The 60,948-nt window shown below is 31.2% G+C and overlaps 1 protein-coding gene and 1 long non-coding RNA gene across 9 annotated transcripts; both read right to left on the bottom strand.

Annotated features, from left to right (window-relative positions):
• Nucleotides 1–3,183: 3,183 nt before the first annotated feature.
• LOC139502896 (E3 ubiquitin-protein ligase Rnf220-like) lies at nucleotides 3,184–57,762 on the bottom strand. 7 transcript variants are annotated; one of them, XM_071292596.1, is made up of 15 exons: nucleotides 57,698–57,762; nucleotides 56,424–56,984; nucleotides 22,312–22,438; nucleotides 18,581–18,623; nucleotides 16,815–16,889; nucleotides 13,842–13,884; nucleotides 13,028–13,152; nucleotides 12,627–12,750; nucleotides 8,980–9,073; nucleotides 7,819–7,905; nucleotides 6,541–6,572; nucleotides 5,809–5,872; nucleotides 5,356–5,449; nucleotides 4,743–4,817; nucleotides 3,184–4,374 (listed from the first exon to the last, which is right to left on the bottom strand). In XM_071292596.1, the coding sequence occupies exons 2-15, from the start codon at nucleotides 56,947–56,949 to the stop codon at nucleotides 4,303–4,305; spliced, it is 1,581 nt and encodes a 526-aa protein (XP_071148697.1). In that variant the 5' UTR covers nucleotides 56,950–56,984; nucleotides 57,698–57,762; the 3' UTR covers nucleotides 3,184–4,302. The 7 variants fall into 7 exon arrangements, with proteins under 7 accessions (XP_071148697.1, XP_071148704.1, XP_071148712.1 ...); XM_071292603.1 differs by having other exon boundaries at nucleotides 13,028–13,146; XM_071292611.1 differs by having other exon boundaries at nucleotides 12,627–12,747; nucleotides 13,028–13,146.
• On the bottom strand, nucleotides 31,986–43,680 carry LOC139502945 (uncharacterized). 2 transcript variants are annotated; one of them, XR_011658981.1, is made up of 5 exons: nucleotides 43,514–43,680; nucleotides 39,708–39,789; nucleotides 37,470–37,652; nucleotides 32,635–32,742; nucleotides 31,986–32,193 (listed from the first exon to the last, which is right to left on the bottom strand). It is a non-coding gene; the product is annotated as an uncharacterized lncRNA (long non-coding RNA). The 2 variants fall into 2 exon arrangements; XR_011658980.1 differs by lacking the exon at nucleotides 43,514–43,680 and adding an exon at nucleotides 41,206–41,263.
• Nucleotides 57,763–60,948: the final 3,186 nt, after the last annotated feature.

Raw genomic sequence — 60,948 nt, 5'->3', positions numbered from 1 at the left:
AGCTCACTTGGCCCTTTGGGCCAGGTGAGCTAAAAATGAACATTGTCTAATGAACCATGAAAATGAGGTAAAAGTCAGATGAGACCTGCCAGACAGGCATGAGCATCTTATAATCATGCCATACACCAAATAAGCTGATCTAGTGTTTATAATATAATAAAAAGATGACTAAACTAGAGGCTCTAAAGAGCCTGTGTTGCTCACCTTGGTCTAGGTATATTAAACAATGGACACGGATAAATTCATGACAGAATTGTGTTTTGGTGATAGTGATGTGTTTGTAGATCTTACTTTACTGAACATTCTTGTTGCTACAATTATCTCTATCTATAATGAACTTGGCCCAGTAATTACAGTGGAAAATATTTTCTAAAAATTAACAAAAATTTATGAAAAATGTTAAAAATTAACTATAAAGGGCAATAACCCCTTAAGGGGTCAATTGACTATTTTGGTCATGTGAACATATTTGTAGATCTTATTTTGCTGAACGTTATTGCTGTATACAGTTTATCTCTATCTATAATAATATTCAAGATAATAACAAACTAGAGGCTCTAAAGAGCCTGTGTCGCTCACCTTGGTATATGTGAATATTAAACAAAGGAAGCAGATGGATTCATGACAAAATTGTGTTTTGATGATGGTGATGTGTTTGTAAATCTTACTTTACTAAACAGTCTTAATGCTTACAATTATCTCTATCTATAATGAATTGGCCCAGTAGTTTCAGTGGAAAATGTTAGTAAAAATTTACAAATTTTATGAAAATTGTTAAAAATTGACTATAAAGGAAAATAACTCCTTAGGGGGTCAACTGACCATTTCGGTCATGTTGACTTATTTGTAAATCTTACTTTGCTGAACATTATTGCTGTTTACAGTTTATCTTTATCTATAATAATATTCAAGATAATAACCAAAAACAGCAAAATTTCCTTAACATTACCTATTCACGGGCAGCAACCCAACAACGGGTTGTCAGATTCATCTGAAAATTGAAGGGCAGATAGATATTGATCTGCTAAACAATTTAACCCCATGTCAGATTTGCTCTAAATGCTTTGGTTTTTGAGTTATAAGCCAAAAACTGCATTTTACCCCTATGTTCTATTTTTAGCCCATGGCCATCTTGGTTGGTTGAACGGGTCACGCCACACATTTTTAAAACTAGATACCCCAAAGATGATTGTTGCCAAGTTTGGATTAATTTGTCCCAGTAGTTTCAGAAGAGAAGATTTTTGTAAAAGATAACTAAGATTTACGAAAAATTGTTAAAAATTGACTATAAAGGGCAATAACTCCTAAAGGGGTCAACTGACCATTTCGGTCATGTTGACTTATTTGTAAATCTTACTTTGCTGAACATTGTTGCTGTTACAGTTTATCTCTATCTATAATAATATTCAAAATAATAACCAAAAACAGCAAAATTTCTTTAAAATTACCAATTCAGGGGCAGCAACCCAACATCAGGTTGTCCGATTCATCTGAAAATTTCAGGGCAGATAGATCTTGACCTGATAAACAATTATACCCCATGTCAGATTTGCTCTAAATGCTTTGGTTTTTGAGTTATAAGCCAAAAACTGCATTTTACCCCTATGTTCTATTTTTAGCCGTGGTGGCCATCTTGGTTGGTTGACCAGGTCACGCCACACATTTTTTAAACTAGATACCCCAATGATGATTGTGGCCAAGTTTGGTTTAATTTGGCCCAGTAGTTTCAGAGGAGAAGATTTTTGTAAAAGCTAACGACGACGACGACGACGACGGACGACGGATGCCAAGTGATGGGAAAAGCTCACTTGGCCCTTTGGGCCAGGTGAGCTAAAAACGGCAAAATTTCCTTAAAATTACCAATTCAGGACAGTAACCTAACAACAGGTTATCCGATCCATGTGAAAACATCAGGGCAGATAGATCTTGACCTGATAAACAATTAAACCCTGTCAGATTTTCTCTAAATGCTTCGGTTTTTGAGTTATAAGCCAAAAACTGCATTTTACCCCTATGTTCTATTTTTAGCCGTGGCGGCCATCTTGGTTGGTTGACCGGGTCACGCCACACATTTTTAAAACGAGATACCCCAATGATGATTGTGGCCAAGTTTGGTTTAATTTGGCCAAGTAGTTTCAGAGGAGAAGATTTTTGTAACAGTTAACGACGACGGACGACGACGACGACGGACGCCAAGTGATGGGAAAAGCTCACTTGGCCCTTTGGGCCAGGTGAGCTAAAAAATGATAACACTAACCAATAAAATATGAAAATGGGTTAAAGGTCAGATGAAACCAGTCAGTCTGATATGTACAAATTACAATCATTCACACAAAAATATAGTTGACCAAGTAACAACACTTGGTCAGCACCACATAAGGAACTTTCATGTCATGCTTTATTTCACTCTATTTAGTGGTTCTCTAAAAGAAGACATTTGTATTTATTTCCCGTAGTGTCCTATGTTAAACTAAATCCCTCTCTGACAGTCATCTTGGATGATGGATCAGCTTCAAAGTAACAGCACTTGGTCAGCACATCATAAAGAACATTCATGCCATGTTTGGTTTCACTCCATTCAGTGGTTCTCTATAAGGACATTGCATGTATTGTTCATAGGGTCCTTTGTTAAACAAAGTTCCCAGCTAGTGGCCATCTTGGATGATGGATCAGCTTCAGAGTAACAACACTTGGTCAGGATCTCATAAGGAACATTCATGCCATGTTTAGTTTCATTCCATTCTGTGGTTCTGCAGAAGTTAAAAATGTAAAATGTTAACGATGCAGACTCCAAGTGATGAAAAAAGATCACTTGGTCCTTTGGGCCAGATGTCATGAGGTTAAAAGGGATCAGGTAGTTAAAGCTCAGAAAATACCACACACATCTTCACTCTTTAGATCTAAAAGAAGTTGTCATGTACAAAGTCACGGCACTCTAAAATTAAATGTGTACACATCATCTAAGACCCACCCACTGCCAGGATTGATAGAGTGAATGCTGCTGGCTTAACACGGACTGGTAGGATGTTAAGACAACACCATTCATCAGTAGCAAAGCAGAAAAACTTCCATCATCAAATAGTAGTTGAAAATGCCTGTAAACGATTCTAAAACACTTCATGAGATGGAATGTAATCATGAAATCAATACAAAACAAACTCTAAATAAGATGAAGAAACAACATTAAATATAACATGATTTTATTCCTAGATAATCTTCTCATATATTAGTATAAAACAATAGTTTAGTACACAACAATAATCAGACTAGTGTTAAAATATAATACACTGGTGTCTTGTAGCACTATATCTTTAACAATTGCATAAAAACTCTAAAAAAATCTACATTTTGAAATCTTTTATTTTTAATATTGAGTCATGAGATGTAAAGATTTTATAAAATTCACTAATTTTTGGATAGTTGTAAGGAATATATACGACCCACTTAATAATTTCTTTTTTTTTGTCATTCCATTGTTTTTGCAATATAAAAAGCAAATTACCTTAAAATAAAATAAAATCCCACTAGGTTCTACTTATAGTTATACAAATGCAATTGTCTGAATTTTATATGAAACTCTTTTAAATTAAAGCCAGAATTATTTGAAAATAAATTTTATTCTAAATCCTTTGTCACCAGTGTTTTTACGATGTGTAATCTATAAAATGAGCAGAAAAAAATCTGTCCCCACATCTTTCCTTTAACAGTATTTTTACTTTGTCCTCTTTAGAGACAGATTGAAGTAATTACTACCAAATTAAGCTAATAACTAACAACTTTTAATATCATTGAAGCAATTTTAAAAACTCTAGAACCTAAAACTTTCAAGTCAATATCAATATAACACAGAAAACACAAATCAGCTATAACAACATACACAACCATACAGGAAATTACTTAACTCTGATGATCAAAAAGACAGAAACAATATGTATCATTCATACTTCTGCAGACATTCAAAATATCAGAATTAACCGTTAATGGTAGCGAGAAGGATGACATTATTTCAGAAGCAAAAATATAATGAATGTGATTTTTTTCATGTGTGAAATTAACCGGCAATAGATTGTGCAATTAGATTTTTTGTTTATCCTAATACAACATATTACATCACTGTCTTTAGAAGACAAAGATGTACTACCCAGTACATTTACTTCTTTTTTGTATTTTTTCTTAAACTGATTGAAATCTATGCTTGATTATTTGGTTGAAATACAGATGTACAACAAAGTCATTTTTAATTTTTTCAATTCACGTAACAAATATCCAACACATATCTTATCTGTCAGTCACAACGTAAATCTATAAATATATTCTTCTTAAATCTCCAGGAGAGGTTATCATATTACACTGGGGGCATAACTTCTTTGCTCCCTGAAAAATATATAAAATTAATAATTACATTCCATTTAAATGAATAATGACACCTTTTATAGCTGACTATACAGAATGGGGTTTGCTAATTGTTGAAGGCCGTATGGTGACCTATAGCTGTTAATTATGTGTCATTTAGACTCTTGTGAAGAGTTGTCTCATTGGTAATCATACCACATCTATTTTTTTTATATCAACAACCTCCAGCCTCCATTTCACTTCTTTATTACTCTTAATTATTATTTTCCTCCTAAAAAATTGTTGTCTCTGAAATTTTTTAAAGTTGACAGGGGAACACGCAAAACTTATTCCTTACTTCGAACATTTTCCCCTCAAGCATTAGCCAGTGACAAAACCTAACAACTTACCAACGTTTTTAACCAGCAGTCTTCACAGTGAACATGCCAACATTGTATTGATGTCACAGGTTTATTGTAGGCTTCCTGAAATATAAACAAAATTCTTACAAATCACAAATATTATCTGATTTTAGCATAAGCATCACTATAAGGGACTATTTGATATTCTAGGGAGGAGGGAAAAACGATTTTTTCCCCCAAATAGATCTTTTATTTTTATCTGTTGATATGCTTGCTTAATTTTTCTGTAGCTTTGCCACGTTAATTCACTTTTGTACACACGTGTCAATAAAATACTCACAAAAAGATAGAGAAAATAGTGGAGGCTTTTGAAAATGAATAACTTGGCCTTGTAAATACTGAAAATAAAGACAAGATGAAAATGAATATTCTGCAATTTAAAATTTTACATTGCAGAATATTATTTTCATCTTGTCTTTATTTTCAGTTATTCATTTTCAAAAGCCTCCTCTATTTTCTCTATCTTTTGTGTGAATTTTATTTACATTTGTCTATGTTTCATGTTGTTGAATTTTTTCTTGGTAAAAACTGTTCTGATTCAATATAAGCAAATTTAGCAAAGACAGTTTTGTTCTGTACATTAAAAGTTATTAACACTCACCATGCAAATCAGACATTTTGTTTTTTGGTCCGCATCTCTATCTTTTAGTTTTGTTTTTAATGCTTCTATAACATTACTGGAGTTTGATTCTAATCTGGAAATAAAATCATAAGTTGTTTAAAATAGCACATTATCTAAATATTACTTTGTGTCAAAATAGTAATCAATACAATAATTTCAATTATTAACTTAACCATAATGATATAATGAAGGAGTTATGTCCCCTTGTACAAATTCTTCAGTTTATCATCTTTCAGACAACACGTCTAAAAAAAAAAATGATAACAATAGGAAGGATTTAAAATACTGTTTGCTACATCATTAGATTTTCAAAGAGCTCATCTTTCACATGATATTCAATACATTCGAAATATAAATATAAATCTAAAAAGCTTGATCAAATAAAACATTAAACTAAACCCGTCAAGTTTAAGCGATTACAAGCCAACTTACTGTGTATCATGAGAAGGAGACTTATCGGCTTCATTTACATCCATTCCTTCTTCACTGGTACTTGCTGCAAAAATATATGTGGTCAAATTTTAGACATATTAACTATCGACCAATATTATAATCTCAGAATTTCATATTTAATCAAGTAATCCAATCTATTTATCCACGTCCACTCTGTGTAGTATTTCTATTTGTATCTATCTGATGAGTTGAGCCTTTTTCAACTGAATTTTATAGTTCATTCTTATGTTGTACTGTTACACCACTGTCCCAGGTTAGGGAAGGGTTGTTGGGAACCTGCTAACATGTTTAACCCTGCCACATTCTGTATGTATGTGCCTGTCCCAAGTCAGGAGCCTGTAATACAGTGGTTGTCGTTTGTCGATGTGTTACATATTTGTTTTTCTTTCAATTTTTGTACATAAATTAGTCTATTAGTTTTCTCATTTAAATTGTTTTACTTTTATCATTTCAGGATCATTTATAGCTGACTATGTGGTATGGGCTATGCTCATTGTTGAGGCCATACGGTGACCTATAGTTGTTAATTTCTGTGTCATTTGGTCTCTTGTGGAGAGTTGTCTCATTGGCAATCATACCACATCTTTCTTTCTTTTTTTTTATAATATTAGGTATTATATTTGATTGAATTCAAGTTATAAAAAAATCAAGTCTTCAATGCATTAACAGACAATTGTAACTTCTAATGAGTATCTTCAGAAAATAACTAACCTTTGGGTTGTATTGATGAACTGGAGGATGTTCTGTAAAATAAACAAAAGTTGGATAAAATCTGATTCATAAAAATTTTGAAGAAAATATAATTTGACAACCAGTAGATTAAAATGTATATCTGTTTATCTTAATGATGACCATTTGACCACTAAAGGACCGTGATGTAAATATAAAGGTGTACATCAAGCTCATTGCAGTACAGTATCAGGGAAAGGAGAAAATTTATAAAAATTAGTGTTTCTACAGTATGTCGAAATCTTAGTATTGATTGTAGAAGCAAAAGTTTGAACACTCTATAATTACTGTTTTTTGATGAGGTGAATATGTGGTTTTATTGATTTCTGAGAAAAAAAATTAATATCAATCGAGGCCCGTAAACAGTTCCACGTAGTGCCTCCCTTTCAATCTCCTCATTGGGTATATCAGAAATCGATATCATTTTTTATTACAGGATTAGGTACGGACCCTAATACAGCCAGCCTTTCATAGTGCCTCTCTTTCTCTCTCCTCATTGGTTCCTCTGAGGAACAATATATATTTACATGACAAAGTACCTACCCTAATACAGCCCCTCGCAGTGCCTCCCTTTCTCTCTCCTCATTGGGTTCCTCTGAGGAACAATATATATTTACAGGATTAGGTACCTACCCTAATACAGCCCCTCGTAGTGCCTCTCTTTCTCTCTCCTCATTGGTTCCTCTGAGGAACAATATATATTTACATGACAAAGTACCTACCCTAATACAGCCCCTCGTAGTGCCTCCCTTTCCCTCTCCTCATTGGGTTCCTCTGAGGAACAATATATATTTACATGATACGGTACCTACCCTAATACAGCCCCTCGTAGTGCCTCCCTTTCTCTCTCCTCATTGGGTTCCTCTGAGGAACAATATATATTTACATGATACGGTACCTACCCTAATACAGCCCCTCGTAGTGCCCCTCTTTCTCTCTCCTCATTGGGTTCCTCTGAGGAACAATATATATTTACATGATAAGGTACCTACCCTAATACAGCCCCTCGTAGTGCCTCTCTTTCTCTCTCCTCATTGGTTCCTCTGAGGAACAATATATATTTACATGATAAGGTACCTACCCTAATACAGCCCCTCGTAGTGCCCCTCTTTCTCTCTCCTCATTGGGTTCCTCTGAGGAACAATATATATTTACATGATAAGGTACCTACCCTAATACAGCCCCTCGTAGTGCCTCTCTTTCTCTCTCCTCATTGGTTCCTCTGAGGAACAATATATATTTACATGATAAGGTACCTACCCTAATACAGCCCCTCGTAGTGCCTCCCTTTCTCTCTCCTCATTGGGTTCCTCTGAGGAACAAGGAATAATATCAGCTTCATTATATCTTGTAATTAATAAGGAAACTTTGATTATTTTTCAGAAAAAAATATTCCTCCATAAATTCAATTAAATTTTTATTTCTATCAATATAGATGGCTTATTTACTCACTTTGCAAGTGTTTTGTATTGAGGATTGGGGTATGGAGCTGGCAGTAACTGCTAGTAGTCCTTTGTTGACTTCTGTATCATTGCCATTTTGTTAAGCTTCTTTTGTTACCTATCCTGACATCAGACTCAGACTTCTTTTGAACTGAGTTTTACTGTGCATATTGTTGTGTGTTGAGATCTCAAAAAATATGTTTAACCCCGCTGCATTTTTGCACCTGTCCCAAGTCCGGAGCCTTTTGCCTTTATTAGTCTTGTATGATTTTTAACTGTAGTTTCTTGTGTATATTTTGGAGTTTAGTATAACGTCCATTAATATCACTGAACTAGTATACTTTTTTGTATAGTAGGCAGCTGAAGCACGACTCTGGGTGCAGGAGTTTATCGCTGCATTGAAGACCCATTCGTGGCCTTCGGCTGTTGTCTCTTTGACACATTCCCCATTTCCATTCTCAATTTATTCATTTTAGTCTTTGATTTTGTGTACTACTAATATAGAAATAAGGAGATGTTGTATGATTGCACATGAGACAACTACCCACCAAAGTTCAAAATTAAGTGGATGTATAAAGTAATTATAGGCCACCTTACAGCCTTCAACAATGAGAAAACCATACTGTATAGGCAGCCATAAAATAGTGCATTTTTATAAATTGAGAGAAGGTGTCATTTTCCCACTACTTGAATAATGTGGGGTAATAATTTCATCTTTCTATTCATCTGTTTTACAGACCGAATCACCTGTTATCTTCACTTATTGTTTAGGAATCCTAGGAGCTTGTTTTGTTTTAAAGAACTGATCCATGGATGGGAAATAAGAATTTAGAAAATCTAATTTCAAACAGAAAATAATGAATTTGTGCAATTTGTGTCTATATTATTTGGCAGCAGTTTAAAATTTGTGGATATCCTTGGTAGAAACAGTATAGTATACTATATACACAATATTAGTATAACATTCCGTTAAGGATACTGTGGTCGTCCATACATTTCTGAATCATCTCCATCAACATTTAAATCCACTTCTTCATCAGATGTTCTCTTACACATGGTCTGAAATCCTGATCCTATAAAACAAAACATAACAAACTGATCAACAGAACAAAGTAATGATGGCAGCTATGTTTATTGGAGATTCAGGTTGATCAACATTTTCCCTATCCTTAGATAAGTTCTCTAATAGTAAATAAAAGTGACTGTTTATATATAATTTGCAATTTCTTTGGTAACTGTATATCACTATTATTTTTCAGGATTTTACAATTGAATACTTAAGGTGGTACCTAACACTACAGGGAGATAACTCTGTAAAGTCAGCTAAACGTTTTAATTACGTTGTGTTGTAAAAGGAATATTAAGCTTCTCAATGATCAACATTGGTGTTTGTAAAACTGCTATATAACCAGTGTAATTTTTCTGACAAAACGGTTGGTTCAAAAAAAATTTAATTTTTATATTTTCGTTAAAGGGTCAAAGTAAATACTTTGACAAAATTTTATGAAAATTAAACGAGCCAAATAAATTTAGTGAAAGTGTTGGGTACCACCTTAAGTCACTTTACTCTTTGATGTTTTTTGAGTTACAGTGGTGTTAACTTTGGATTCCAGTTTGAAACTTCACTTTAAAGATAGATATAGTTATGGTTGGTTTCAATAGAGGAAAGGGTATACCAGAAAAGATTTTTTTTATTATTATCATTTATAGCCAGGCAGATGTTGGGTCCCTAAAGCTGGTTATTGAACTGTACAAATATTAACTATCAATTCAGTTGATTCTATAACATTTTATAGTCACATATATGTTTTGTCAAATGCTTGAAATATTTGACTACCTTCCCTTAAGGAAGCCAATCAAATTTTTATTTTGTTAATTATAACGCCTAGGCAGTTATTAGTTTTCTCTGCAATATTAAATACAGATTTTGCATTAACTACGAAATATTAATCTTTTGCTAACATGAACCTACATTGGCAAACGCTGTAATACATCAGGGTTTGATTAACTTTTTCCCCATTAATCATACAACAACATATCTGACCAACATCATTAAATACTGACACTCACACAATTATTTTGATAAAGAAAAGTGAACTTATAATTGACACATGGTTTCTAATAATCATATACAGTTATTTCATAATCCCTATTTTCATCGAACCAACGGAAGTTGAACATTAAATGATCATTTGTTATGTAGATATGATGTGTATTGGGCTGACATTGTTTGATGAATGAAGTTTTTGTAATTACTGCAAATACACTTAGATTACTAATATGTCAGAGTAAAACTACGGCAAACTGGTCCAGCTAATTACCTACATACTATTAACTTCAGAATCAAACAATCAAGGTCTCATGTTTAACAACATATATTGGTATTCAATAAAAAATCAACTGGAGAAAGCTGATTGAAATTTTATGCAAATAAGGAGTTAATGAACCACTGATAAAACCAGATGCTCTGCAGGGCGTAGCTTTATACGACCGCAGAGGTTGAACCCTGAACGGTTGGGGCAAGTATGGACACAACATTCAAGCTGGATTCAGCTCTAAATTTGGATTGTGATTAAATAGTTGACACAGCATAGGTTTCTGACACAGAATGAATGTGTTCTAATGAACTTAAAATTTTTGTTTTCTCTTAGAGCAATTCACTATGCTGTTGAATATTAATCCTCTCAAAAAAATGTTTGAAGAAATTTTCTTTTTTATTTATGAAATTTCAAATGAGAAAAATTGATCCCAATTTTTTTAATCACATCCCCCTTTCCCTTATTCCAAAACTAATCTCAATTAAAATTTCTAATGGAGTTTGCAACAATAACTACTCATTTAAATACATCATAAAATATTAAGATGTAAAAAAACTGCTTGTTATCACTGAATGGTAAAGATTATTTTAATTTATCAGTTGGTAGTAAAAAGTGAATATACATTGTATATTGTATATAACAAAGATTGTAGTTGATTCTGGACAAAGAAAGATAACTCCAATTAAAAAAAAATCTTGCTATTGCACAATATTTTGCAATTAGATATTTCTTGCTTACTATTCTGGACAAAGAAAGATAACTCTAATTAAAAAAAAATTTGCTATTTCACAATATTGTGCAATTAGACATTTCTTGCCATTGCGCAATACTGTGCAATTGAAAAGACTTGCTATTGCACAATACTTAATATAATAATTTTAGATCCTGATTTGGACCAACTTGAAAACTGGGCCCATAATAAAAAATCTAAGTACATTTTTGGATTCAGCATATCAAAGAACCCCAAGATTTCAATTTTTGTTGAAATCAGACTAAGTTTAATTTTGGACCCTTTGGACTTTAGTGTAGACCAATTTGAAAACAGGACCAAAAATGAAGAATCTACATACACAGTTAGATTTGGTATATCAAAGAACCCCATTTATTAAATTTTTGATGAAATCAAACAAAGTTTAATTTTGGACCCCGATTTGGACCAACTTGAAAACTGGGCCAATAATCAAGAATCTAAGTACATTTTTAGATTCAGCATATCAAAGAACCTAACTGATTCATTTTTTGTCAAAATCAAACTAAGTTTAATTTTGGACCCTTTGGACCTTAATGTAGACCAATTTGAAAACGGGACCAAAAGTTAAGAATCTACATACACAGTCATGACAGTTAGATTCGGCATATCAAAGAACCCCAATTATTCAATTTTGATGAAATCAAACAAAGTTTAATTTTGGACCCTTTGGGCCCCTTATTCTGTTGGGACCAAAACTCCCAAAATCAATACCAACCTTCCTTTTATGGTCAAAAACCTTGTGTTTAAATTTCATAGATTTCTATTAACTTAAACTAAAGTTATAGTGCGAAAACCAAGAATAATGCTTATTTGGGCCCTTTTTTGGCCCCTAATTCCTAAACTGTTGAAACCTAAACTCCCAAAATCAATCCCAACCGTTCTTTTGTGGTCATAAACCTTGTGTCAAAATTTCATAGATTTCTATTAACTTAAACTAAAGTTATAGTGCGAAAACCAAGAAAATGCTTATTTGGGCCCTTTTTGGCCCCTAATTCCTAAAATGTTGGGACTAAAACTCCCAAAATCAATACCAACCTTCCTTTTGTGGTCATAAACCTTGTGTTAAAATTTCATAGATTTCCATTCACTTTTACTAAAGTTAGAGTGCGAAAACTAAAAGTATTCGGACGCCGTACGACGACGACGACGACGACGACGCCGACGCCAACGTGATAGCAATATACAACGAAAATTTTTTCAAATTTTGCGGTCGTATAAAAATCATCCATGAAATCAAAATTACTTTTAAAATACATTTTTGCTCTGATTTTTTTCTCTTAATATTTTCAAATAATTTTTGCCCTGCATATTGATGAATGTTAGTCATGTTAGTGTTACTAGAAGGTTTTAAAATGGATGTTCTTTAGTTGACAGTGTACAAATTTGAATCAAAACAATCAATAGTCTCTTTTGTTATGCAAAATCCAAAAGTGCCTGAAACAAACACATATTTGGTATACAGACTACTGATATGTTTGATGTGCCTCATATCTTCCTTCTGGCATGTTGGCATTTAAATTCTTTTAAAGATGTCTTGTCTATCCTGACAAGACTTACTTGCAAATCCTCCTTCCAACATGGTGGTAGCTCTGATTCGAGTCTGCCCCGCCCATGTGTACTCTTCATACTGTTCGTCGTCACCTTCAACGTCAATGTTCTCATCCTCCAACTCTCCTCTCTGCTGGAAAAATAACAAAAGTCTGACTCCAAATATCGTTATAATCATTTATTTTGATATTACATAATACCAGATGTTTAATGAATTTAAATACATGATAATGTTTTCAATAATATTTAATCTGACGTGTTCTGAATTTTTAACCTAAAACTATCCAGTGTTCAAAATATGATTTAAAACTTTACTGCATATTTTTAACTTCTAATAATAAACAAAATATAAGCTAAATTTCAATACTTAAACAAATTACTCTACACTACCTATCAAAATATTTTGCTACCTTTTTCAGACATAATTCTACATGGCCATTTAATTCCTCTGAAGTTCCAGACAATTTCTCGTTACATATTGGACAGCAGCTTTCTTCAGTTGGTCTTCTCTTTTTGTTTTTAGTACGACCTACACCAATATAAAAATATAATAATAAATTAATCATGTAAAGTCAATTGAAATTGAAAATGGAATGGCTATTGTACATAGTGTTGTAAGAAATAATATTGAATTAAATAATGATAAATTCAAAATACATTTTAATACTTTTTTCATTGTCAGAAAAATTGAAAACAGAAAGAAAGAAAAAAAGCGGAAAAAATAATCTGTCCTTTGGTAAAATCTTTTATCTAACTTAATTATAACTTTCCATATCTAAATTCAAGTGGACTTATTTTTCAACGCTAATGACTTAATAATTACAAGTGTGATAAACGAGTATATCGCATGATCCATGTTCTCTACGGCTTGTCAACACTTATCATGATATCAGAAGAGCCAATACAAACTTAACTGAGTCACCAGTTCTATCTTACACCATTCGACTAAAAGAATGATCTTATTTTAATTGTTTTATTTTTCAATTTAACTCCGCTATCTCTGCTCAGATCTGTAAAAACTTGTCAAACACTACTTTAAATGAAATAAATTATTGGTCGTCTTTTGAACCTGAAATCATTCTGTTGTTAATTGATTAAGATTTGGTAACTACTTGTGGCATCTCCTTAGTTTATCAATTTGTCTGATCAGCATACCAAGTTTCCGAACAATAGTATCAGGGAACTACCCACGAAGGAAGCGAAACGTAATAACTGACAACTTACTGGTTAGACGAGCTTGACGGTTACATTTGATCCTAAGGTACGTCTGTAAATAGATTAATAACAATAGGGTTAGATTTATATTACACAGCCTTTAACACCTCGGACAATACAAATTCTATACGAGCAATTAGGTCCAAAAGACCCAATGACATGTACAATGTTTATGACAATTAGGGATCACGTTAAGGTGCTCCTATCAGTTACACTAAAATGCAGTAATTATTTTTTTTAATAATTTGACTCGTGATAAGTGAAACCATATTCCTTTAGGGATATATGTACAAATACAATTAACAGGTTAGCTTACAATCCAAAAATATAACATAAATTGTTAACACAAAACAATCCCAAGTCAAAACAACTTCTTTTTTCCATTAAAATATAGGAATGTAAAAATACATTCTATATTTCCTTGATATAAATCCAAATAACTTATGTTAATTTGTCCTAATCTTTCTTGTTAACAACACTTTTGTAATTTGGATTAATAAATATGTAAAATGATTAACAACCATGCTATACTTTTTTATTTTAGAGCCTTTATGAAAGGATACATGTTCCATATATATCATTGTACTTCAATACTATTTCTTACTAATGAAAACTAAAAATATTTTCCCCCCTTTAAGACAGAAAAAGAAATAATACAATATCATTTAGTTTAATCACATTTTAAATACAATGTGTTTCTTCCCATGAAATATAAATTTGGAAGCATGAGGACAAACAAATCAGTTCTGTCTGCCAGTTATAATTTGTATCTTAATAATGGCCTATGCTTAATTGAATTGTAGCTGTATTTTAGGGTTAATTAAAATGTGCAGTGTTAATGTTGAGGTCAGTGTTTCAGACCTTTTGTCTGTCCTGTGGTCATTTAGAGTGGGTTTTGTCTGACAAGGTTTTGACAGTATTAGAAAAACATTTATTTAAAACCAAGGAAATCTGATTTGACATGGTTAAAATAATCTTTTCTTTTTGATTGAGCATAAGACAAATGATTTAAAACAAATCTTTTCCTTGTCAGAGTTTTGGACAGACACTGATATAAATCTTCCATTAAACAGAATTTATTATTATTTATTGATATCAAAGAAGAGGTGACATAGCAAAAACAATTTCTGTCAAAAAGGAACGATCACCTCATACATGTATTAACTTTAAATTAACTGTTTCATAATTATTTCTTAAAAAAAATGTTTACAATAACTCACTCCCATTTTTATTCATTAAAATTTTAACTTTTTTCTTGTTCCTGGGAACTAAATATCAACTGTCTTCACAAAATTCTCAATAAACTTCCAACCTCAGTTCAAAGGATAAAACCAATTAGATTTTCTCTTTCTAAATATATCATAGGTCTCAAAGTTAATAAATTTTATAAAGAAATATTATATTTTTTGTGTTAACTGCAGGTATTTGACTGAATTGTCACACCTCAATAAAATCAAAATCGCGACCTCAAATTAGTGGCAGGTAATTAGAGGAAATACTATTTATCTAATATTAATATAAAATATTTAAATTCTGAATGAAAATAAAAATTTCTAATCCAGTACTATTAGTCATTGTTATCGGTAGAATGTAAAATGAACAAACTTAATATTTACATATTGACAGAATATTGAAGTGATTAAAGACTTAGTTCATATCAAAAGAATACTACTTTATGTAATTTACTCATATCAAATGATAAAATTTGCATAGAATAAAATTGAAACATTTAAATTACTTTCTCATTATATTTTAATCACAAAGATTGAACATTATTTAACACCCATTTATCTAGTGTGAAGGAAGTCCTTTCATCCCCCTATCTAATCCCAGGCAAAGATAAACCACACCGATTTCTTCTGCGGTTTCCTTACAAGAGTATTTATATTAGTATCTGCTCAAGTTTTTATTGAACTTCATTTATACAATTTGTCTGACTACTCCAGCTATTGACAGATTAACACAACAATGACAACCATTTATTTTAACATTGCCCTACTCTCCTTTTCATACGAACATGCTACTGCGTAAAATGAGCAGTGAAATTGTCAATAAGGGGCAGGTCGGCAAAACAATCGTCAACAAATGTTCTAAGAACTAACTTTAGATTACGGATCAATTATAGTCTACAGACACAGAAATATATCGACAAAGAATCGCAACTAATTAATGCTAACACAGACAAAATTATAATCCTGGTGAAACTTGAACAAAATTCGAAATCAATTATTTGCAAGTTTGTTTGACAAACTCCAAGTGCGACATAAAGACTGATTGATCAACTATTAATTACTTTTAAAGACTTCAATGAAATATCGTAAAACAGTTGTAACAAAAGACGAGAGAAAGGCTCCCTGTAAATGAATTATTCACAGCTACTCAGTACGGAAGACGACTTGCATCACAATACTAACTTTGATCTGTGTAAATCCTCTCTGTCAAATGAACATTTAAATCATAGGGGCAACCCCCATATGTTGATCAATCAATGCACCGCCGCATTTTCACATCATGTAAAACTTGCAGTTGTATATTTCAATATCGAAATAAACTTTTTATGAATTTCTGTAATGTTTGTGTATTCTTAAAAGTTATTTGCCATTAAAGAAGAAAAGTATCCAGTCCGTAATTTAATAATAGTTTTCAAACTATCGGTTATATAAACTAACCACTCTCCCAACTAATTAAAACACACCTTTCATCTTTATGAATCAACTAAATGTTTCCATTTTTGTGGTTAAATATCTACAAGTTAAATTCTTTCTTGTTTCTTTTAAAATAAAATATTTTTCCAACTTTCAAAAATTATTTGTTTTTAAATAAAATGAATGTGTATCAATAGCCCTTCTATTTGGCAGATGAAAAAAAAGTCTGGCTTTCACAAAACATTTGAATGAGTAAAATTTGTATTGAAAAGAGACCATGAATAATGTCAGTATTACAAAAATGTATATAAATGCCGCCAGTAAGTTGTAACTTTACCTCAAATCTTGATTGTGAAACCACCTCTGTGGCAGGAGACTCCTTCCCTCGCCTGACTGGTGGTGATGACAAATTCTACAATGAAAAAATATCACTTTATATATATATTTTCAGAAGTTTTGATAATTTTTTAAGACTAAGGAAAAAAAATATGATTATAAATCTTTTTTTCTGGTAAAATGAATTTGTACATACAATGAAATTTTTATTGCTGTTGTTTATTTTGACGGTTTGTCCTAGGAATAAGACAATCTGAAAATTTAAACACAGTGATGGCACACTTTGACATCCCACAATGACCAATACAAATATTATTGAGAGCTAGAGATTTTTTTTCATAAGTTCATTTATAGAGAGCATTGTTACATATGTTCCATTTAGATCATTTGCCCTTTAGTATATTAATTCTCTTGTTTGAAGTCTCAGACAAGACATTTTCAATAAATTAAAACTAATTTTGGCAAGGTTTAACCATTAAAAATAAATCCTTTCAATAAAATATGTGTCTCTTAAAAATGTCAACAATATAAAGCAGTTACTGTATAATTCTTACAATTACAATATTTTCACAGAAAGACAATCTAGGCAATCAGAAAAGAAAATAAGTAAATTAAAATTTATTGTGGTTTTATTTCTTTATTTGTTTGGTCAGAATAGTAGAAAGTCTTGATAGCAAATAAATCATTTATCTATTTAAATATGGTTTTCATTGAATACTATTACCAGTATTATATGTTACAATAAGAACACGGGTAATACAGTTACATCACGGTGTAAAGGAGATCTGACGTGAGAAAAGAACTTCAGGCTAACTGACATCATTAAATTACAAATAAATAGTTTTCTACATTTTTTGTATCTAATTTCTGAATAAAATCAAACAAAATTTGTCAAATTATAAAGTTTAATTGAAATATGATCTTCTTTCCTGTGGTACATGTCCTTTGTTCAAGAATAATGTTCAGAAAAAAATCTGGTTAAAATCAGTGTATCAAATTAAATTGCTACCTTGTTCCTGACCTAGTACTTTTGAAATAATCAGTTATAAATATTCTGAGAGAAAAATATTTCTATTTTGCATGAAATTCAATCGACATTTCAGTACTTCTTTGAAAAGGGAGATAATAAATTTGTAATTACATACATTTTATACATACAAGGTGTGATTTTAATTCTAATTATCTGACTATATTTCAAGTCTACTAATAAATTAGCATTATTTTCCTACTAAGAAGTTATAATAAAAAATCTTGAAATTGTTTAACACACTGCTAAGATAATGACAGTCTCTATAATTCTCTCCATATCAAGGATATCATAATGATAGAAGGTTAGCCATGTAAAGAACTAATAGAAAACTGAATTCTATTAGTCTCACAAACTTCAAATCAAATGATCAAATTAAGGAAAATAAATGTCATTGAAAGATATCCAATACTCTCATCTGAATCTAATTTGTCAATTAAATACTTGTAAAAAACATATAAAACTGGAGTAAATATACTAAAGGCCACACGCCACAAACGCATGTATTCTTGATGTAAAAATATTTGAAAGATTTGAAAAGAATTGTCACCGAAGACTTTATGTGATATTTTTTGGAATTAGTATTTTATGCTAGACTATTTTTCATCTATTTTACCAACTGATCTAGAACATTTCTGATAACAATATAAATATAAACAGATACATTATAATTTTTGAACAAAATTAAATAAAAGAATAATAATTTGACCATATTTTCAAAATATAAGAATGATACATACCTTTCTTCCTTGTGGTGTAGTGTCTCTTGATTTTCTGCCACATCTGAAAATTGAAAATGATAACGATATATAGTAAATAAAATGACAGCCAACTCAGCCAACTCAAAATGAAAGACATAAAAAAAGCCCACAATATTAAAGTGCTGTCACTGAAAGTAATTCATGTGACTACCTATTTATGGATAAGCTTAAATCTGTCGGAAAAGATTCCCACAAATTATTTCTCAGTGACCATTATTTACTTTGTACAGCAATTTGTAATTTACAAGTCCTTTTCTCAGCCTTGTAAAAAATATATCAAACACTGAAATAGTGGCAAATCAAAGATATTGAAAAAGTTGGCCATAGTTTTATATTTAAGATATGAAAAGTAGTTCCTTAATAAACTAAAACCACAGAAATATGTCTTATCACAAACTTAAACAAGTGTTAACACCCTAATGCCAACAATAGCACATATAAGCCTTACTTCCACAGCAGGCGAGACGAAACCTATAAATGATAATATACCTTTGCCTTTTATTTATCTTTATAACTTATGATGAAAACTTTTTAGAATTCTACTCAGATCGCCTTTCTAGAAAAAAAATGAACTAAAAACACTGACGTTGTTCTGTAATGTGTTCCCTTTACATGACAAAAAAATTCCTTCCGACTGAAACCAAAAAGAGTTGTGTCCTCTTTTCACTTAGGAAAGAAAAAGCGCAGGCAAAAAATCCTAAAGATTTCAAGAAATACAGCTTTTCAGTTGTGGAGTAATATATGATCTGTGTTCAAAAAATTTTGTAGTGACGATAATTCGTCAGGGAGAAATATTTTGAAGCAGTTATTTGTCAGGAAGAACTATTTTGAACGAGTATTTTGCAGCAGTAATTTGTCAAGAAGAACTATTTCAGATGACTATTTTAGAGTAGTAATTCCTCATGAAGAACTTCATTAACCATACTGTCCAGTTAATTGAATCTAAACAGCCAAAGGTTTTACATTTCTCCATTAATCAACCAACAATTTAATTAGCATCAAACAATAACTAAATTATTTGTACTCATTAGTGTGTAATTGGTTTGGTCACTTATAAATAGCTGACATTTTCTGTCATTTCACGGACAACCTAATACATACAATTTACTAATTAAATTCAACAAGATGAGTTTTTCAGCAAGTCTTGACTGGCCAATCTAACGAATGGATTCACTTGTTAGGCTATTGTTTACTATTGTAATTAAGTTATTTATACATCTGTTCACAGTGTTGTGACAGGACGTCTGGGAACCCAAATAAAATAATGATAATTTTCTCTGTATTTTTCTAGGTAAGGAGAAGAAAAATTGTCTATCAAGATTTAATCAAATTAACAGTATTTTTTTCTCCATTTATATAATTATTTTTAACAGTTATACCGTATAGTTATATAAGTATTTTCAAATAAAATTAACTGAAGCTTTGCAAATAAGAATTGATTTCAAAATAATTATATTGAAAATCTAATTAACAAAATCTGTTGTTTGACTAATCTTTTTAGAAATTCAACAAAATCACAGAATAAAAGAACTTTCCAAGGAATTTTTTCATTTTAACACGATTTTTTATGAACATCAAAACACTATTTAGTTCAGTTTGATATGCAACATTCTGGTCTTTTGTTATGTTTATATCAAAACCTAATAATAACAAAGAAAACGAAGTTATAAAGAGGTAGTGCCTATATACTTAATGCAGCGTGCAGTTACACTGTTGTTTATATTTTATGTTACATGTTGATTAGTAAATAATGAAAATTGAAGTACCATAATTGCTTAAAGAAAATGTAACAGATTTACGTTATTTCCACCTGGATGTTCTTTATTCCTGTGTCTAATTCTAAATAAATAATGTGTAATGGCAACACAAATCTTTGAACTCAACTATGAACAATCCTTTTAACTTTTTTACCGTTATAATCAATAAAAAATAATAATACTGAAGTATAAACCAACCAATGAACGAAATGATCAAAGTCGCAGCGTATTTAATGATTGTTTTACTTGGTACTATATTGAATATTTGGAAGTGCAAATTATTTCTAATATAACAATAATTGCTGCCACTCGCACCTTTATACAAACTTTCTATATGGTCAAATCTACAATTGTCCTTAAAACTAGCTTTCAATTAGATAATAAAACATTTGTATAACTCAGTCATCTGCCTCAATAAAATGCTTAAGTATTTTTCGAATTGAGAATCGGAAGTACATTTGTTAGAATTATTTGTATTGTTTGCTTAATAAGTTGTAATATCAACAAATAAATATCCAATCATTTGCTTCATTACTAAAACTGAATCATTAAATGAGAATTTTTTGTTTCCGTTTTCGTATTTAATATTTGGAATCAGTTACAGGCAACTTTTCCCACAAAAAATGCACTAAGAATTAATTCAAACAATAATAAAATGCAAAATGAATTTTTTACATTGAAATAAAATATTGTTTGAAAAGTGCACACTACTAATAGATGTGGAATTTTGGGATTTTCTTTGGTGATCTAAGAAAAGGTGTACTGCACTAATTTGTTCATTTTTGTTTTATGCATACAAAATCATGCATAAAAATGTACATGTAGCTACTACCTGATAACATTATATTTATGAGAATTTCAGTGTTTAAATCTAATTTTTCAACAAGTACATAAAATTTAGAAAGACCATTATAACCTAATATAGAAAATATGAAGAATTTCATCAGATCAAATTTGTTAGGAATGCAAAACGAGTTAATCATCATTTAACTATATACACCTGCAGGCCTGCACCTTAACGAATTACAAACACAAAAAACGGAACTCATTGCAACTATATTTTTCATTTTGACTGACAACGAAGTTGCAATATCTAGTAACTTAATGTCTCTCTGTATTGTTATAATCCTCTTCTATTAACTCTCATATCGTACAATATAAAATACTTGATTTGGTCACTACAAAAGATTTTATGGAAAATCTAAAATCATTTACAGAAATGACTACTACACATGTGATAAGGTGGAATAAATTAATAATATTTTATATCACAATACAAATTACGGCCATTAAAGTATAAGTGATATTTTTCATGGAGATTTTTCCAGGAGCCCATTACTGAACAATGCCAGGTGGCACATATAACAATGCTAATTTGCTTCACATACTAGTCAGGTATGAAATTATAAATTAATTTGCCTTATACAGTCACTTTGAGCTCTCTTTATACTTCTATAAGTTATGATTTCCTTCATTTCAAATAATTCTTATCATTTTGTCATTTTTCGATATTACATTTTCATTATGGTATACATTACAAACATGTTACATGGTGTCAAAATACATTTTAGTTTTTATCAAAATTTAAAAGTTTTCCACAACCAATCATATACGCTACCAATCACATGTCCTATACATTGTTTTCACCTCCAGAAATGAAACCAGGCAAGCAGGTCAGGGGTCATCTGTATCTTACAGACCAGTTATTCATAATTTTTGCCATAACAAATATTCAATAATACAAGAATACACAAAATAATAAAAGTACTGTTTCAGCCAAATTCCAAAAATTCTGTCTCTGTTACTAAAGCACAGAAACAAGACAGTTAGTGACCTTCAGGACAGGTATATGGAGAGTTGTCTCATTGGCACTCACACCACATCTTCCTATATCTATAGTCTATAGAGGTCAATGGCTATTAGTGCACTCTACAGTGTATCCAAAACACTTACCTTACAAGTCTGTCTAGTTTCTCCATCTCAAGGGTGAAGTGGTGTTCTATTTCTCCAGCTCTTAATGTAATACCACAAACTGGACAACATGGTGATTGTCCGTCTAAAACACACTTCTTCCTTTGTTCTGGAAAAAAAATACAAATTGAAATATGATAATCATGTAAAATAACAACAGGCTTCACTTTTGTACTTTTTATATTATCTTGTAATATTTGAAATTGTAATGTTCTACACCATAGCAGATTGTTTATTGTAATAGTGTTACACTACAGAAGATTTGTTATAAATGTTTTACACTAAAACAGGTTTTTTATAATTATGTGCTACACTATAGCAGATTGGTTATTGTAATAGTGTTACACTATAGCAGATTGGTTATTGTAATAGTGTTACACTATAGAAGATTTGTTATAAATGTTTTACACTAAAGCAGGTTTGTAATAACTTCGTGCTACACTATGGCAGATTGGTTATTGTAATAGTGTTACACTATAGAAGATTTGTTATAAATGTTTTACACTAAAGCAGGTTTATAATAACTATGTGCTACACTATAGCAGATTGTTTATTGTAATAGTGTTACACTATAGAAGATTTGTTATAAATGTTTTACACTAAAGCAGGTTTTTTATAATTATGTGCTACACTGTAGCAGGTTTATAATTACTATTTACTACTCTATATCAGGTGTGTTATTACAATGTGCTATCTATTAGCAGGTGTGTTATTATAAGGTGCTTCACATTAGCAGGTGTGTTATTACAATGTACACCACTATAACATGTTTGTTATTACAATGTACAACACTAACATGTTTTTTATTACAATGTGCTACACTATAACATGTTTGTTATTACAATGTGCTACACTATAACATGTTTGTTATTACAATGTGCTACACTAACATGTTTGTTATTACAATGTGCTACACTATAACAGGTGTGTTATTACAATGTGCTACACTATAACATGTTTGTTATTACAATACGCTACACTATAACATGTTTGTTATTAATGTTTGTTATTACAATGTGCTACACTAACATGTTTGTTATTACAATGTGCTACACTATAACAGGTGTGTTATTACAATGTGCTACACTATAACATGTTTGTTATTACAATGTGCTACACTACAACATGTTTGTTATTACAATGTGCTACACTATAACATGTTTGTTATTACACAGCGGCATATTTGTAATTGTAATATACTACGTTACAGCATGTTTGTTACAACAATGAGCTGTACAATACTAATAGCGTTACAACAATGTGCTTTACAATAGCTGGTTTGTTTTAAAGTGTACTGCACTATAACAATGTGCTGCATTATGGGATTATTACAGTGTGCTACATCAATATGTAATGTTACAAATGTAACTTAACATTTCAAATTATTCAAATAGTAACATTTGAATGTTTGACTTTGTAATACAATGGAACAATTCTATTTAGAACAAATTTAAAGTCTGACATTAATAGTATTGCAGAGCTGTTTTCACAAAATCTCTCTGGAGAAAAATTACTCATAAATCATGCTCAATTTGGTTTAACTTGTTATCAATTTGTCATGAAAAAAAAGCTGCAGGATTAAAGTTTTTGTACAGTTAAATCACCAACATAATGTTTACAGGTAAGTTCAATAAAACAGTTCCATGCAGACTTGTTACACGGTATATTGAAATGTTACAAAGAGTTGAATAAATTACTTTCAATATTTTGGCTAATGAGACAGCAAACCAACAACACAAAAAAAAAAAAAAACAATTCTAGACTGGAGGCCAATATAGTCTTTGACAAATGTCTACAATATAACCCAATTCTAGACTGGAGGCCAATATAGTCTTTGACAAATGTCTACAATACAACCCAATTCTATACTGGAGGCCAATATAGTCTTTGACAAATGTCTACAATTTAACCCAATTCTATACTGGAGGCCAATATAGTCTTTGACAAATGTCTACAATATAACCCAATTCTAGACTGGAGGCCAATATAGTCTTTGACAAATGTCTACAATATAACCCAATTCTAGACTGGAGGCCAATATAGTCTTTGACAAATGTCTACAATATAACCCAGTTCTAGACTGGAGGCCAATATAGTCTTTGACAAATGTCTACAATATAACCCAATTCTAGACTGGAGGCCAATATAGTCTTTGACAAATGTCTACAATATAACCCAATTCTAGACTGGAGGCCAATATAGTCTTTGACAAATGTCTACAATATAACCCAATTCTAGACTGGAGGCCAATATAGTCTTTGACAAATGTCTACAATATAACCCAATTCTAGACTGGAGGCCAATATAGTCTTTGACAAATGTCTACAATATAACCCAATTCTAGACTGGAGGCCAATATAGTCTTTGACAAATGTCTACAATATAACCCAATTCTATACTGGAGGCCAATATAGTCTTTGACAAACGTCTACAATATAACCCAATTCTAGACTGGAGGCCAATATAGTCTTTGACAAATGTCTACAATATAACCCAATTCTAGACTGGAGGCCAATATAGTCTTTGACAAATGTCTACAATATAACCCAATTCTATACTGGAGGCCAATATAGTCTTTGACAAACGTCTACAATATAACCCAATTCTAGACTGGAGGCCAATATAGTCTTTGACAAATGTCTACAATATAACCCAATTCTAGACTGGAGGCCAATATAGTCTTTGACAAATGTCTACAATATAACCCAATTCTAGACTGGAGGCCAATATAGTCTTTGACAAACGTCTACAATATAACCCAATTCTATACTGGAGGCCAATATAGTCTTTGACAAACGTCTACAATATAACCCAATTCTAGACTGGAGGCCAATATAGTCTTTGACAAATGTCTACAATATAACCCAATTCTAGACTGGAGGCCAATATAGTCTTTGATAGTAAAAAATGTCTACAATATTACCCCTACATTGCAAGGACTCAAAAAGTTGGGATAAGGTATACTCAAAGACTTTCAGCTACTACTACATTTCACTGGTGATGTTCTGTATTCATTCAGAGGATTTTACAATATGTTGTTGATATAAATACTATAAAAACCTTCTGCTAACAATTTTCAAAACTTTTAATGGACTCCAATTGTCCATAAATCTTGCTTTAATCTCTAAAGTTCTTCTGTTTAAAAGTCTAATTGCTCTTTTGTCCAACAAAATTCTGGTTTATAAAACTATAATTGAGTTTACTGCTTTTGTAAGGAGAGATACATCTTAATACCAGCATAAAGATTAAAATGACAAACAAAAATGCAAATTCCCCACTTAAAATTCATAAAAATATTACAAAAGGAATGTTTGAGTTTTATTCTCATAAATTACTTATGGATATTTCAATAAATGTCAACAATCTACATCAAAAAAGATTATTATGAAATCAATGCCATGTCAAGTTGGAAAATTTTGTTTCACACACAAAGCTACGTTAATCCACTGTGAGTACCGCTGACAAGCTTTGAAAGTTATAATCTCTATACGACTTCTTCAATCGTCATATGTCATGCACTAATCAATAAGGAATTTGGACAAATCTGGGGATAATTATTAGGTCACGATCCGATGGGTAGTGTAGATTAAGGTAATCTCGATCATTATTGATGATCAAACACTCATACTGTCTGTCCAAACACGATCTTTTAACATCCCGTCTTCTGTATTCTTCCTGTAAGTCACTTACACAATCATTGAATTATCGATTTTAGTATATATTTTTTTTGTACTTTGAAGAACTTAGGTAAGAACACTGACCACATGCTGAAGAGAGATTTACTGAAATATTACTAAGGTACTCTTATTATAAGACCTAATTTCCTTTATATCTACCTTAAAGCCACATACAATATACATGTAGTGTTAACCATTTTCAAAATTGATCAGTGTTTTGTGGTAATAAGCACTTATATGTATAAGTTTTATAACATTTGGTTGAGGCAAACTAAAGTTAGAGAACAGAAACTAACAAGAGGCTGTCACAACGACAGCAAACCGGATTTATTAACATTTATTTCTGTCCTGCCAATGTCACAAGAACCATAACTGATTAACAGTGAAAGTGAAAATCGTCAATATCAAATTTGACATCCATTTTGTCATCAGTATCAACATATTAAAATTTGAAAAGCTTAGGTTGAATGGTTCATGAGTAAATGCAACAACATGAATGGAAACACCATTTTTCGATCTTTCAAGAACCATAACTGATGAACGGTAAAAGTCAAAATTGACATTATTGAACTTGACCTCCATTTTGTCATCAGTAACAACATATTAAAATTTGAAAAGCTTTGGTTGAACAGTTCATGAGTAAATGCACGGACACGACTGGAAAAGCCATTTTTCAATCTTTCACGAATCATCACTCCTGAACGGAAAAAGTCAAAATCGTCATTATTGAAATTGACCTTCACTTTGTTGTCAGTAACAACATATAAAAATTGGAAAAGCTTTGGTTGAACGGTTCATGAGTAAATGAACGGACACGACTGGAAATGTCATTTTTCAATCTTTCAAGAACCATAACTCCTGAACGGTAGAAGTCAAAATCGTCATTATTAAACTTGACTTTCACTTTGTTGTCAGTAACAACATATAAGCTTTGGTTGAACGGTTCATGAGTAAATGCACGGACAACATTTGGTTGCCACCAGCCCGACCGACCACCGTACATCCCCAAATCAATAACTGACATTTTGTCACAAAAATCCCGTTAAAAATACAGCTATTTTTATGTTAATAAAGGGGCACAACTCAAGAACAGTAAAAGTGACGCCACCCTATCTGAACATGATCTGTGTTTTGTGGTTATAAGCATTGTGCAATAGCATTGTATACTAGTATTAGTTTTATAAAGTGACACCACCCTATCTGAACATGATCTGCGTTTTGTGGTTATAAGCATTGTGCAATAGCATTGTGTATTAGTTTTATAAAAGTTTGTTGAGCCACACTAAAACAGAGAATAGAAACCAAGTTTGGGGATGTATGCGACGGTTAGGACAGACAGGACGGACAAGGGTAACACTTAGTGCCCCCCTACAGAGGGAGCATAAAAAGAGAAACTATTATTAACCTGGTACTTGACAAATTAATTGAATTGAGTACCCAAGTACGTGATACAATAAATAATACAAGACCCCCAGTTAGTATATGCTATAAATTATAAATCAGCATGGATCTCATTTAGATTTCACAATGCTGCAAAACATGTTGTAAATTGTGTACTTTTTGATATATAAGTATATCATAAACTTGATGTCAATAAAAATTAAGCAGTATAATAACTGATCTACGTCCTGTGATGAAGTGTTTGCAAAGTACCTGTTACCAAGTCGTTAGTCAAGTTTGTCAGGTAAATTCTCTAATTTATACCTATCCAAGATCATAAAAATTTGACATCCCAAGTCAAACATGCTTTGTAGCATTAAATTTTCAGAAATACTCATATCCAAATGATTATATATTACACGTTAAATAATAAAGTATTACAAAGCATGGCTACTTTATTGACATTCCAGTAATAAAATTAAAGTTGTCACTCCGTCAAGAGTCCATAGTCTTTGTTTTATTTGAATTATAATTTCTTAAATCTTAGTTACAAAGTTTCCCTGTGCCACTTCAGTTCTAAATATTCCTTTACTGGCATATCGTATTGAAATAAAATTTATATATTTTTTAAACTACTTGATGTAAAGTTCCCCACCTATTTACAGAATCTGACCCCCTTTTCGTTCATGTTTGTACATTTTTAATTTATATTCTGGATTTGTGAAACATGAAGAGAAAGCACTTAGCACTACAGACGGAAAAATTTCACAAAATACCAATCATAGATCCATAATCAAACAGAGAATAGTTCTACTCAGGTTTGTGAATTTTTGTGAAATAAATGGGTATTTTTGTAATGTTTGATGATGGCTTACGACGAGTCATTAGTACTATTGGTTGCACCCTTTCAGACTACTTAACTAATCCAGGGATTTGCATGAATCAACAAGAATTTTTCTTCTAAATATGTTTAAGACCTGCAGGTGTGTTGAAAAAATAACATGAAGATTTAGAGGACTTTATTAAAGTATAGGTTATCTATGTACCCTGCAGATAGATAAGGTCCAGTATTGGTTCTGGAGCTAGCATGCCGAGTTAAAGGATATGATAGCAACATTGTACTGGATATACAAAAAAATAAATTATGCCTACAATTTTTAGAATATTTTTTAAATGTAGCAGTATACAAAAAAGTTTACTTATTTTCAGTATAGAGGAGTGTTACAAAAAGAATGATGAAATACTGAATTTGAGCATATACTGTACATGCCATTTCCTTGAAAGCTGTGGATCTTTTTTTTGTTAGAACAGAAGCTTTTACCTTCAAAACTACTCATCCACATTTAGCAACATAACAAATGCCTAGGTTAAACATGTAGATGCCTATGACTTAGAAACTGCTCCTTCACAGTAGACATGTTAACATTGAGTTTAGAGGCCTATTTCTTCAAAGCTGCAGTAGATATATACTTATTTTGAGTATAGAAGGCTGTATTTTCAGCAGCCAGTCCAAGTCATAGATTGATTATAATTTGATGCTGTTTATTTTAAATGTATGGAACATTGACCTGTATCTAATATAAAATAGAAGATGTGGTATGATTGCCAATGAGACAACTGTCCACAAGAGACCAAAATGACACAGACATAAACAACTATAGGTCTCCGTAACCACATTATGAATAAAAAGATGTCTTTAAAACGAATAATAATAGACTTTCAGGCTTTCCTAGTTAACAAGCAATTCTGTATGCTCAAATTCTTATTATTTAAAAATGCTGTTAAACAAATATATTAGATAGCTAACAGCATAAATAATGGTGAACTCTGATAGACAGTTCAGTTATATGCTTAACATCCTTATAATCTTTAAATTTGGACTGCTGTTAGAAACAGGATAAGTCAGATATGGACAGAAATACAGTCAAATCGCCCACTTAACTGCTAGATAGGAGAAGTTTAGGTAGCAATATAAAATCTGGTAGAACATACATGTATATATGTAACAAGTTCTGACAATCAAGTTGGCCTATTGAACACAAATTCATCTTTGCTGGACTCTGACTGGATTCTAACCCCTGGCCAGCAAAAAATGACACAAATTGTACTGCCAAAGTTTTTTTAAATTATGTCTATTAAAATTTATTACTCAAACTTTTTTATCCTGAATCTGACACTCTATAATTACATATTTACGCAGATGTGTTCAGTGTTTACACTGAAAACCATACACCAACATGTGCAAGAATGATCTGTTTTTCTAACAAGAAATGAATTGAGTCTGAAAACAATTCCCACTTCTTTTATTCAGCCTATGCAGATTTTCCCTGATATAAAGAAGTACAAACACCAAAATGGTTTTCAGACAGACCAAGAACAGAAGTGACCGGCCAAATCCAGGAGTTATCAAAAAACTTTGTTCATTTGAGTCTGTACTTGTTTACCTTGTTACAAAGAAGTAGCCTTAGTCTATAGTAGTGGTAAAATTGGCCCAACTTCTTTACATTATCCATAGATTTGATGATTTTATTGACTCAAGCATTATCTTCCCGCAATAACATGGGTCGGATCAATTTAAAGTTCCGAGTGGTATAATTGATTTCACTCACTTTCTTATAGCCTCTTATTTATCCCATTTATTTTACAATACAAATATTGTTTGACAGAAATTACCTAAAAAGATATTTGGTTTTCTAATTGATTTTGGACTAGTGTGTTTGGTGATAAGGCAGGATTTCTATGTTGACTTTAAGTTAAGCATGATCTTCTGTTTCCTCTATACAACCTCCTCATTTCTAAATTAAACAACGAATTTTCACCTTCTTGTTACTTCTGACAATCTTGATCAAAGGAATTGTTAACAATAAGGTTCAATATGGAATAACATTTAGATAGACCAAAAAGGTGATATCTAAGTTTATAAAACTATTCATCATTGACAGATTTACTCAATAAGAACCTATAATCCAATTTCCCTGCCACAAAATTAAACACCTGTGAGCTAATTAAATATATTGTACTATTGGAAAAACAAAAATTTGTCAATTTAAAACCAATATGGACAGTTTTATAGCTGTTTATAGACTCTATAGAGATCAAAGAAAGATATTATAATAGTGTTATAAGTAACTACTGAAAATCAAATCATTTGATATATATATCATCCCTTTATAATGCCTTAAACTATTATATATATATGTGTAACCCTCACTTTTTTACTTCTGTTTAAAAAAAATTAGTCCATTCTTTTGATTTCAATTAATTAGATATTATTTAATAATAAATGGAATGTCTTGATTTGGGAAAATCATTTCAAGATGTCTTTAATGCCATAGATGTATAATTGGTATTCAAGTTTAAAAAAAAATAATCAAGTCTTAATATTTTTTTTAGTTTTTTTTTTTAATGAATACTTGTTAGAAGAAAGTAAAAAGAAAACTGCTAAGAAAAAGTATCCATTTATGTTATGTGTAGGCCCAGAACTCAAAATTTGAATAACAAGTGATCTTTCTGTCAAAAATTTCTATTACAAAATCAAATGACATTCTCCGGAAGTCTTATTTTTGGTTTTGACTTTCTATCATTTTTTGGTGCTTTAGGAAAATATACACAGGTAAAATAGCTACGGACGTTTTACGTCCGTAAAAAATCCGTAAAACGTCCGTATTATACGGCACGTCTACGGACGAATAGTACCACGGACGTAAAACGTCCGTTGCTTCCCATCCGTAAAACGTCCGTAAAACATCCGTAATACGGATATTTAGTACCACGTCCGTATTACGGACGTTTAGTACCACGGACGTAATACGGATGTTTTGTACCACGGACGTATAACGTCTATTATAATTATGCATTATAATATATATATATTATAGTATATAACACACTTATTGTAGTATATATAACACACTTATTATAGTGTATAGTATAGTTTGATTTTTATGCAACAGTTGCATTGTATTGCTGAAACTTTTGATGGAACTGTCTATGATAAAATGCTATACTTTTTTTTAAGGTGATGATACTTTTTATTTGCATTTCCTTATATCATGTATATAGTCTCCTAGTGTTCTATCTAAAAAAAATATTCTGATGCAATACACATACAAGGATTTTGTCAAAGAACTTTCTGTCATACAGTGACTTGTTGTTTAACAAGTTGAATATTGATGATATCTTTTTAAACATTTTACATGATATTTCAAGAGTAAATCAACAATAATCAGAAGTATTTCAGTGGTGGTCTTTGGTTCATATTTTGCTTTCATGTATTAACTTGATAAAATAAGGCTCTTAGTTTTCTCTATTTGTCATGTCCAAACCCTTTCACAACACACTATATAGTTCATTTTTTTCATTGTTGGAGGACATATGGATACCTATAATAGCTCACTATCACATCATGTGAACTCTGGTGGATATTTTTCTCATTGGCAATTCAACCAAATGTCCTTACTTTTATAAGTCCTTTTAATTATATATCAAGAGTAATTGATCTCAAGAGTATAAATTGAGAATACTGTAATGTTTCCTTTTTACAGTTTTGAATGTATCCTTTTTCTTCAAACTTTCTTAGAACAAACATAATCTTCAATCTTCTTCAAAGTTCAAAATTTTATTTCCAAGGATTTATATTCACATTATAATTTCTCTACTTTCCAAGTCTATGAATGTCAAAATAAATGTCTTCTTTGTAAATTTAAAAGTTCTATTTTTTTGTAAAATTCCCAAGTTTGTGAGGTAGTCTTCTGTGTCCTGTATTCATGGTATTGGTTATTCTTCACCATGTTCACTGTGATGGTAACTGAAATAAAATATTCATAAAGAATATAAATCTAACTTCCATGAATTACATAAGCTAATTGTTATATGTTTGCAAATTCATTCTGTTAACATGGTTAATGCAAAATCATTAACTGGTCGTTTTTTTTTTATGCTTATTTGAATGTCCAGTGGCAAATATTTTATGTTTTCTAAATAACAACGTTAACTTATCAAAACATAATATTGGCCAGTCTGACTAGGTAAGTTTGTAATGTAAATGCTATGATAGTCTGAATTTCTGACATCTCAAGTGTGTGTGTATGGAGCAGAAGGAGTCGAGCAGAGTAAGGCTTAATGCATGCATTGAATCAGAAAGTGAGAAAAATAAGCAACACTGTACATGTACAATTAAACTTGAAACAGTTTTAGGTAGATAACATAAAATTATTTAAATTAACTGCAATTCTACAGATGAACTTACTTTGATATCAGGTCTGTTTTGCAGGGCAGTCACACCTACATGACATACATGTTCACCAGTAATATCAATCCTTGCCAATAATGTCCTTTCCTTTCATTTGGTAACAAGCTAAAATTGTATATATATATATAAATTAATCAAGAAGTCCAGACAAAAACTATATGTAGTATGAACCGATGCTCACTAATTTATACCTTTCCTATATACTTTTACTTTTAAGTAAATTGAAACAAATGGTAAGCTAACAACAGAAAGAAGATCAAGTTTAAGCTTATAAAAAAATCCTATATACATGCATGTGCAGATTTTAATAGAAGAACAACCTTTCAATGTACCTTGGCAATTGATAAACTTCAATTGAATCATAATTTCCTGTCAATATGCACATCTACATAGTATGTCCTTATTATCATGATTATCTACTAAGTTTCATGAAATTCTGTTGTGTGGTTTCAGAGAAGTTGCAATGACAAACTGTTGAAGTAGTAATAAAGCAAATAAGTTCAAAGGGGCATAACTCCTAGAAAAAAAAAATGAATTGTAATTTCCTGTTGATATGCACATCTACATAGTATGTCCTTATTATCTACAAAGTTTCATGAAATTCTGTTGTGTGGATTCAGGAGAGTTGCAATAACAAACTGTTGAAGTAGTACATTAAACTTAAAGCAAATAAGTTCAAAGGGGCTTAACTCCTAAAAAAATAAAATTGAATCTTAATTTCCTGTCGATATGCACATCTACATTGTATGTCCTTATTATCTAAAAAGATTTCATGAAATTCTGTTGTGTGGTTTGAGAACAGTTGTGATGACAAGAAACAGGACTTGACGTCAGACAGACAGGTCAAAAAACATTATACCCCCAAAACTTCGTTGAGTGGGACATAAAAATGCTGAATATCATGAAACTTAGTTAAATTGTTCATATTTTTTTGTTGTAAGCTCCCATTTGATTTTTATAAATTTAAGTTTGTCAGTTTCTGAGTTATAAGATTTTCTTCATACATGTCATAAGAAAAGGGGTGACTTTCAAGTTTTTGGAAATACATGTATCCTTAAAATTTCGTTAAACCATGTAAACTTTGATGACCGATTTATAGCTATTAAGAAAACCTCCTTTTAGTTTTCTTTTTATAAATTTCTGATATACATGTGACATTGAGAAATTATTGTTTGTTTGCAGTCTGACAACAGATTAACCAATTATTGCGCAACAGCCCAGTGTATTGCACAACAGCAAGAAATCTTTAATTGAATATACATGTAGATTCAATTCTTGAATTCATATAAACTGCTACTTTTGCATAGGTAATGTTTCTGTATTTAAAATCTGTAGTACTGGACATTTACTTTTGATATTTAGTATCATAACTTTCTTTACTTAAAAATTATTGTAACATTTAGGTACGGTACATGTATAAGTCGTTCCCAAACCTAATTACAAACATTAATGTGTAAACTATGTAAAAGTTTCAGTCAATGAACCATGATGAGGGGGTGGGGCTATATAATCTCCATGGAAACAATACTTGCAAATGCCAATAAATTAGCATACCATATATTATTGACTAAACATAAGCAGTTTATCTTAAACTGATCTAATCACAAACTAATACATGTAAACTAAGATAAGTTTCAAAGTCATTAGACTGTGACTGAGGGGGCGAGGCCAAATATTCTCCATGGAAATGAGATGTGCCAATGCTTATACAACTGAATACCAATTAACATTGCCCAACCACTAATGGTTCCCCTTGAACTGACCTAATCACAAACTAATACATGATAACTTAGAAAAAATTTCAAAGTCAATAGACCATGACTAAGGGGGCGGAGCCAAATTCTCTCCATGGAAATGAGATATACCAATGCTTATACAACTGCATACCAAATATCATTGACTTACCACTTGTGGTTCCCCATAAACTGACCTAATCACAAACTAATACATGTATGAGCAAAAGTTTCGAAGTCAATAGACCATGACTGAGAAGGCAGGGCCAAATAATCTCCATGGAAATGAGATGTGCCAATGCTTATACAACTGCATACCAAATATGATTATCCTATCACATGTGGTTCACCATAAACTAGACCTAATCACAAACTAATACATTATTGATGCCGTCGCCTCCGAAGCTACAGTACTACATATTTTTTGGTTCAGAAATAGTACATAGATGCAAAAGTAGCTGTGTAACCAATTTCAAGTTCTTTGACTACATTTATTCAGAAACATATAATATGTCAAATATTTATTTACAATCCAAATTAGGACCTGTATCAAGGACTAAGAAACTTGTCAACATTTAAGTGAAGCACTAATTATAAGAATTTTTGCATACATGTAGCAATATAATATTTCCTACAGAAAGTAACCAAAAGTTAGTGTGCAATAAATTCTATTATTGCATAGCAATATAATATTTCCCACAGAAAATAACTAAAAGTTAGCGTGCAATAAATTCTATTATCATATACTTAGACTTAATAACATATGATTTTTACCGTATGATAATAGCATTAAATTAAAGTATTTTCTATATTTTTCGAATTGGTGCTTAGCGGGCTGATATGAAAAGTTTATCACATGCTTCGATTGTTATCACATGCCTTTCCGTAACGTTATCACATGGCATTCTGGTGATACTCAGCAAATTCCGGAAAATACACCTTAATGCTACGTTTTCAGTGAAAAACATTACAAAGTAGTGTACAAAACAATTATATGAATACTGGAAAGTATATTGTGTAAAATAATTAAATTAAATTAAAAAAAAATATTAAATAAATGCATTTTTTAAGTTTTTCTGAAACATAATTTAGAAAGTTACTTTAAAAAAAGTTGACTTTTCCAAACAATTTTCATCATGTATATTGTTGAATTATTTTTTTGTCCATTCGTCCATATTAAAATGTTGGGTTTTTTTTCTCTCTGTTGAGGCATATGATAGAAAGATTTCTTATTGAATGTATCAAATTTTGGGTCCGACGTCCGTGAACTTTTTACTCTTTCAAGATCTTTTCGGGAACCACGTAGAAGGATCAATATATAAATCTGTTATTTTTCTCTACTGTTGAAGCATATGATAAAAAGACCATAACATGTCATTTTTCATATCGCATGTATTATCAGCCATGCGGCTCATGGGCTGATATTGAACCTAGGGCTGATAATACATGCGATATGAAAAATGCCATGTAATAATCTGATAATATTGCACTACAATGACTAGTGCAAAAATCTTCAAAAAATCATGACGTTATCAATGACAAACTCTTAGTTTAAACCAATTTTTACTTTCAAATATTATATTGCTATACAATAAAAGGGTTATTGCATGAATAATGGTGTATATTGTCCCTCGTAGAACATATATTGCACTCGCAAGCTTATGCAATATAAAATTCAACTCGGGACAATATTCCCTAATATTCATTATATTCATGCAATAACCCTATAATATTGCACCAGTGCAATACATCTTCAAAATTATTGCATGAATATTGGGAAATATTGTCCCTTGTAGAACAAAAATTGCACTCAAAGCTCGTGCAATATAAATTTTACTCATGACAATATTCATGCAATATCCCTATATTATAACTACAATTGCACAATATTAATCACTTTACCATAAGTTATTATAAAAAAGAAGATGTGGTATGATTGCCAATGAGACAACTATCCACAAAAGACCAAAATGACACAGACATTAACAACTATAGGACACTGTATGGCCTTCAACAATGAGCAAAGCCCATACCTATTGCTTGGTGTCAAGGTAATTAAGAATCTCAAATTTGATAAAAATAATTAAGCACGTATTCTTCATTTTGTGGTTTAAAGTTTCTTTAGACAAGTAAGATGCTGAAAGAATATAATATACAGATATAAACAATACCAAATATTCACATTATTTTTTCAAAATGGTCTCAAAGCTTCAAATTTGCAATTTCTTTAATGAAAAATGCACCAAAAAAAAATAATACCTGTAACACTTCGGTTTTGTACATTTCATGAGCAGGAGATTATCATGATTATATAATTTAGTCAAATACAAACTTATATAAACTCCATAAAAGTATCGTGCTTAAGCCTTTACATAAATTTCAAGAAAATCAACCAAAAACTGACCAAAAAAGGACTCATTTTTGCGGAGTTATCTCCCCTTCCAATGTTAATTTCCAAAGGAAATATAAAATGCCACTTTTGAGTTTTCCTCAAGTTAGATTTTATCATAATTTATGGGACTTTTTTCTGTGTATATAAAGGGCATAACGCTATAGATTAGAAGTAAAACATTTTCTGTTTTAATTAGTTTGAGGTTAACCGTTTCCTCCATAATGACGCTTTTTGACCCCACCCCTTTACTCCATAATGACGCCTTTTGACGCCTGTGTAGTACCTCAGTTGAAACGCATTGACTACAAAATGTCTGCATATTAAAAAAGACTTTAAAAAAATTGTATCCAATATGATGAATTTCATTGATGAAATGTTCGTTTTTACAATGCATTAATACTTTAAACCTGATGATTTTTTTTTATTGAAAAAATCCTATGCGAATCAAGTTTGTAAAAAAAAATTCCATGGAGGAAAGGGTTAAATCTTAGTTAAATTGTTTATGGTTTTGTAAAAAAAATAATTTGTCACTTCTAACTGTTAACATGGATAATTTTCAAACTTGCCCACAACAAGAATCAAAACTTGGAACTCTATGACCTCAAATTTTAAAATAAATCTTGGAAACTACATGTCCATGATTTACCGAGTTTGACAAGAGAGCAAAATTATCAAATAAACTAGGCATCATTTTAATATAAACATACCTCTCATCACAAAATTATTCATTGACTACTGCTCCTCTGTGCTCATATGCACATAAATCAATATAATGACAATCTATGAATCCACTATATAATCTAGACAGCAATGACCCAAACGAATTCTGTTCTGTTGCTTATCTTCTCCTACTTCTCAAAGTACTTGTACTTGTACATTCTTTGAAAATGCTAAAAGAAATAATGTTTAATGAAATGAAGTTATAATATCTGCCAAAATTGCATTTAATATTGCAAAATTGGCTTAGTTTTGATCTTTTAAACTAGACCAACAAACTTTCCCTGAAAAAAAAGGATAGCTCTTCTTAACCTGGTAAACATTTTAACTCCAGGTCAAATTTGCTCTGAATGCTTTAGTTTCTGCTTTCAGAGATACATGTATAAGCCAAAAACTGCATTTTACCCCTATGTTCTATTTTTAGTCATGTTGGCATGTTAGTTAGCAAGAGGGGTCATCCGACACATATTTCTAACTAAATAAGTGTAATTTAGTGGTTCAATTTGTCTTATCTTGCTGTTTATCATATTTTTTTTTGTTCTGTTTTTTATATTTTACATTGTATAAATCAGTCTCTTAGTTTTCTTGTTTGAATTGATTTACAAATTTGTGATTCTCATATAGGGTCCTTAAAAACTGAATATGCAGTATTGGCTTTGCTCATAGTCATTGTTGAAGGATGTAAAGTGACCTATTGTTGTACATGTTAACAGTTAACTTCGATGTCACTTGATTTCTGGTGGAGAGTTTTGTTTAAGGGTGCAATCAAAAGTTGCAGGCTTGACAAAAACCTGAAATCAGGTCATGTGCACACCCCTGAAGACATGATACCTGCACATTTTTCATAATCAAAGTTGTATGAATTTCATAGATTTTTACCTGGTCTTTCAAAAAATTCATGCTTCAGGGTACTTTCGCCTGCTCCATAAAGAGCTACAGTGTCTGCAAATATGTTTTCAATTTTCACTGTTTACAGTGTTGTCTCCCCTCAAAACATGTATATTTAATCTAATTTTTTAAATTATTTTAATCATTCAACCTGCTTTAACCCTTTCTTTAATGAATACCCGGATGAAAGTATAAACATGGCGCTCCCGTTTGTTGAAAACCGTGTCAAAATCAGACCGAATTTATGGAATTTACGAGAATTTGAAATGAGGGAACATTTTTTTTGAAAGAATATGGAAGAATTGAAGCCAAACTAGTATACTTTTTTGACGTAAAATGTTGTTTTATGTACAAAACACTTGGAATGGACATCGTTCAGTGTGAGGAATTTGTACAACCTCATAAAAATTTTCAAAATTTTGCCGTTTTGGGTTTAAAAATTACGATTTGGGGTCAAAGAGCAGAATTTTGAGAATTTCACCTAGATAATGCAGAAAATTTGAAAATTAGAATATTTTATGAATAAAAAATTATCAGAACATGAAAAAAATTGTGAACATGGTGTTAGTGAATGCAATAAATACACAAATAACTACAAACAAGTTTTTATTGACATTTATTGTGAAGATCTCCCACTTGAGTAATAGTAGCCAGGGAAGCCATCGTCTCAGAGTAGCTTCTCTCTGGGCAGCAATCGGTGAAAGGGTTAATTGAAGTTAATTAATATATCTTTACAACCAAATACAAAAAACATGATACTTTTTCACCAATTATGTTGATAAAAAGGGACTTCCCTCCATGTTTATTTTTAGTTGGGGAATAACCCCTAGTTTTTATACGAAACTGTTTATAGCAACCTAAACAATATTTTATTTTGAAAATAAGGGAGCTACCATTTGATTTTTATGGGGGGGGGGGGGGGCTAGGATGAAATTTGAAAAAAATAGGCAGGACAGGAGTTTTGAGTGTAAAATAAAGGCAGGATGAGACACTTTGCAAAAAAAATGCAGGATGACAATTTAGGTAAAAAAAAGTCGGAATAAACTAATAACATGAATAAAAAAAGGCAGGACCGAATAGAGTGAAAAATAAAAAGGCAGGACAGAAATTACAACTGAAAAAAAATGCAGGACAAAATTTTTCATCCTAGCCCCCCCCCCCCCTAAAAATCAAATGGTAGCTCCCTAATTATGTAATTTAAACATTATTATCATAATTACAATATGACAGATTTATAAGTGGAAAAAAGTGAATTTACACTTTTAAAAATTCCTCTATTTTCTCATTCACTATCACCATGATCACCACATTTTTTGTATTTTTATATTAACATTACGTACATGTAAAGCAGACCTTTCACCTTCTCAAGGAGTCCACTTCCCATGTACAAGAGGAGGCCCAAACAGCTTGATTTTGAGTAAGCTAAAAAAAAGTTCAAATAGATTATGATACACTAAATAAATACATAAATTACATGTACATAATAATTTAATAATAAATATGAATCCACAATCATCATGATCATGGTTTCAGAAATGACACATCAATTTAAATCAATAGATATCATACATCTGCATTGGCTAGAGGTACATGTATAGGGGGAGGGTTAAGATCTCATAAACATGTTTAACCCCGCTTGGATTTTGCGCCTGTCCCAAGTCAGGATCCTCTGGCCTTTGTTAGTCTTGTACTATTTTTAATTTTAGTTTCTTGTGTACAATTTGGAGTTTAGCATGTTTAGTATGGCGTTCATTATCACTGAACTAGTATATATATTTGTTTAGGGGCCAGCTGATGGACGCCTCCGGAATTTCTTGCTGCATTGAAGACATGTTGGTGACCTTCTGCTGTTGTCTGCTTTATGGTCGGGTTGTTGTCTCTTTGACACATTCCCCATTTCCATTATCAATTTTATGTATATTAAATTTTTATATCAGTGTTTTCTAATTTCTGGGTAGTCTAGTAGTCCAAATTATTATGACGTCTTGAAAGGCTATTATAATATTATTTTTTGGACGCTTTACTCTAATGTACAGTAAGGCGTACAGTAAGGCGTCAAATAAAAAAAATGTAATAGCCTTTCAAGAAGTCATAATTATTTGAACTAGGTAGTCTAGATAAGTACAAATTTATGTAAATAAGGGCAAATTTGCAGACTTTAATTTTTTATATAAATTAAATATTAATTATATTCATTTGGATTTTACCCAAGTCATGCAAGTTGGGCAAGGCCATTCTTTGCAGGAGTATATTTTACAGATTAAAATATTTTAACCATTTTTATATAAAGTAGGGCAATTTTTTTTTTAAAGCAGGACGAGTTGGTAAGGAAGCCACCACTTGACTTTTATGGGGTGGGGGCTACGATAAAAATGTTATCCTGCATTTTTTTTTAAAAGTTGACAGAACTCCAGTTCCGCATATTTTTCAAATAACATCCAAGCACCTCCCACACAGGCACTTGTCTCAGAAAAAAAATTCCTATATATATGTATTAAATATGTATTATATTAAGGTATATAGGGAATTTTTTTTCTGAGACAAGTGCCTGTGACATGGTGACCCCCCCCCCCCCCCCACCTCCAATAAAACTCACATGGTAGCTCCCTTAACAAGAGTGGGACATTTTTAGAAAGGGAGACGTGTTGTTAAAAAAGTAGGCCGTTTTGGCAGTGGGTCGAGTTGACTTGCGTCCGTTCTTGCCAATCTTCTGATCTTTGTCATGTTTGTCAGACTGATTTTCGGGTTTGCATGCGATGAAATTTATAAATTCAAATGTTTTTTTCGTGAAAAGTATACCACTAGCATCTTCTTAAATATTTGCATGATAATATTTACCTTTCGGTGCGCTTTCCAAGTACAAAATAGCGGGTATGTAAATAATCCATCAAAAAGGGGTTACACTAATGTCCTGACAATGTCCTGACAAAGTCCTGACAGAAATGTAAATGCTTAATACTTTTTTGTTATTGGAAGGATTTACTTGAAATTTGGAATCAAGCAAGATGAGAACTTGTATTTAACAAATAAAATTAAAAAAATAAAAAAAAAATAATTTAAGACTTAGAAAACTTGACCTGACCAACTTGACTTCGAAAATACTATTGTCCTGACCGATATGAAACGGCTAAAAAATAATTTATTATTGACAGGATAGACTTCAAATTCGATACCAAGGAAGATTAAATCATTTATTACAAAAATATCAGAAAAAAAAGAGAAAAAAAAAATAATTTTAAGAGTTAGAAAAGTTGACCTGACCAACTACACCTTTGCCGTGACTCATGTCCGGATCGATATAAAAATGATTCTATCTATTTTGTTATTGTAATGAATGAATTCAAATTGAGTAGTTAAGAAGTTTGCAACATTTAACAAAGAAATCAAAAGAAATAAAAAGAAAAAAAATGTTGAAAAGACCAAAAAACTTGACCTGACCAACATAGGCTATTCACCGAAAAAAGGCATGTATCTTTAAAAAATAGAATGACTATGTTAATTACTTGAATAAATGTCTTTAAGTTTGAAAACTATCATTATCTTATTAAATTTTTAAATGACTAAAAGAAAAAAGTTAACAATTATTGCAAGGGTAAATAATATTGACCTGACCACTGTAGGACTTGATAAATTTTCTAACATGTTAACCTCTTACCTTAAATTAGTGAAATTAAAATATCCGATCACAATAATATTAAAAACAACATTGAACACGAAAGATACAGTTAAAATGAATGAAAGAAAAATGTTAGGCCCAGTTCCAGTTGCTGAATGTGAGTATTGTTTATTCATGTTAACATTCTCTTAAGTTGCTCTATTAGTTAATCTGATTAGGGGCTTGTGATGATAAGATTAATCACCTATTTGTTAATCCAATTAATTAATTATGAACTTGAACTTGTGTGTTAATTTATTGTATTTCTTTGTGATTCCAATATAATATTAATGTATATGCTTGTATACACATCCTTTTCAAACAAAACGAAGCCCATTTCCTGCTTTTATATGACATGTATAATCACTCAATAACTAGATAAAACAAAAAATAACTTATTGATTGTAAAGAAAACATTCCAAATTGTGATTATAGTAATTAATATAGGTGTGTTTTAATTCTATTGATTATTGTCACCTTCCTTTGCCTTTATTTTAATACATTTTTTTTAACTGAGTTATTGCACCAAGAAAGAAAAAAAAACTTTCAATTTACTTATTTATTAAAATCAATAGGTAGCTAATCACAATACATTTTTATAATTTTTAATTGAGTTTATTAATTCAATAATTAGTTTCATTATTCACTCTGAGTTATTAATCAAATTAAGAAGTAGATTTGTGAAACAAAGGGGTAAACAATACTCACAGTCACTCAGCAACTCATATTTCCCCTATCTTTTCATTTAACAAAATTTATTTGCTTTGGATGTTGTATTTTATGGATAGGAAATAAATAAATTCAATAACAATATAAGGTAAGAACTAATAATGTATTAGCACTTTCATATCGGTCAGGACATTTACTCACAACAAAGTCGATGTTCGTCAGGTCAAGTTTTCTTACCCTTTAAGTATTTTTCCCCCAATTCTTTTCAAATAAGTATTTACTCAATGTTACTTTCTTGTCTTGTGTCAAATTTGAAGTCAATCCGACGGAATTTAAGAAATAAATTACCAGTTTTATATCGGTCAGGACATTAGTCACGGTTGGACGTGGTTGACCTTTTCTAACTCTTAAAATTATTTTTTTAATTTTTTTTCTTATATTTTTGTAAGAAATGATTTAATCTTCCTTGGTATCGAATTTGAAGTCTATCCTGTCAATAATAAATTATTGTTTAGCCGTTTCATATCGGTCAGGACAATAGTATTTTCGAAGTCAAGTTGGTCAGGTCAAGTTTTCTAAGTCTTAAATTTTTATTTTTTTTATTTTTTTATTTTATTTATTAAATATAAGTTCTCATCTTGCTTGATTCCAAATTTCAAGTAAATCCTTCCAATAACAAAAAAGTATTAAGCATTTACATTTCTGTCAGGACTTTGTCAGGACATTGTCAGGACATTGTCAGGACATTAGTGTAACCCATCAAAAAGACACACAACTTTCTTGTTTAAAACCCGGTTTCTTCAAGTTAATCGACAAGCAAACCATTTCAATTTATCTGTTTATAATAACTTGTTGATCCAACAGTTTTGAAAAACCAGAGGTCCTCGTATTATCTATCAGACTAGTATACATCTTTCCATTCTTTTTAACTGTAAAACATGAATTCAGCCAGCAGCCGACGAGCGTCCATGGATGGAGTTGCGTCATAGTGTAAAAAACGGCAACGGTGATTTTTTCGGGTTTTCGTATTCCATTTGTCAAGCTTTCGAGAATACACTTTACGATCATTTACGTATATGATTGAGAGTTAGTCCGGAACCCGGTCTGGAATCAAGAATGGGGATTTAAGTATTGAAAATAAATACAAAAAAGTTCAGAAGTGGTACACTGAGTATTTTAAAATAGGCCTCTGTTATAAAACAAGGATTTGTCTACAAATCAGTCACAGCCGCTTTATATAAAACTATGAAGAAATGAATCGGAGACATAGGCCTACATGACATTATCATACATCAGTGGCGGATCCAGGGGGGTTGGACCCCCCTTTTTGGGACGATCAATGTATTTGCAGGGGGACATAGTTAGAACCCCCCCTACCCCCCCCCTTTTTGTAGCCGTCCCGCCGGCTAGACCACACGACCACCTGGGCCTCACAATGAATAAAGTTTTCGGTGGCCGTGTGTTACCTTTCCTCGTCAGTTTTATATACTTTTAATCTAGCGTCGTACTACATTACATGATATATAAGCCATGGAGATGTTATTGTTCAGTACAAATTAATGCAAGATACAGTCACAGAAATTATTATATGTATAAGAACGTCTAAGTTAGATTTATCCATCGGATCACCAGCAATGATGGTGATACATGGCTGTGTATATATATATAGTACAATCTTTATGAATTTGGTATGATATATATGTCTGTATGTTTGTCATGATGTTTGTGTATAACCAATGTGTATTGTCTTGGTATCAATCCTATGATTTTGGATTTCAAACCTATAAAAATTACTGACTTACTTACTATACACATCCTAGCTTAAATCAGAGAAGAATTAAAGTCTTGGACACTTATTATGGGCGGGGGAGGAAAGGGGGGGGGGGGGGGGGGTCACTTATGTATTCATTTAAGTGCAATCAAAATTTTACCAATCGGACAGACCTTCAGTTAAAAATTCGTGTCAAGCTCTTTTGTAATCATGATTATTAGGAAACATCTTATAAGTTTTCCTACTGTCTCCTTGATTTACTCGATACAATTAAGATTCTAATAATAGCCAGTGCTGAGGGGGAGGACAGGGGTAAGGGAGACAGGGAGAAAGGGGGTAGGAGAAAGGAGAAAGGGGGTGGAAGAAAGGAGAAAGGGGGTAGGAGAAAGGAGAGGAAGGCTGGGAGACAGGAGAAAAAGTTGGAGAAAGGAGAAAAAATAAAATATCTCTCCTTTTAAATTTTTTTCTAATATTTCAAGAAAAAATATCTCAAAAGGAGATTTTTTATTCTAATGGGAGAAAGGAGAACGGGGGTATGAGAAAGGAGAAGAGGGGTGGGAGAAGGGAGAAGGGTACCCCCCTGTCCTCCCCCTCAGTGCTACATTATCAGCCTGATAGATCCTTGAAATGGCTAAATTTTGGACTTGACAATATATTTTGTTTTATAAATTCTCCTCCTATATTCTGAATAAACGTTAAGGTCACAAGATCTTGTGGACGACATCAAAAGTTCAATGTGGAATAAACAAAACTTAATTAACATAGTTTTTTCACTGCCCCCCCCCCTTCCCCCCCACCTTCTTTACTTAATTTTGGAAAAAAATGATTGAATATACATGTAAAATTGATGTGAGATAAGCAAAACTTGCAGCAATGTTTACCCATCCACCACACCCCTAAACTATTTGATTTATTTTTTTTTATCCTACATTGATCTTTTAATGTCGTCAGTGTGTCACTTATGTTATCATGTTTGTCAATATGTCGAATCAAGTCAAAATTGTACTTACTAAATTTGTAATTGAGATGTAGGTTGCCAAATTTTGAGAAGCCACGGGAAGTTCCGAACTGTTCGCTAGTACATGGCATGACTAATGGGGCCTGCTTTTTTAACAGTCAGTGCCCCCCCCCCCCCCCCCCCCCCCCCATCCCTTTATACAAATTTCCGGATCAGTCAGTTTATGTTTAATGGTAAGTTTAAAGGGACTTTAAATATTGATATTTTTATCTTTTATTCTCTGTCTTATCTCGTTTGATTGTATTTTTTGTTATAAATTAATGTAATTGGTATCCTCTTTCCAATTTCATCGTTAACAATAGACCTACAGCAAAAGGCCCTGTACTTTAATTTTCTGTCTTGCCTAAAAATACTTTAAATAGTACCCCTTTCTTCCCATAGTCCCACAATAAAATAGAAGCTTAGCAGGTAATTTGCTCTTATTCCACACCAAAGGAGGATAAATGTATGATAACATTTTAATGTTACCGGCATTATTCTACATACATTGATTCTGAGACTACTTTAACATATACATTCTAAGGGCTTTAATATATTAAAGGGCGGGTACAAAATGTATAAGGGACGAAGGAACACCATGTGACTATTGCATTGGTTGTTGTGATTAAAACATGATAAGAGTGTTTCCTTCCCCCTGCATCTTATGATCCTCATTGAACAGTAGAAACTACTTCAGACATTAAACAATCTGAAACTTTTCAGGTACTTTCTATATGCTTATGTGCAATTTCTTGTTAGCATAGTTTTGTACTTGGACAGATAATCAGAATGATCAACAATCAAGTATATTAGACAACAGTCCGGTCTATTGCCATTGGTGAAACCTGGTATGAGGTAATTTTAATTCAGCCTTGTACAATATATACATAGACTACAGTCATTTTTGCTCAAGCATTGCAAATAAGGTTAAATGTTAGATGTTTTATATTGTTTTAACTGCTTTTATGGCAATTATTTAACCATCCATCATTAGCATGATTAGTTGGTTGTTTGAAAGACACCCAGCAGGGGCAGATCCAGCCATTTTAAAAACAGGGGGGGGGGGGGGGGTCCAACTATATGTCCCAGTTCATATGCATTGATCGGCCAAAAAAAAGGGGGGTTCCAACCCCCGGACCCCTTGGATCTGCCACTGCCAAGCACTCTTTGTATTTATAATTCAACTTAATTGTAATTACAACCTTTAGAAAGAAATATAGAAAGATTTTTTTCAATTTCTTTTTTTTGTAATTAGGTCAAATAAAATAATATCTGTGTTCATGCTATTCAGCTATTACATCTTTGAAAAAATAGGATAGGTAGGGATTTTTTTTTATTTTACATTTTACATATTTTTCATTGACTCTTTGGGCTGATGGGAGAGAAATTCTGACATTAACAGTTCTTATTGATAATTGGTACGCTATTTCTAGGCTTAAAATATAGGGTAGTTGCGAATGGATGTTCATAATGAACAAAAGTTAATTATTTTAATAATAAAAAATTATATTAGTACATGTACATGTATGTCATGTATGTACTCATATTATGCAAATATTTAAAGTTATAGCCTTGAAGCAGAGATTCACTATACATATGTATGTCTGGCATGCAGAATGTTGAAAGCAAGTTAAGAATTTTACTTTATACATGTATAAGCAGTCGTGCGTATATCATGCATGGTACTTTTACATCTTTGAATATGATACAGCCGTAATACGGATGTTGTAGAAACGTCCGTAATACGTATGTTTACGATACGTCCGTGAAACGGACAATCCGTTTTACGTCAGTTTTTACACGTACGTTTTACGGATGTATTTTTACAGACGTTTTACGGACGTAACCGTTTCATCCGTAATACATCCGTATTACGGATGTTTTACGGACGTTTATTACCACGGCCGTGAAACGTCCGTAGCTATTTTACCTGTGTAGAAGACATTATGCTATACAAAACTAGAGTCCAGAACTAGAAGATTTATTAATTCCTTCCCTTTTTTTTATCAAAGGTACATAAAATGCAGAAATACTGACCGGTAATAGAAAACTCTTGTAAACTGAAATCTAATAAGACAAACAAAGAACTAGTATATCTATATATAGGATTATAGGATCGTTAGAATATATAGATACCAACATAGATTATATTTTTACCAAAAATATGAAAATATTGAAAAAATGACAGGTAAAAAGAAGATAATAGTACAGGTGTTGATTTGAATTTGTCCTAGGTAACAAAGAATGCTGCTTATCAAAACTAATCTGATAGATTATACAGACTATGGATGCACAATACAAGTCAGCTAGCCATCAATATCATCTTCATGAATACACTCTGGTAAACATTAGGGAGCTTTAAATTTTGACAGAGAATTTTGTGAGATGACACTTTGATTAAGATGAACGACATAGTCTTCCAATGTTTAAACATTACTAAGTTATGGGGATGGGTAACTAGTAGGATTTAGACCATAAACTTTCAACAAACTACCTTTTGATTTCAATTAATTTTTCCATAAACAAGAAAATTATTCTATAAATCATAAAACTGAGATCCTTTTTTTACATTTAGCATGAAATTTATGCATTTAAATAAATCAATAACTCGTTTTCATGGTGTCTTAGTTCGGATGCTACTTGATTCAGTCCGAATTTAACAATAGATCGTATCGCTACAATGTTTTGTATTCACATTCTGAATTGTTGAAGGATGAAGGGGGAACTCACATATTAAGTAATAAAGTTTAGAATTATATTTTGATATAATGAAATTGTCAAGGAAGGTAGCTCGGTTGCCTAGGACTCAATCATTTTTTGATGACTCCTTATTCTCTGCCAGCTGTCTTTTATTTCAAAACCAGTGACAGGAGTAAAAGAGCCGACACTAAATCAAACTCCAGCAAGTATATAAAGTCAATGCAATGACATTCAACATAATAGGCCTGGCGGTAGTAAAATCTCCACTTTATCCATTTATTCAGTTCACAAGAGAGCTTTATTCGAAGACAATAAAACTGCTTTACTAACAACATTACAAATAAAATGTCTGCCTAGGTATTGGAAGTTTGAACCAGTAGAATATTCAATGAATGTAAAATCTTTCCTGTGGAGAAATATGGTCTGCAGAGATTATAAGTAAGACAAACATTAGAACTTGGGTTTCAACCTCAAATTACAAGAAATAAAAGACAAATTGTGTTCAATCTTCTTATGGTAATTTTAAACATCTACGACAGACAAGCACTTAGTTGAACATATGTGAAACAAAAAATAAGCATCAATAAAATAATTGAAGAAAATAACGTAAAATACCACTTGTTCACTTCTGATTTGCTTGGGACAGTTAATGGTCACTCGTTGATTTGATCATAATCCTGTGTCATGAATACTTGAAAAGACATCAGCACTCGTGTTTAAGTTTGTCAAAACATGATTTGCCGATGGCTTTACTTGCCGTGATAAATTCACTTCTAATAGCTTTAGTCTTGTCTTTGTATTCTATCGTTAAGCTTACATAACCTGGCGATTTGATAAAACACAATCTAGTTTGCCACATTTGGACATAAATAACTGTTTTTGATCAGATAAATTATTACATGTTGGATTGGGATCAAGCAAAGTAAAATAAATGTGCGGAAGGTTTATAGAAGCTAACACCATCATGATAACTTGTTTCGTCTCATATTATGATTGAATTTCATGAAGCAATTTATAAGCAATGGTATTCAAAGGTCTTCAAAACAGGAGTAGAAAGCTGATAATGTTTATTATGCAAAAGTAAAATCTGGCCATCTAAGCTAATGAATCTAATAGAATAAACTAATACTACTTTCACAAAGGTCATTCGGGAAAAATATCTGAAAAGACCTGAATAATAGAACAAAAATAATTCTAAAATTTTACATTTGTACTGCACTAATACTAGTGTTATTTTCTTATTTTAGTTTTCATGAACAATCTGAATGTGCCATAGTGTTTAATATCAGTTAAACAAAACTTTTCTTGTAATGTTATTTTTTTACCCAACCAACAGAGCTGGAAAGAGCCAATACTAAAATAAGAGTCAGATTAAACTATAAAAAGAAAAAAAAATGCTTTGTATGAAAAGATGAATTTGGAGTATGAAAATATCTAAAGACTTTGCACTGAAACAGAAAGATGGCAGTAATGCAGGATAAGTTTTATGTACAAAATTCCACCAATAAAAATACTTTAAAAATTTTATGATACAGTTGCAAATATTTCCATAGAGAAATTTGATTGTTTTCAGAGGCAGGATTAAGACAATATTATCCACTGAGATTGGCTATTTCAATATATAGGAATCTGGGGTTTTAAAAAGACTATCAAGGCTTTCTGAACAATAAGCAATTAAGTCCTGGATCTATAAAAAGATAGCAACTTCTTATTTACCAACATCAACGCTTCCCTTAAAATTCAGGGAGGTACAAAACTCAATTTCATTGCTATAAAATAGTTTGAACTAGGAGCCAAAACACTTAAATAAATATGTGAACTTTTAATAAACTCCATCACAATTTATCAGATTTTTTTAAATAGAATTTTTGTGCAAAATTAAGGAGATGTGATAAAATTGCCAATGAGACAACTATCCACCGAAGACTTAAGTACAAGGGTGTAAAAAATACAAGTCATCATAGGGCCTTCAACAATGTGCTTATTACATATTGTTCAGATAAATACAGCTTTAAAATGCAGGGCAATTCATTTGTTTGAATTCCATTCTTCACATCCTGAAACAAATCTTCAATTACATGTGCTCTTTATCAAAAAAGGGTAAACAAATATTTACACCAGTTTTTTAGGCTCTTAAGATGCCTGATATCAAGAACACTAAAGGTAAAATGGAATGTACAATATGCTGTCTCCTACTTTGTGAAAATAAGACAGCTAAGCTAAAGCAAAGGTAGATCAGTGGTAAAACAAGTTAAATGAATTCTGAATTTCGCTGATAACTTGTACAAATGTAATTTGATTTCTGATTGAAAATGCAAAAAAATGTGGATTTCCTTTCTTGAACCTCTATTGTTACTAGAAATTTCATTATTTGCATTATTTTTTTTCTCTTTTTAATTAACATGTGAGAATGTGATAAAAAGGTTGTCACAATTAGAACTGAATATGAATGGGGAATAGAACGCTGATGCCACTTTGTCTTTAAAAGTCATGGCTGCTAACTACTTTTACAAAATACATCAGTAAAATATAAGTGCAAGATATTTTTCATTCAGCCAACGTGAAAAAAAAGCACTAACACAGATCAAGCCCTTTATATTTGTCTGCAAACTTCTTAACATTATTTAGGAGATATGAGGTGATTTCCCAAAAAATGTGACAGGTTTCTCTGTAACTAAGGCTCAATTCTTAATATCTAATGACATTGTTTAATTCATCTGGAGCTATGATATTTGGCTGAAAATACAATAATATCTGTAATATTTGAGAATCCTTTAGCTATAATTCAGCAATAAGGAATTTCTATATGTTTGCAAAATAGAAAAAAATTCTAAAAGTTGTACAATGAGACACTACCTGTGAGAAAGGCACAAAGTATTTTATAGACTGATTAAATCTATACTTAATCAATTGGGTTTTCTCTACACATATAATTAACAAAAACTTCTAACACAATCAATATGGATATTTTAAAAATGGTAATAAATAAGAAAAGCAATTTAAATCAATTGTACAAGTGGAGAAGTCCTAACTAGAGAGTCCTAGTGGCACTAAGATCAGATAAAATGGTTTGTGGTATAAAAAATCACCGTCATCTCAAAGATAACATCAGAAAGCTTTGTTAGCTTCAGATTTTATTTAAATTGACAAATTACTTGTCCAGCCCTTTAGGCGATTTATGCAGTCGTATTGTTCTATGTACCATGACCGTATTGTTGGTAAAAAAGACTTGTAATACCACCTAATGTCCAAAACTATAGCTTGTAAAATGAAGAACAAAAATTACTGTGACAATTGACACCTTCCACTTGAATGTAAAGTGCTTCTGATCATAAAATTCTCCTAATTCCAAGTGCTAAGTAGGTATTTTATTATCTACCCAGTTTAAAGTCAATCATGATAGCCCTCTTTTAGACATACAATAGTTTAAACTTTCAGATTAACTTTAAAAATTAATTGAATATAAAATTGAAGGTGACACCTTTAGCACAGAGTGTCTGTTATAAAGATTAGCCATCATAAATTTTTTGGTAAATCTTTTATACACTAATATTTTCTGGTCACTATGCTTTGATCTGAATCGCTCCAAAGTTAATCAGAATCTTTTTAAGTCTTTTATGACTAGCAGAAAAGGGGAAATAATTCATGTGTCAATAATTTACAGCAGTGCTTTAATGCAGACTTAAACCTTAAGGAACTGTGACCTCTTTCTTTAAATAATCTATGAAAAGGAGCTTTTTCAACTTCAAATAAAAGCAACGAATAGAAAGAAGTGTGTAAAAACAAAATTTTACCATGACAATAGATGAAATCATATGTTTTGATTGGAATATAATAAGAATCTCTGATAGATATTCTAAGAAAAGTAACTTTCAGATACAATCATCTAAAAATTATTTTGCTATTTTCATGATATTATAAGAACATTTTGACAGTAACCCACCAAAGAAGCTACAAGAAAGTTAACATCTTAGAATTAACATAACCAAAGATTTGTATTGCAAGACTAACTATACAAATCCTTGACATAACCTTCATGAAATCAAAATTAAAACCATGCACACTGAAAATTATTTTTTTCCTAAATGTTCAACTTTGTTGTTCACTGTATGCATGAAGGCAGCTCATCTACATCATTTTGTATTCAACTTGCAAAAATATTCTCAAAATTAATTTGTAGTTTTTAATTGTTTCTTATTTTTAGCAATTTTAATTTCGAAGAATTCACTTACAGTTTTGATTTTGACATCATAAAATTACTACATACATGTGCATATAATTTTATAAATATTTACATGTTTAGTAACTTTTGAAATGAAAAACCAAGTAATAATTAACTTATGAATTCTTGAAAAAGTTTCAAATACTCATATCATAATAAACAGCAAATTTGTTCGGTTGAAAGAAACTATTTGTTGAAAATTGGTAAAGAATTGAGTTAAGAGTATATTTCTTTTTAATTTATAATTTGTATAAAATAATAAGGAAAAAACTTAATAACCCAAATGCTCTGTCCTGTGGACAAGTAAATATTTTACTATTTTAAACTACATTGAAAGTCTGAAAAAAACATTCATTTATACATATTCCCTATTTCCATTCTCAAATTTACATGTAATAAAAAATCGAGAAAAAAAATTAAAGTTGTCTTCATGATAAAATTGGAAGGAACCTCTATAAATTTGCCCAATATAATAGCAAGGGATGCTAATATTAATCTAATTATGGGAAAAGAAAGAAAAAAAGTTTTCTGTCTTAACAAGGGAGATAATTTTGAAATAAGACATGAATTTTGTATGGTCTTAATAATAAAAGGAATTTTTAAATTTGATGGTGCAACAACTACATATTGATTTTTTTTTTCAATTGAGATTTTTCTTTTTCTTTTGTACGAACCTTTTATCTGTGTTTATTGACAGTATTTGCTAGGATTCCATAACTATTTTTTATTTTACAATATGATAATATTTTTTATGATTTCATAAATTTCTAATATCAGATATTCATTATTTTTATATTCCATGTTAACAATATCAAGTGTTTCTCAATAATATAAATACTTGTAAAATTATTTTAAACAAAAATCTCAATTAAAATTAAAATATGATATAATTAAGAATCTGAATCAAACTGGAAAATGTTAAAATAGGCTTTCAATACATGTAGGTAGCTGATCATTTCCAGGCCTTTTATACATTGTAGCTACAAATGTAGTTATGCAGTATCGGTTTTGCTCATTGTTGAAGGCCATATGGAGACTTATAGTTGCTTTCTTCTTCTACATCATGGACATTTTTAAAACCTTTTTTTTCACTTAATAATTTTATACAAATATTGTTTCCCATAGAGAAAAAAATAATTCTGAAAGGTTTAACCATATAATTCATATGCAAGTATACATTGTAAAACCTGTTAGAACATCTCAACAAGAAGATTACATAAAAAAAGTATGGTTAAAGCTTCAATTGGAAAACAGAATTAATACAACATCATTGCTTTTCACTCTCAAACTAAAGCGGTCTTTTTTTCAGTTTGTGAGTGTTCCCAGTGAATTTACACATCGAGAAATTCCTTCAAAATAACCTTTAAGTGTATTAATATCATGCATTCACTTATACATGTAGTGTCGAAAAGTTTATTTTATATTTCATTGTTTTAAATGAATACTAAAATCTGTTTTAAGTTTTATCAGTTACCAGTTTTATACATCAATGATTTGTACACTTGCTTGTTTTCTCCCCAGGGCCTTATCATGCTTATAGCACTGTGGTGCTATATCCCATTTAATATACTGCTTTCTTTGTAGCTTCTATAATAGAATGTATTATAAATGTGGTTCTAAATTTTGGGGAAACAATGCTTTTGCAAATCTTGTGGTAGTATTTGAAAATACAGGACAGAACATTATTAACATGATTTTTTAACATATTTCAATTCAAAACTTTTTTTTAACACACACAAAATATTACACAACAATTTTTGTCTGCATGCAAGTACTTTTTTAGGTGTAAGAAAAGACGGTCAATTAAAATTGAGCAGAGAAACAGATTATTCACTTTGTCATAATTTGTACATTCATTTACATCAGAATTTTACATATCCATTAAAATTAATAACTTTTTAAGAAACGTGCATAACGATGACTACTCAACTCATCACAGAAGTTATTAATTTTTCTTATAACAAATTGTGCACATGATTTGAGAAGACTCAATCTAAAATATGTGTTCAATATTGAAATAATGTTGAGGACATTTAAGAAATTATTAAATCTCTTAAATTATTTACGACAATTAATTGATAATTTTACTGTATAAGAATGAACATCTGGTATATTCCACTCAGATCACAAATGTATTAAAATAAATTAGTAACTATTGGAAATATATTTACTAAGTAAAACTTTAAGACAAGAAATTTAAACATCAAATTTTCTGCAATATATATACATATTTTTTTATTCCCCTTCCTCTAGAATACCAAAAGCCAGAAAATGTGTAAATACATGGGAAACTTTGCCTAAGAAATATATGTACAACATATTTTCAACTCTTATACAAGATGAGAGTATTAATTACAACATGTACAACAGAAAAAAAAATAAACTTAAATTAAATAAATTACTTCTCTGTGGTCATTTTCCTATAAATCAATTTCATATACAAATAATAAATTAAAATTAAGGTTTACTTTTAAACATGGTAATAAGTCCACACCAATTTAATTCCTTGTTCGACGGACCCGTGCGCACCTATTTTTTTCAAAACAGATTTTTTATTTTTTTTATATTCTCGCTTCCTGCATCCGGAAATGTAATCATGTCCATTTCCCGCACCGTTTTTTTTTGTAAATATAATAAAAAGATCTCAACATTCGTTTTTAAAATCACAGTCTAACTTGTATGTAACGATTTTAAACCTATAAGCACCCCACCACACTGTGAAAATAGCCATGAGAATATTTGTTTCAGCATGAAACCAATTAATCCCAAGTGAGAGTGCTCTGAATAAATATGTAACAGCGGAAATACCTGTACAGAACAAAACATTGGTTTCTTTCCCCCTTACTTATATTCCCTATCAAAAAATGTTCGTCGTTAGAATAAAGTATGTAAAGAACTTCTGAAAAGAGTTGCCATCATCTGCAATTATATTGTATGTTGGCGATACAAAACTATCCATACTTGCTGCAGGTTTGAGAACCTGTCCTGGTTGATTCAGGGACCTGTTGTTCAGCAGTTATCGCTTATTGATGGGGTATTTTCCCGTTTGGATATATATAAATTAGATCGTTGGTTTTCCTGTTCGAATTGTGTACACTAATAATTTTGGGGTCCCTTATAGCTTGCTGTTTAGTCTTGATCAAGAACTGTGTAAAAGGCCGTACTTTTACCTACAATGTATGCTATGTTTGATATTATCAGGTTGGGAACAACCCTCCCTTAGACAAGAGGTCATTTTACTGTTGTAGAAAAGAAAATACAAATACAAAGGTTTTGTATTGTGCTACTATACAAAACCTTTGAAAACTTAGATTTTTTTACTCAAAAAGAGGAGAAATACATCATATTTTAAACAACTTTTCTAAAAGAGCGGTTCACTTATTTTGAATAATATTAAACTGTTAAAGTAAATGTGTTAACATGGTTAAAGTCAAGGAATATTACAAAATTCTTGGACAAGATTTGACCATTTAATACCAGATAGATATTATAGTTCTTTGGGAAAATATGAGCCCTTGTGTACTAAAAAATGTTTTTTTTACAAAAAAAATATATTATAACTTATATTGACACCTCATAAAAGGAAATTTATAACATTAAGGGGTTGTTCTGGACCTGATTATGACTTGGATAAAGAATTGTCTCATTGTCAGACACATACATAGACCAGATTTAATTATTCAATTATTTCTTGTTGAACATGTTGAAAGGGGAAAAAATGCTTCATAAATTTAAGAAATGTCAAAGTACAAGTTCAAATCAAGTTTTAATATTGTCAAAACCTACTATTTTATGTTAACAAACATAATTATAATCGCTCGCCTTTGCTTTTCAAGCTTCGCCTCCAAAATTTTCAAATTAAATATTTTTTTATTAAAATTTTCAAATCGCTCGCTCGCCCCAATTTTTGGAGTCCAAAAATCTGCAGAACAAAAAATTAAATTGGTGTGGCCTAATATATGAAGTTATTAAATGTCTAATTTTTGGTTTTTAGTCTATTAAATGTACATGTAACTAAGCGATAGATTTTATATGAACTTACTTCTTAAACTTCTTCCCTCCGAGTCAGGGGTTCCCCGTTCATTATCCGAGTAGTTTTCAGAAATTCCTGCCGAGCTGATACTTGATGGTCTTTCATCTTTGATACTTTTATGTCCAGTGGAGTAGTCCATTGCCATCTCACTACATTCAGATTCATGGGTCTTTGGACTGAAACCATTATCATCGTGTTTGGGTTTTTTAGCTGGTGAGAATGCCGAGTGGTAACTATCTGTATCACTAGTGCTTACTGGTCTAAAAGCACTACTGGTTCCTTGATTCATGAATTGCATACCACGTTCCATATTTGCTCGGACAAATGGAGGTACCGGTGCATATAGTGGAGCAGGATAGGGTTCTCCAGGTCTGTACATTGTAAAAGGTGTTGTATATGGTGAGGAAATTTCTTTATCTCCACCATTTTGATTTGGATATGGAGCCCTTCCACCTTCATGATTTTCTGCAGTTGATGCCAGTACCATCAATGCGGGTGAAGTCAAAGGATTAGGTACAAAAGTTGAATTCTCCATCCCTGCACCTCCAGCTTGGGCTGCTGCAACAGCCGCTGCATGGTGAGAGAAAAAAGGTTTATGCCAAAAATTAAATCGAAACATTGCCAACTCTGACAAATTCATAGTTGTAAAAATAAAGTTGTCCACATTCAATAAAATAAGTTTTTATATAGATATCACTTTTAACACTGTCAATACACAACAATAAAATGTCAAGTGACAAAGTTATGTTTCTAGTTTTATTATTTAACTGACAAGTAGTGTCTATTTGTGGTTGGTTGATTCTGTCTAACCAAACATTATAAGAACAGCCCACTTCAAACAAATTATCTTGGTTGGAACACTCATTATTAAACCTACCTCCACATGCGCAGAGTGGAACGTTCCATATTTGGAAACTGTCAATAACGACTAAATTGTAAATTTCCTTTGGAAAATAGATTTATGTCATATTTTATCGATGAGCCTAGTTGAATTTGTTAAGAACGTATCGACAATGCACTGTGAAATTACAAACATATTATATTTTGCGTTTTAGCTGAAAACGAAATTATGTTTTGTAAACAGTTTGCGCGGACTTCATTCAAAGTTGAAAGCTAAAGTGAGTGTCGCTAAAATTAAAAGTGTACAAAGACAACACACTTTCATTACAAAATATCAGTGGATGCACTTCCTTAAGTTGTTGTGCAATAGTTTTACTTGCATAGCAATCATTTTCATAGACAGATGACATGAGAAACTGATGGATAACTTCGACAATACTCACTGATTACTGTCAAGATGACACCGGAAGGTCAATTTTATATTGGATGATGGGATAGAAGGTGTTTTCCGAATCTAATTATAGAACATAATGAAGAAACTATAAACATTCACGAAAAAAGGAAATCTCTGTTCAAATACGTTTCGCGACACATTTTATGGTTATTGATTTCTTATTATGCATTTTTACATAAAGAAACCTAACCGATAAGGCGGATTGGAAAACTTTTGTTAAGCCGATAAAAAAAGGGGGGATCAAAAATAGTTTTAATCCGGCCACACATTCATTTGTCACCAACGTCGTCAGTAGTCCGTTTTTTTTTAAATGACATCTTCAAATAACTAAAATTTATTTATTCAATGTCGATAAGAAGCATTCAAAACAGTAAAACATAAAAAGCATACAATTTTACTGCAATACATCATAAACATGCATTTTCAGCAAACAAAACAGAACATCATAAAAAGCATACGATACTGGAAAACATGAATTTTCCTGAAGCTATTTTGCTATTTTGTGATAAATTTTGTTTAATTAAGTCAGGAACATATGAATATAGATACTGTTCCAAGATTTAGTCGCAGCTTCAAAGTTAAATTTACCGTGACTCTGGACGATTTATAGCTTGACATATGGTACTGTTTATGGGGAAACGCATGTTTATTTGTTAGGACTGTATTTCTGACCTACTGGTGTAATGTTCAAAACTGTTGACCTCTAAAAACGCAACATCTACTTTTATTCATATTTTTACAAATTCTTATTCAGTATCTATACAAAATCATTCATTAATGTACTAGATATAAAAAAATAACAATTCGTTTTATTTTATTTTTGTGTCGCATATTGATTGTACATTATACAATATAATAACAAAAATGTACATTCAAACTATAACTACACAGCCATTGAGTTGGTTTATAAATAATCTACGTATGAACATAATATTAACTGGAGTTTGTTTTTTCTAAAAATTAAAAACAGATTTCTCATTTACAAAAATACAAACTAGTTCAATTAATAAACTTAAATAATGTATAATATTTTTATTATTATCTATATTATTTATTTCATTTATATAGTACATGACTTTAAAAGTAGTAAAATTAAAAGGTTACTGAAAACTATAAAAATTAGATCTACACTAAATAGGCAACTATAATTTTTGAGACGTATCATTTTTATTTCAATGTATGAATTGCGCCGATATACGGGATCCATTTGCACCAACTTACATGTACACATATATAGTAACATAAAACAGAACTAACTTGCAAGTCCTTCAATACAGAATAAATTGAAGCCGCTTAATATTGTTACAGAAATACATCATGGAGTCGCGCAATACAGAACTAACTTGTAAGTCAGTTAATGTAGAACAAAATTGACATTTGCAGTCACTTAATAGACAACTAATTGTTTACATTGTAATTCCTGGACCATTATATAGCTGACTATGCAGTATGGGCTTTGCTCATTGTTGAAGGCCGTACGGTGACCTATAGTTGTTAGTTTCTGTGTCATTTTGGTCAATTGTGAAGAGTTGTCTCCTTGGCAATACTAATAAAGTACTTTCAAAATTCTTATAAACTAATAAAATTGGTGTACTCTTTCAAATTAATTCATAAATCGTAAATTATTATAAATTTTAATTTACAAAGGAACTATATGCAAGCGTATACCTAAAATGCAGTAACTGTTCGATCATATTTTTTCTTAATTAAAGTGCAAATAACGTGTTAAAAGTTTAGTTACACAATATGTCTTCAACTTAGAATTATGCACCATCTCAAAATCTGGAGGGATACGGCACGGCTAAATCAACAAAAGTATATAGCATTTTCTGCATATGCACCAATTGTCAGAGTGTTCCTTGTCACAGATAATGAAAGTTTAGTTTAAACAGTATTTTATTCAAATAAATTGATTCGGATTTGGCAACAGGCATTGCCTATGTAAGCCCTCTCCACAAAACAAGGTACAATACATTACATTCAAACAAAGCAACACATACACAAACATATTTAGCAAAACAGAATTAATTTTTCAAAAATACATTTAGCTGACTGGAATGATGCTTCATATATTTAACTCAGATAAAAAGTATGACTATTCTAATAATGCTTCAAATCGTTAACTCAGAAACAGAAGAAAGAAATAAAATAATAAAAAAGTTTGAATATTCTAGGTAATAAAGTCCAACATTGATCGTGCACCTGACAAAAGGGTTCAGTATAATCTTCACGCCTATGCTTAATCAGGAAAAACCCATTAGCGGCAAAAACGCGTCCTTCAGTTCTGCTAACTACATTTGCGCCAATGCAACATTAGCGCCACTAGTTTTCAAAATTATTAGTACCATATACGTGAAAAAAAATAACGATTGTGCCAGTTTATCCTGGCGTGTATGCTACAGTGAATTTGTATAATCAGGGATTATGTAGAATCCCTGATTTTTCAGGGAATATTAAGAATCACTAAAATCATTAGTAATTATGTATAATCCCTGAAAATTACCAGTGATTTTACATAATCACTGACCATTTTAATAATTATTCTACAAATTCCCTAATATGATTTCAGGGACTGTCAGTAATTTAAGGATCCTTTGTTTGAAAAAAAAATTAATATAGAAAAATTATCATTTTTTCAAATTCCTTGCCAGATGAAATAATTTTGCTTTTAAACACAGAAGATGATCTTAAAAATATAGCCAACACAGGGTTTCGAGATAGAAGCGAAGACTTCAAAATTGATAATATCAACTTTCCCTTTATAGCGATAATTTTACATGCATTGTTTGGATATTAAAAGCCAGCGTCGAATGGATATTCAAATCAACAGAGCATGTTATTTGTGGTACATGTAAAACAAATTGTGAAGAAGATTATGGAACATCTGTTTTGATTTTTTTTTTTCAACTGAACAAGAAAGTCAAACTGCGAGAACTTATGCATCTAAATGTATAAAAGAAATAGGTTGAACTAAGGATTGACAAACAAAACAAAATTCTTTAGGAAGCTGGCATTTGGTGAAATATTCACATAGCAGGGTAAAAACCGAAAAACATAATGGCGATTGTTCACAAAAAGTCTGAAAAAAGATATCGCAAGGCAACAAAACATGCCATGATGGTATCTTGCTTGAACCAATTTTGAGGTTGCTAATTTCCTTTTTTTGGGGTACCTTCAGATGTTTTTACTGAACACTTTATTTCTCTTAGGCGTGTTGTAAAATCTGATTCGATATGTGAA

This window comes from Mytilus edulis, chromosome 1, assembly GCF_963676685.1.
Source record: "Mytilus edulis chromosome 1, xbMytEdul2.2, whole genome shotgun sequence".
Classification (NCBI taxonomy): domain Eukaryota; kingdom Metazoa; phylum Mollusca; class Bivalvia; order Mytilida; family Mytilidae; genus Mytilus; species Mytilus edulis.
This window is presented reverse-complemented; position numbering and strand designations above follow the sequence as displayed.

Excerpts from the sequence above, each read along its gene's own strand:
- LOC139502896 (XM_071292568.1), bottom strand. The coding sequence starts at position 57,664 with ATGTCATCTGTCTATGAAAATGATTGCTATGCAAGTAAAACTATTGCA. Across the intron at positions 12,751-13,027 it reads TAGAATTATGTCTGAAAAAG|CAGAGAGGAGAGTTGGAGGA; the intron begins GTAGCAAAATAT and ends TTATTTTTCCAG. Across the intron at positions 5,873-6,540 it reads TTCATCAATACAACCCAAAG|CAAGTACCAGTGAAGAAGGA; the intron begins GTTAGTTATTTT and ends ATATTTTTGCAG.